Source organism: Dreissena polymorpha, chromosome 2 (genome assembly GCF_020536995.1).
Source record: "Dreissena polymorpha isolate Duluth1 chromosome 2, UMN_Dpol_1.0, whole genome shotgun sequence".
In the NCBI taxonomy this organism is placed as follows: Eukaryota; Metazoa; Mollusca; class Bivalvia; order Myida; family Dreissenidae; genus Dreissena; species Dreissena polymorpha.
The window spans coordinates 94,299,291-94,371,379 of record NC_068356.1 but is presented as its reverse complement, the minus strand read 5'-3'; the positions used below and the strand labels follow the sequence as shown (position 1 = coordinate 94,371,379).

General features: G+C 35.9%; 2 protein-coding genes and 2 long non-coding RNA genes across 4 annotated transcripts in view; 2 read left to right on the top strand and 2 right to left on the bottom strand.

Annotated features, from left to right (window-relative positions):
- Positions 1-1,392, bottom strand: part of LOC127870365 (leucine-rich repeat-containing G-protein coupled receptor 6-like) — a 3,744-nt gene extending 2,352 nt beyond the window's left edge. The window contains exon 1 of the mRNA XM_052412986.1: positions 1,240-1,392. Coding sequence (XP_052268946.1) covers positions 1,240-1,263 — 24 coding nt within the window. The 5' untranslated portion in view covers positions 1,264-1,392. The remainder of the gene's footprint in view (positions 1-1,239) is intronic.
- Positions 1,393-13,591: 12,199 nt separating this feature from the next.
- On the top strand, positions 13,592-49,026 carry LOC127868108 (MOB kinase activator-like 1). The gene is made up of 4 exons (XM_052409712.1): positions 13,592-13,767; positions 31,959-32,125; positions 32,441-32,668; positions 46,530-49,026. The coding sequence occupies exons 1-4, from the start codon at positions 13,754-13,756 to the stop codon at positions 46,769-46,771; spliced, it is 651 nt and encodes a 216-aa protein (XP_052265672.1). The 5' UTR covers positions 13,592-13,753; the 3' UTR covers positions 46,772-49,026.
- Positions 49,027-58,563: 9,537 nt separating this feature from the next.
- Positions 58,564-61,705, top strand: LOC127870364 (uncharacterized). The gene is made up of 2 exons (XR_008044778.1): positions 58,564-58,964; positions 60,674-61,705. It is a non-coding gene; the product is annotated as an uncharacterized LOC127870364 (long non-coding RNA).
- A 3,104-nt stretch (positions 61,706-64,809) lies between these two features.
- On the bottom strand, positions 64,810-71,066 carry LOC127870363 (uncharacterized). Its single transcript, XR_008044777.1, has 3 exons — positions 70,549-71,066; positions 68,049-68,160; positions 64,810-65,078 (listed from the first exon to the last, which is right to left on the bottom strand). It is a non-coding gene; the product is annotated as an uncharacterized LOC127870363 (long non-coding RNA).
- Positions 71,067-72,089: the final 1,023 nt, after the last annotated feature.

Genomic DNA, 72,089 nt, shown 5'->3' with positions numbered 1-72,089 from the left:
GTCACTGTGACCTCTAAAAAAAATTCTAATAAGCTTTCATTAATTCAAAACTGCACCCGCAGCCGAGCGTTGGCGCCCGTTATGCGCTCTTGTAAATAAACGTAGTAAACGTTTTTGATATTTAGGAAGATTAGGATATGCATAAATATAACAGTGTGTGCATTTTGACTTTCTAAGTTCGTTTTAGAATCGATAGGATTGTTTTTTAGGTTTTGAATATAATAGCTGCGAGTGATAATATTTCTTTAATTTTAATTATGTTTTTAGTAAAGCCCGAAGTAAAAGTATTTCTTCTAGAAATATACTCATTGGTCAACCTTATTTAATGGAACAAAACTTGGTTTGTACAGTTACAGACTAACAACGCAAAAATATGTTCCAATCCGGAGAATATCTTGGTAAAATATAGCCTTTCATGCAAATGCATACTTTTTCCTCCATTTAATAATTCAATTTTAACTACTTTATGGCTAAATAACTCACTCTTGCTCTTATGCAATAACTAAGGAAATCGAAATTTCTATGCATTGACTCAAATACAAATCAACCTTCGCCTGTAATAAAATTGAAATTGCATTACCGCGCACATGGCTGAGTGTAATTCATTTATTAATTTCGAGTATATTTATTTATTGAAACAATTATCAACGTCTACCAAACAACATAGTTAAAATCACATTTTTATTTGAATTCATATTTTATAATGTATTTAAAAATTAACGGGTGTTTGAAATGTGTAAATCAATGTACAATTGTAGTAAACTGTATCGCAAACATTCGTTTACACTTGTTCGAGTACGGCGGTTTTATAAATCTCCATATATTATGTTTACTATCATCCACATTTTCAGAAGGAAATGAGGACACAGCCAACAAAATAGACATGATTAGAGCTTTCAATGCAAATACTAATACATTACATATTTTGTGTGCATTCGTTGAAAAGCAATACGTTATTTATTTATATATTTATAAATAATCTATTGGAATAATACAATATAAATATAAATAAAAACATATACTATTAAATAATAAAAATAATTGAGATTTGATTGAAGAAATGCAATATTTGTTTAATGATAATTGTCAATTTATTGACTCTCTTTATTTAAATAAAATATTCGAAAATGTATTTGCTTATATATTCAGAACCTGAATGTGTTCATTCTGAATAAAATCCTAAATAAACAATAATAATCACAAAATAAGTTAAAGAAATAATTACAAACTTTTACTTACAACACGGCATTGGTCTGACATCATGTACGTGTCGTCTAGGATCACAAGATCATGAAACAACTCTCCACGACGTTTTGAGCCTTATTTGTACTAAAATAAGCGTGACTGAGATTCACGATTTGTTCATTACAGCAAGGACATTGCTTGCTGTTGTTTCATTTCAGTCGAGATAAGACCAATCTGATCAGTTTTATGCAGTAATATATTTGGTACAGATTAAGGTCGTTTAAAATTTCTACCGTATACATTCTTTAAACAAAAGAAAAGTGGACTATTAGAATTCAGACCAATGTGAATGTCTGTTAATAACATTTTAGTTAAAGGTCTATAAGAAATTCAATACAATGCGTAAACAAACGATATTTAGAGGGTTTGTTAATACATTGCTTATAATGAGATGTTTATAAAATATTACATACGGTCTTTGGTTTGAGCTATAATAGACAACGTTCATGGAATTGTGTATCTTCATGTGTTAATTATTTTAATCAGAGTGGTTGTTTATTTATAACAAAAAACAGCAGACCAATATAAGTAGGTAATTGCATGTGCATTAACTGAGTTTGCGTAGTATACATTTCATAAATCTATATTTAAGAGAACACGTTGCTCTTTAGTCATTTACAACCGATAGGGCTTACAAACGGCTGTACATGTTCTTATCATTGCATGACCTTATTCCTTAACCTTAATTTAAGACAGTCTGAAATATGGCTGTTCTCATTTATTTTCGCATGTTTGGCCTAGCACTTGAGATCAGGTCGGTCGTCATTTGTGGGGCTAGTGGTCCACTATAACGATCAGGGCACGTCACTTATTCAAAACGATAAGTATATTCAGAGCAGGACTGTAGTATCTGACTACATGTAACACAACATGCTTAACGTTTTAAGACTGTTACTTTAACAACTTAACAAAATCTGTAAATGCTTTGAAATATAAATTCTTCATTATGATTTAACACACGCACATATATAACTGTATAAACACGAGTATACTATGAACATAATCTTACTGTAAGTTACATAAAAACATTCAATATATAAATTATATTACAGCTAAAATAATTATTTCAATTTCAAAACAAAAAAACGTTTGTCATCGTACAGACATCAATTGTAATGTATACGTGCGTAATATGGAATAAAAAAATGTATACTTTTTCAGTTTTTTACAAAGGATATAGCGGTTCCTTAGACGACAATAAACCAAATCTTGCTTTTTAGGATAATGCATGTATTTGTAAGGATTTTACATGAACGTTGAGAGTCACGCCTGGTAAACCAACTTATGAATCCCCAATAAGGATACGCTTAAAATCAAAAGTTGTACTTCCGGGGATACCTAAATTGACAGGAAAATTGCCAAAATGGAGCCTAAGGTGAGTCGTTTTGATTTTTCACATATACAGTATCTTCTACTTGGAGACCTTTTCTTCCAAAAAGCTCAATGCTATTCGACCGCACACATATTATTTATGGAAAATTTGTACTGAATATAGATTATTCGTTTGAATCCGTCCCGAAATCGCTTTTCTAGTGGTGACCTAGAGAGACAATGTGGTTAGCATTTCGAATTTTCATCGAAATTCTTATTCGTATCAGTCGGACATTGTATCCATTTTGTTATATTTTAAACATTTCATATTGCCAGCGACATCAGAATCTTCTCCTTTGTAACAAATCGTTTTTGGAACGGCCACAATGCACCAAAATCTATTAGGGATACATAAGTGGTATTGGGATACATAAGTTGTATTCGTAGTCAACATAGCTCTCGCTCGTGTGAATTACTTCGAGGTTGAGTTATATTGCTGTTCAGAAAGAAATTACGGTTATTAGGTCTACTCGTATATTCTGATACTTTCAGTAATGGTTACACCATCATTATTACTGCTGAAATTATTAGTTGATGGTTTGATAAGTCATTAATTTGGGTATTTGTGTCTGTTGTCCTCTGTCTGAAGAATAAAAAAGCATACCTATCAACCCAACAATTTTCACCAATGTTACCTGAACAGCTTGTTTTCTGTTTAATGTTAAAATATTGCACACTAATATCTAAATGTACTGTAATTTAGTGCCCAACTCAGCCCCACCTATACCGTCGACCACATCACAAACGCCGTGACTAGTCACACTGGTACCTGTAGCAACAATTCCAGAAAATCTTCCAGTGATGACGTACGCAGCATCATCGCAGGCTCTTTCAACTTCCGTACACGTTTTGTCCTCGTCATACACAGAAATAATTTCGACCCAACAACCAACACTTATCCAACAACAACTGTAGAAGCGATATCTACACCAATGCAAAATTTAACTACAATGCAACCTTTTTTCCAGAAACAACGTCAGCAGCATTAATTCTGGATCGTTCAACCTCCGTATATATTGTATCATCGACATCTGCAGAAAATTTAGACCCAACCACTTATGATGTTCCATCACCAACTTCAGTAGAGACATCGATGACAGCAAGTTTCGATCCAACGACCAACGTTTATCCAACAACAACTGCATGTAGAAGCGACATCAATTACACGAATGCAAAGTTTAGCCACTAGTGCAACCTTTTTTCCAGTAACAACGTCAGAAGCATCAACTCAGGATCATTCAACCTCCGTATATATTGAATAAACGACGTCCGCAGAAAGTGTCGACCAAACCACCAATGCTATTCCACCAACAACTTCAGTAGAGACATCAATGACAGCAAGTTTCGACCCAACAACCAACGCTTATCCAACAACAACTGTAGAAGCGACATCAATTACACGAATGCCAAGTTTAGCCACTAGTGCAACCTTTTTTCCAGCAACAACGTCAGTAGCATCAACTCTGGAGCGTTCAACCTCCGTCTATATTGAATCAACGACATCCGTAGAAAATGTCGACCCAACCACCAATGCTTTTCCACCAACAACTTCAGTAACGACATCAATGACAGCAATGCCAAGCCTAACCACACCTAGACATCTTGAAATGCTGTATATCATGCCGTGTATATACTATCCAAACAAAACATTTGTTGGGATGACACAGGAACAGATAATACAGCACCTGATCGCACAAACCAAAATTAACCTCACAGAAACACATGCTGCAAAGAATCGGTTAATAAGCAGGTCTGACACAAGATCGTCGTCTAGGATGATAGGTATCGTTGGAACGATTGTGCTGGTTCTGGTGTTTGGGACGGTGGTTATGTTTGACGCGATAAGCTTGTGGCAGAAATTGTGCTGTATTCGCAAAGTCAGCTGTAGAGTTCCATCTTAACCTTAATTGTACGTTATTTAATTGTCTTTTAGTAGAATATATTGCATTAGTGTTATTTCTTTGCATAACTGACACATACATTTACATTTCTATGTTATAACGTTAACAAATAAGAACAACTCAACACTGCAATAAACAAGTATTGTCATACTTACATTTATATAGAACGATTGACATGCATCTATATTTGTATACATGCCATGGACTTGCACCTATATTTGGTTAAATGGTTTTTTTTAATATTTAAGTTATAATGTTGCAGTGTTTGAGACTACATTGAACTAATTTTTTTAAGCAAATATAACCGTGAATAAGCGGATTCTTTTTACAGAATTCTACTTTTTCTATGTGCGATACAGTCGTGTATTAAAATTATCATGCGTGATAGAATTTAACCCCTTAAAAAATTGAAGGATGTTGTTTGACGTAAGCGGAAAAAAAATTGTTTTCCGCGAATAGACAGTTAGTCTACTTAAGACACGGCCTCCGCTCATATACGTCAGTATTGGTGGAGCCCATACGCTTAATATTGTGTATAGGTAGCCTACTTATATGCGCACGTCGGTTGAAACTTCAGTATGGGACAGAATGGTTAAGTTCGTAGTTATCCCCACGCTTTTTGAAAAGTGTGGGGATATTGTGGTTATCTCCGCCGTCCGTCCGTCTGTCCGTCTGTCTGTCTGTCCGTCCTGGCCACTATCTCCTCCTACACTATAAGCACTAGAACCTTGAAACTTACACACATGGTAGCTATGAGCATATGTGCGACCCTGCACTATTTGGAATTTTGATCTGACCCCTGGGTCAAAAGTGATTGGGGTTTGGGTGGGGCCGGGTCAGAGATTTTCACTTATTTTTATGCCCCCGGTACGGTGCATTGGCCATAACTTTTGCAATATTGATGATAGCAACTTGATATTTGGCATGCATGTGTATCTCATGGAGCTAGACATTTTGAGTGGTTAAAAGTTAAGGTTTAAGGTCATCCTTCAAGGTCAAAGGTCAAAATCACAAATCCGTGGGAAGTAGTAAGCTTTAAAGGGAGGTAAGTAAATAACCTGCCAAATGATATAAAAAATAAATTAATTAAAGTGGCGCATAGAGTACACAGAAGTGGCGCAGAGATGTATTAAATATTCAATTGTTTGTGTTAACTCATCTGTGAAATGATTTAGCTCATCCATCTAATGTGTATACAAGGGATTATAAAAATTGGCGCAAAGGGACACCTGTATATGAGAGAAGAGATAGATTGCAGTCAAGCATAAAAAGCATGAGAAACTCATGGGAGTTGGGTTGGGGCCGGTCAGAAATTTTCACTCATTTTTTTATGTTATGTACTTTAACATTGGTCATAACTTTTGAAATATTGAAGATAGCCACTTGATATTCGGCATGCATGTGTATCTCATGGTGCTGCACATTTTGAGTGGTGAAAGGTCAAGGTCATCCGTCAAGGTCAAGGTGAAAAAAAATCCAAGGGAAGTAAAAAGCTTTAAAGGGAGGTAATTAATGAAGCTGCCAAATGATTTTTTTTAATAAATCAAAGCGGCGCAGTAGGGGGCATTGCGTTTCTGACAAACACATCTCTTGTTTTATGTTATTTTACATTAACTTCTTCATTTCTACACCGATTTATTTTCAATTTGATACTGAACATCTCTTATGACAATACGGTCAATCTCAACTATGCATGACCCCATTACCAACCCTGGGGCGCCCCTGGGTCAAACATGCGGCGTGGGAATACGCGTCGGCCTCTGTCGCGCCATTTCTAGTTGTGTTTAAATTGTGTGCGTTGTAAACTTTACGCACATGCCCCCTTTTCACTTAGCTCGGCTAAAATGTGTTTTAGAAGACATTCCAACCTTTTTATAACGAAAATTAGTAGCGTGGTATGTACAGCTGGACTTAAAAGCTGATCACTATTGCAACACGCACACGTCAAATCGGTTATCTCAAGTGAGCTTAACATGCACGTTTGTGCTTTCACAGTTAATCGATTGACCAGTTGCTGCTAAGAAATTGCGTGTAAAATTGAAGAGGTGCTATCTATAAGTTATGCAATTGCCTTTGGTTAAACGTAATGTTAATGAGCTCGAATATTTAAGCTTGTACACATCGGATCGAAAAGTTTGCGCAATAAATCTTATCGGAGAAAAAACATCTTAACTGAGCTCTTTGTTAAGATCTTAAATCTAGTCCGTGAATATTAATGTATCTTCAGAATAACATAATAGACTTTAGCATTCACCACACTTTTTATACACTCTCCAAGCGGTTTTCACTTTAGGTTTCACTTGACTGGTTTCCAACTCTTAAATGATAAACATTTGGGTTGACACATTTAAACCGATCTTAAGCTTGTTTAAATACAGCTGCAAAGGATGCGTATGAAAATACGTATGCACATATATACTTATCTTCAATGTTGTTAAATTTTAGTCTCTATGTGCTGTAAACAGTGAAGCTCTTTTGTGTTATATGATTGAATCTGTTTAAGGCCTTTCTTGTATTAGTTTGTTGTCCTTTTTGTTTATAGTACTATGCTTAGTTTATTGTTAAATTGTAAAGCGCAAACGTTATATCGATTTCTCATAATCGGGACACTTCTTTCGAAACATCAGATCGTATTAAATTTGCGTTTCCGGACCCCATCTGGGATCAACCGGGGAATACAATCATGTGTACAGGAATCACAAAACACTGTTTAACCAGAAACTAGAAAAGAACGGCCGAGCAGTGCGCCAAGGTGAGCTATATGGCCTAGCATTATGGATTCTTGGTGGTTTTGAATGGAAGTGGCGTCACATCCACGGTCATGAACGAGGTAAAGTGCAACTCTACCAATGTAGATTACGCGGTACGTTGTGTCAAGTGCAAAGGCTTCAATTACGTAAGGGAAAATGAGCACACCTGACATCTCTCTCGCATTCACGCAACACATAACCCTGGCATTTTTTACATCAGCCACACGTAGCTGTATGGATTCGTAACACACGCCCATGATTCAGTTGTGGAAACTGAACATAAAGGCATTGAAGGAATGCTGAAATAATATCAAAGCATGAATATTGGCATTAATAATGGCGCGAATTCAACAATCGATGTCAGCCGTCATGTTGTTTTTCCACTTTTTATCCCCACGCTTTTAAAAGAGTGGGGATATTGTGGTTATTTCCGCCGTCTGCCCGTTCGTCCTGGACACTATCTCCTCCTACACTATTAGCACTAGAACCTTGAAACTTACACACATGGTAGCTATGAGCATATGTGCGACGGTGCACTATTTGAAATTTTGATCTGACCCCTTGGTCAAAAGCTATGGGTAAATAAATGGGTAAAATGGGTAAAAAAACTCATTTTACTAACAACATGCGACACACATGATAATAACTGTTGACACAGGGTCAGATCAAAATTCCAAATAGTGCACCGTCGCGCATATGCTCATAGCTACCATGTGTGTAAGTTGCAAGGTTCTAGTGCTAATAGTTTAGGAGGAGAAAGTGGCCGATGGGGGTTGGGGTGGGGCCCAAAATTTAGTTTTAACATAACTTCTTCATTTATTCACCAATTGACTTCCAATTAATACTGAACATCTCTTGTGACAACACGGTCTATTTCGACCATCCATGTCCACATTACCCATCCCAGGGCCATTGATAAATTTAAAGGCAGCTTCGTTCCCGTCCTCTTTCAAATTTATCGAGAGGACAACGGGTCTTCCCCGTACCCCCAAATTTTGTTCGTACCCAAACTTTTTCGTACCCAATTTTTTTTTCGTACCCATTTTTTTCCTACCCATTTTTGTTCGTACCCAAAAAATGTACCGTATCCCAATTTCCACGTTCCCCTATTTTTTTTTCAAACCCAAAATTGTTCGTACCCATTTATTTTCGTACCCATATTTTTGTTCGTACCCAAATTTTTGTTCGTACCCAAAAAAATTTCGTATCCAATTTTGTTTTCGTACCCAAATTTTTTTTCTTACCCAATTTTTTTTTCCGTATCCAACTTTTTTTCGTATCTATTTTTTTTTTTCGTGTCGGCCTCTGCCGCGCCATTGCAAGTTTGTTTAATCACTACATACATGATTCCACTTCAACAACCAAAAGGTCAAAATCCACGGTTTAATATATTGAACGCGTTTATCAGGCTTATTTTTCATTTATATGTATATATATTAAAACTGTTCAAACAGATAATCATTTCTGAAACCGCAACGCCTACATATTTTGTCTCTGGCATTTCACTTAATATCGATATTCTCTACAACGTGTGTTCAAACCTTTTAACTTGGCAAAAACTGGAATCATACTGAGGATTTCTTATTTCCCTATATTCAAAAAGGTTTCGGACACTTTGCAAAAGTTGGTAAGGAAAGTTCAATAACCCGATATCTCAGATGAGCGACATAGTTACACATTTGGGTATTCATACATAATTATAAGTTGTAAATCATTTTAAATTATTTAATATGACGTTGGGGCCGTCCATGAAGTATGTCACGCTCCAGGTGGGGAGAAGGGTAGGGGGGTAAGAAAGTGTGACAGTTTGTGAGAAGGAGGAGTGGGGGGGCGGGGGTCCGGCCATGTGTGATGCCACACATATATTTAAAAAAAATCTAATGTATTTATTATTTGTTTAGTAGAATTAATAAATAATTTTCAAAAAACAATTGAAACATTTGAATTAGTTTCATGTCAAAATAAGACGAATTGCGTATCTCGTGAATGTGTTGTTCGATTTTTTTAATAGGAACCTTGGCTGGGCCGGCTTATTCAATAGGCACAACCTCCACGCAGATTTTCATTAGTAAATGACGAAATAATTTATAAGTTAGTAAAGGGTTGACATAAAATCTAAATTATAATTTCGTTTTTATTAGAGGCTAACACATGGATAAATATTTATACTGCCCACCGTAACAACCCTACAGTTACAAAAGCCTGAGGCCAAAGGGAAAATTTGATGCCAGTCGTAACTATGGATAAACACTTCAATTCACCGTGGATGGATGATGTCCATAGTGATTTTTTTTAGATTAAACATGTTATTCAATGAAAAACTGTGACAACTGTTGACAATAAACTATTTTAGTATTAAAGTCATTTAAATAATGTGAAAGTTCTTTCAAGTGAAATTTTAATACGGTTTAATCGTGAATTGTGTTTTAGATTAAATTTGATTAGTGACGTTTTTTTATAGGGGGGGGTCCAAGATTGTGTGACAATTTGTGACAAGGGGGAGGGGGGGGGGTAAAAATGGTAAAAAATAATCGTGACATACTTTATGGACGGCCCCTATGTCTCAAGTAAGTACCTTGTAATGATTACCTTTGTATTATTTTATCATCATTGACGTCGCACTGAAGTGCGGCGACTCGTATGTAATACGTTTTTTTCGCTTATGGGAGAAGTTATTTTGCGGATCGATGTATATATTTTTATTGTCAGAATATCTTGCATAGTGGTGATTTTTGTGTACATTAGTGTAAATAAGTACTGCATGTGTGCCTATTACATTAACTACATTTATTGCCAATAACGCAAAGCTAATTTTTTTAATAAATAACTGATCACAGGGACTGGGCAATAATAAAGATCACAGGGACTAGGCAAATACGCGAACCGGTGAAACTTTATGGTTTTGTATAAAAACAAAACATAATCAAAATATATTTATTTTGTGGTTTTTCTAACAATAGCGCAGACTTTTGCTGTTCGAGTTTTGGTTAACGCGTATTTTCTTCAATTTTACAAGACGACAGCGATAATACGGTTTAATGCTTTATTGATAACCGTTACACTACAGTCGCTTATTAATATCTTAGTTAGAAGGTGACTTTTCAAGCGGTTCCGTAGTGTAGTGGTTACACGCTCGCTTCACATGTGAGAGGCCCAAGGTTCGAGCCGCAGTAGAATCAAATTATTTTATTTGTGTTCTATGTTAACTTTTTGTTTTGATGTAGACATTTTAGTTTAAATAAATATGTTGTTTTATTGTTACCATTTTTTGTTTTTATTATGCCCATGAAATATATGTGTTAGATGGTGGGGGTTCGTAAACACATTAAAACTTTAACAGTGTTTTCATATCAATGAGAACTCAACCCCTATCGTAAATGAGCAACGTAAGAATAAGTTCAGAATCATCTCCCCTTGAAGTTGAGAAAAATATGAAATTACGCTTACAAGATTAAGCAGATTTTTTAAAACCTACATAGTTCTGTTCCATTAATGAAAACTGCACACGGATGCCAGTAAAAAAAGGAAAAAAAATGTAAATAAAATGAACTATGAAATATTTGGGGGTAACAACACAAAATCATAGATAATGGTTATTTGGGGGTTAAAACACAACATCATAGATAATGGTTATTTGGTGGTTATAACACAAAATCATAGATAATGGTTATACCAGTATCTTTTTCTATTTTGTTTAAAATAATCGGCCAATATATTAATATTTACAGTAGAAAAAAATCGTTCCATGTAACTTCATTGAGTGCCTTTTACACTGAAATTGCCGACGCCCTTTTGATGCTTTGTATCAATACTTATCTTGTTCCGTGTTTTAATGTTAGAAATTTATTCATCACGTAAATTATCTATGGAATCCATGTTGGGAAACTATGTGACGAAGTTAGCGTTCGATTCTCCGCCATTTTGTATCCATGGCCTTTTTTGGCCGATTTAGGGTCGGTCTGAGGCCGTTTTTTTGGCCAGTGGCCGTTGTATGGCCGCGGCTATTTTTCGGTCAGATTTCGGCCAGTTTTCGGTCAGATTTCGGCCAGTTTTCGGCCACATTTCGGCCACACTTGGAACGTTTTGTTGATGTTCGAGTCATTCTTGTTTTTTCACTGGGTAGTCAGCATTACACTAGCATGCTCCCAGATAATGTAAATTTTTAATCCATTTTCGTAACAAGTTTAAAATAACAAGTTATTAAAACACATTGGGAATACAAATAAATCCATCAGTTAACACTTTTCCCACGGAATCTTTATTATTATCGACTTTGTAACGAATTAAAGTGCTAAATCTCTTAGAATGTTTTAAGACGCACAGTGAATAGTGTGACTGTTTGTGAATATGTTTACGTTATCACTATGACGCATAAGCTAGGGTTGATTTTAACTTCGGAAAATTGAACGCACTTTACTACTTTTAAGCTACTGTTGCTCGTTTAAATGCTAATGCGTTATTTAGCCGCCGTTCGCAGCGACATGACAAAAACCTAGAAGAGTTTGCCCAGGAATTAAAGAGACTTTACGATAGAGCTCACAGTGGACGCGATGGAAGAACGCGAAATGAAGATGTTGTTCGACGGTTTTTGGACGGTCTGTACGACGAGGAGATCCGATTTGAAGTCGAATATAATAATTAAGGAGCCACGTACTATATATGAGGCGGTGTGTTATGCGGTGACACTCATTCAAATCCGAAATACATGTATGCAGAGGTATGCGCGAAAGAGCCGTGGGGTGTGCGGAGAGCCGTCGATGATGATTCAGATGCTGAAGAGGTGGGATATTACCTTAGACGGTGCCCAGATGAAACTCGCCAGAAGCGGAAAGCAAGCTTCATCAGACCGGAAGTAATGAACGTGGACGATGTGGACACCGTGAAGTCCTTGTAAGCTAGAGTGGAGAAGCTAGAGGCGGAAGCAGCTCGACGTCGTTGCTTTAAAGGAAAGAAGGATTTTGAGTGATTCTACTGCCACGAGAAGGGGCACTTTGCTCGTGAATGTCAGAAAAAGCAGGGTTAACCGGAAGTAGATCCGTCGACCAGTAAAGAGTCAAAAGAAGATCATTTAAACGTGAGTGGACCAGCTCTTGCGGAAGTCCCAGTAAAGGAGAGTAGCTAGGCAGGCCAACGAGAAACCAGACAAGACGCCAGAATGGTACCGGGAAGCAAGGGCGCCGAGAAAAGGCTGCGTAGCCTCGGTGACGGTCTGTTTGTGAAGGGATCGGTGAACGAGGTGCCGGTCAATCTTCACAACAGATACGGGGGCATAGAGAACCATCACCCTTACGAAAGTGTACCACAGGATGCCGGATGGTAGTAACTTAGTAAGCCGGTGCTGAGCGGAAGAACAAGCTTGAGGGGGCCAGTGGGGTGCCTATTAAGGAAATAGGCAATGGCCTGTTCGAGCTTAGGCTTGACGAGGTGTTGGTTCAACGCGAGGCGATCATTGCGGAGATTGATGGTTCTTCTCGGTTATGATGTCCTTGCGAAGGGCGTTGTTGGGTTGGCTGATATATTACTAAGCCGAGGGGTAATCCTTTTGGACGGCCACAAGCTACCGTGTATTAGTCAGGCGCAATGTGAGAATCTGAGGAAAGTAACGGTCGCTGATGACACGATGGTTCCGGGGATTTCCGAGGCGGTTGTCGACGTTTTCCTGGAGAGAACAGAGTGGGACGATCATCTCGGTCCCGACTTTATCGTGGAACCAACGGGAGCGTTCCAGCAGCGTTATTCGCTGATTATAGCGGCAGCCATGGTGGCCGATTTATGGCCGCGGCAAGTTTTCGGCCACATTTCGGCCAGTTTTCGGCCACACTTGGAACGTTTTGTTGATTTTCGAGCATTACACCAGCTTGCTCCCAGATAACGTAAATTTTTAATCCATTTTCGTTGCAAGTTAAAAATAACAAGTAATTAAAACACATTGGGAATAAATATCAATCCATTAGTTAACACTTTTTCCACGGAATATTTATTATTATCGACTCCGTAACGAAACTTAGTGCTAAATCTCTTAGAATGTTTAAAGACGCACAGTGAATAGTGTGAATGTTTGTGAATATGTCTACGTCATCACTGTGACGCATAAGCTAGGGTTAATTTTAACTTCGGAGAATTGACTGCATTTTACTACTTAAAGCTACTGTTGCTCGTTTAAATGCTAATGCGTTATTGTGTTTTTTTTTTGGACACATTGTTGCCTAGCTTTATTACGCTACCAATGTTTAGAGCTAGGCCCCAACAATATCATCTGGTGTAGTGTCGATACAACTTGCCCGTATGCGTGGAATAGTCTCCGCAAAATATCGGTGCCTTTGTTGACTTCCGGTTTTTGACAGCAGCCATTTTAATTGTTAAATTGTAAACACAATTATATCAGAATTCATCGACAATTTAAACGTTATGTTCGTACACATCTTTTTGAAAGTTGTTTAAATGGTATATTTATTTCTACAAAGAGTAAAATTAAAGTAGGGAATAATGAGTTTCCTATTGTAAGTAGCCTTTGTTTAGTTTCTTAATTATTCAGCCAAATCACTTCCGCAAAAAATTGTCTTCTATGAGTCACACTGTTGCCATTCTATTGTCTTAAATAAATTAATGTAAGGGTCCCACATCATAATGCTTTAAAAGACAGTTAAGTTGTTCGCTGAGATTTGTTTCGCAGAAAGTGTGAAAGCAAAAAAGGTATTTTGACAGTTCATAACAAAACTGACCTACTTAACTTAAGTCCATGACAAATTGTGTTATTAAAAATAGAAACAGAGAAATGAACGGACAATTGTCATCAGGCAATTATAAATTATACATCCAGGAGTTTCACTGGCCCCCGAAAGGTCTTCGTGACATGAAAACTATCGGACTCTGTTAATCTGACCTTATAATTAACAGTCTTGGAATTAATTTTTTTTAAGGTACTAGCCCGGTTGGGCTACCAGCTTTGAAATTTCACTAGCCCGAATCAATTTTAACAAGCCCGAATTAAAAGTTATAATTCTGTTTCATTTGTAACTATGTTTGTATTGATGAAACATAGAACAATAAAGATTAAACAAATAAACACTTGATTCTGTTTTTATTCACAGTTAATATCTAACAAAAAAATTAACACAAGGTCTCCTGACATCTCCATTCCATCATCGTCATTGTCTGAGTCTCCGACATCCAGGTCCGACATATCATGTATGATCCTTAAGGTGGCCTGAAAAAAACACAATTGTATAACATGATATAAATTTTCCAAACACATATCTGAATAAAGTAAATAAAATGTCAAACTAGCAATAATACCTGTGCATAAGACATAGCACAAGGAGGCAACTTTCCTGCCCAAACTTCTGCGTATATTCTAAATCTAAAACAGTGATTTTTTTGTCCAATTGGGAAGAGTACCCGTACCGGTCCAATTGGGAAAAATTGAGTCGTGAAAACCTGAAAATTTGTTAAAATCAAGTCGTGAAACCCTCAAATTGGGAAATTGGTGTATTTGATTTTATGCTCCCAAATACTTTAAAATTGATTCTAAGTGTTTTCAAGCTGTCAATATTATATTTACCTAGGTTCAAACCATAGAGCTGCACAGGGAAACTAACAAAATGTTGCATTCCCCCCCCCCCCCCCCCCCCCCCCCAATTTTATTTTTTTATACGCCCGTCTATGACGGGACGTATTATGGTATACCCTGCATCCGTCTGTCCGTCCGTCCGTCTGTCCGTCCGTATGTCTGTTAATGTCGTACGCTACGTCAAATATCCTTCGATGGATTTTTTTCAAATTTCAACACAATCTTAATATTGATAAACCCTGATCCCCTTTCGTTTTTGACGGAATTCTGAATTGTCGTTCCAGAGTTATGGGACTTTGTTCGTCAAAATTTTGTTATTTCATTGAATGTCCTACTGTAGCTATATAAAAATGTTAAAGTTGTTATAACTTTGGTATGCTTGGACCTAGAGTCTTGAAACTTGACATGAAGGTTGGCCAGAACTAGTAAGTAACCCCTGGACATTTCAAGGTCATTCATTTGAAGGTCAAGGTCACTGTGACCTTGAATGTAAAAATGTTAAAGTTCTTATTTCATGTTATAACTTTGGTATGCTTGTACCTAGAGTCTTCAAACTTGAAATAAAGATTGGCCAGTACTAGAAGATGACCACTGGTCATTTCAATGTCATTCATTTGAAGGTCAAGGTCACTGTGACCTTAAATGTTAAAATGTTAAAATTGTTATAACTTTGGTATGCTTGGACATAGAGTCTTCAAACTTGACATGAAGGTTTGCAAGCACACTTAGATGACCACTGGTCATTTCAAGGTCATTCATTCTAAGGTCAAGGTCACACAAGGTCACTGTGACCTTAAATGTTAAAATGTTAAAATTGTTATAACTTTGGTATGCTTGGACATAGAGTCTTCAAACTTGACATGAAGGTTTGCAAGCACACTTAGATGACCACTGGTCATTTCAAGGTCATTCATTCTAAGGTCAAGGTCACTGTGACCTTAAATGTTATTGTTGTTCATGTATCCTACCGTAGCTCAAATATCCCCCGATGGATTTTTTATACGCCCGTCTATGACGGGACGTATTATGGTATACCCCGCGTCCGTCTCTCCGTCCGTCCGTCCGTCCGTCCGTCCGTCCGTCTGTTAATGTCGTACGCTACGTCAAATATCCTTTGACAGATTTTCTTCAAATTTTAACACAATCTTAATATTGATAAACCCTGATCCCCTTTCGTTTTTGACGGAATTCTGAATTGTCGTTCCAGAGTTATGGGACTTTGTTCGTCAAAATTTCGTGATTTCATTGAATGTCCTACTGTAGCTCAAATATCCTTCGATGGATTTTTTTCAAATTTCAACACAATCTTAATATTGATAAACCCTGATCCCCTTTCGTTTTTGACGGAATTCTGAATTGTCGTTCCAGAGTTATGGGACTTTGTTCGTCAAAATTTCGTGATTTCCATGCTCATGTACTTATAAAATAAACCATGTATTCAAATACAAATAAACTGAAGTAAAAAAATGATTCAAAGGGTTATTTATTACCTTACTACTTCATTGGCGAACGACGGGCGTATCATGCGCTCATGGCGCAGCTTTTATTTTACCTTAAATTGGGGATTTTTGGCCAGTAAATGGGAAATTTGTAGTTTTTTCGTAATTGGGAAAGTGCCGTTTACCGGTACTTTATAAAAAAGGAAAAAAATCGCTGTAAAACCACATTTGTAGCAGTAGTTCTTTTGCCTAAGCCAAATATGGTTTGTCGCTGATTTAACGATTGTACCAGCATCTAAAATGCAGTATAATACACCTTTGAATTTACTGTCAGGATTTGTTTCTTGACAGATAAACTTTATCTGTAAAAACTATACTTGTAAGTTAGTGCATGATATTTAATTGCATATTTTATTACATTATGTATGAAATGCACATACCAGCAAGTCGGCAATGCAGGCGCATAATCAAATTTCTCAATACTTGGAGCAGGGTTCGCCAAAACCGTCGGTCCGCCGGTCCTGACCGGCAAATTTTTCTCAGGACCGACAAGTGATTTAAGATAATCGGTCCGACTGACCGACACAATCGGATGAAAAATGGCTTCAAAAAGATCACTCAAATTGTATAATGTGCTATTGGATTAATAGAAGGTAAATGCTTTTTGTTCAACTTCTGTCAAAATCCTTTTTTTCTTACCTTCATTTGATGTTTTAAGTTGGATTAGAATTAACTATCACATCCGAGTTCAAAATCAATGGTCTTTGTTAAAAAAAGCAACCGAGTGCGTCCGCCATTTTGTTTGTTCCATTTCAAAAACATTGAAGCACGAGGTAATACTGTTGAAGTACACTGGATACCAGGCCATAAAAATATTCAAGGCAATGAATTAGCAGATCAACAAGCTAAACTAGCAGCAACAGAAATTATGACTTCAAAAACAGACAATCAGTGTTATGAAAAGAAAGATGCAAAAGAAGTAATAAATTTAATGAAAATAAAATCAATACAAAAATGGGAAGTTCAATATCTGAATTCAGAAAAAACAACAAAAATCCAAGAGTGCATCCCAAAGCCGGGTTCCAGAGCTTGCGTTGGAGAAAAAAATAGAAAAATATTCAATGTAGTGAACCAATTACTAAGTGGACATACTCGCTTAAAGGCTCACTGGTCCAAGATTACAAACAGCGAAGATGTGGAGTGTGAAGCATGTAGAACACCAGAAACTATAAAACACTTCATATTTGACTGTTCAAAATACTCACAAGAAAGATCAAGTCTTCAATACAGAACTGAAGAAATATTACATAGAAATAATATATCATGTTCTGATATTACACTGGCAACCTTAGTTGGAGAGATACCGGACATTACTTTACATGCAAAAGAAGAACTGTTCAATTCATTTGGCAAATTCATCATGGAAACAAACAGACTTGAGATGTAAATGACATAAAATGTAAAAAAGTATCAAGTGAAAATGCAACAAGAGAAATTTTTGTACATAGATGAAAACGACTTCAACAGTCGTCAAAGCACAACGAGACCATAGGCGACAACGACGCCATAATTAGATTCAACAACAACAACAACAACATTTCTCCACAACAAAAACCGCATGAAAACTTGTTTCAACAGGCATTTGTGAGCATTTCTGTTAAATAGTTTCCTTATTATATTGTTCTGGGAAGGATATATTTTAATTTACATACTAACAGTTTCTGAAATCAAAATTAGATTTTTCACCCGATGTACTATATTTCGGATATTTTAAAATTCGGACATATAGATAATTATGTGTTGATTTGTAGTTGATAGTTTGTAGCAATATGTTTTGTGTTATTTCAGACAACAAGAATGAATTGTGGTAATTATCATGGGCCTTTCTATCAAGAAATAAGGTGTGAAATACATTCATTTAATTGAACCTGGAAATCAACCACCTCAGCTAAGAGAAAATATTTTAACAATAGGTGTTGTTTTAGACCTTGAAATCATCCAAAGTAGTGTGAATGGGTGTGTGCATTTAAGTCAAACTTGATTGGATGTCACCCTAACTTTTCAAGAACACGGATTTGTAGAGCTGTGGAGGCTAAAAAACAGTTTGACAAAAAGAAGACTAAAAAGTATGCCTTTGGATTATAACTATATGTGGTTTATTATCAATATAATAATTGTTTAATTATATCGACATTGGACATGTTTTTATTGTATTTTAATGTGATCAAAACCAATAAACGTCTAAAAGGTACTTCTTTTGTTGTGATTTGCTGTTATAGTTTAGTCGGACAGTGGGACTGACAGAAACTGTTTCGGACTGACAAAAATTTCAAGACTGTCAGTCCGAATGACTGACAGATTTTTCAAGTTTTGGCGAACCCTGACTTGGAGACATCAAAACGAAGCCAAGACTGATTATTTTTCCATGACATTTGGAATTTTCGAATTTTCGTTTTGTTCAGGGTTTTTTTTTACTAAGAAAGTGATGCCGATATTCGGCGTCTTCCCCTACCAGAATTTTTCCCCTCAAAATACAATTTCCCCACCAAAAATATCATTTTTCACCAAAATATAATATTTTCTCTCAAAGAAATGTTTATTTTTCCTTTGGGCATTCGACAATTATCCAATTTACACCATGTACAACGATCTTTCTCTCTCTCCAGACGAACACAAAAAATCTGGGAATCCCAGTTATTCTAAATATAGCTCTTAAATTACGTCATGTAAACTGGGCAACTAATAATCATGTGACTATTTTACTGGATACCGGTCTTGCGCAAGAAGGGTGTCTCGTCAATAAATTACTGGAAACCAGTCGAATTTTCATCCGGGCTATGTGCAAGCCAAGATATAAACGTGAAAACAGAAAAAAATGTCTCACAATTGGCGTTCTTACACAAACAAAATAAAACATTCGGACTCGGAAGGTACTGAACGCATCGAGGCATTTTTTAAGAAAGAATCATCGAAAACCGTTATAACCCAGCAGGATTCTGAGGTAATCAACATCGAACATTGTGAAAGTGAAAGTAGACAATTGGCAGCTGCTGCTCCTTTCCCTTCCAATACGGTAGCAGATCAAGATCGTCAACCCATTCATCATGAAATTGAAATCACAAAATTGACATCGTCCCCCGGCCCCAGTACAGAAATGTAGTTGAAAACATTTCCCATAATTAGATCTACACCTGCAACTTAATTAAGGACTTTGACTTTAATACGTGTTAAATGTGTTTAAGAACAAAAAGGACGGAGACAAGCCTCTTTTGATGAGTTATAGACATTGAAATGAACAGTTTTTATTTTTTCCCCTAATATGTCTCTTTCGCACTCTTTTTTCCACTTTCACCCAGCGTCCAGCGTCTTCCCCTTTCTCTAAAAAAAAACCCCTGTTGTTGTTCATATTTTGTGTTACTACCTTCATTCTCATTTTGCTGTTGATGCACAGGGCTAGCGCTGGCCCAAAATATCTTTGAGCCACCCAGATCTAGGGGGGTCCGGAGGCATGCCCCCTCCCCCCCCCCCCCCCCCCCCCCGGAATTTTTTTTGATCCTAGATTATCTGTGGTGCGTTTTGGGCCTATTGCCAACCAGTTTTTGTTTGTTTAAAATAACAATATATACAAGCACATGTCACATCTCATTATATGCATCACATCACAATTTTCATAGTTATAGACATATTTTCATACAGCACATTTTTTTACAACATGATGAATGGCATGTAAATTACAAGCATACATTTCATTCACAAAAGACATTGCAAACAAATCCTGCTTTACACAGAGAACAAAGTCATGACATGTATCATTATTATATCATTATTATTCTGCGCTGTTTTTTACAAGGCTACAGTTTGTAGATCACTTTAAAGTCAACATCTTTGCAGTCTTTTCCTTCAATTGAGATTTTCATGAGATGTTCCAAATTTTGTAGACGATATGAATTACTGTTCCTATGTGTTACAAATTCGTAACTTTAATTAAACTTTAATTGCAAATACATGTAAACAGCGCGTGTTGTTCACGTTTTCCTTTGATTAAAATATGCCGCTGTTAGTTAGCATAGTGTGTGAGTAAAACGATCAAATTAATTAATAATCACCTTTTCATCGGCAGAAAGTTGTAACATCAACGACATAGAACTAATTATTTAATTATCACTCTTTAATTTAGATCGATAGTCAGCTTGGAAATAATTAATTTATGGTCACGCTTATTTTCATTTTTAATCTTATTATACGACATTTGCGACCGGCCGCTATTTTGTTTGCAGATGACAATATTAACTGTGTATTCAAAGTTCCACCCATTTTTACGTTTCATTCAACAACGTCATTTCATGTGTAAGCGAACTCAGTTTTGATTGGCCAGCTACCATGTCAGGGTTCGCACAGGGCTTGAAAAGTGCTTGAAAATGAGTCCTAGGCTTGAAAAGCCCTTGAACAAAGGTTGGCCTTGAAAAAGTGCTTGTTTCATGTAAAAAAGCCTTGAAAATGTTTATTTCTGCTCAAAAATTACTTTTATCATCGCTTTAATTATTAACTTAAATCGTTCTTAAGGGAAATATTATGAAAATTATCATAAATTCCTTCGCGCAAAAAGTTGAGTACGAAATATAAGCTTCGTACACAGGGTCTTCCCCAGGCCATTTAAGCGCCCCTTTGGGGCGCTTGAATTTCGAAATAAGAGTCCCCGGGGCGCTTGAAATTTTCCGATCAGTATATTCTTCAGTAAAAGAAAGTGGAGATTGTCCAAAAAAATCAAGGTTTCCCTATCAGTGTATCAATATTCCCTGTTTTAAAAGAGCACTCGGTACATACTTTCACAAGTAATCGCCATAAACACCACATGGGGTAATGGATAATCCACTGATAAGAGAATAGCATGACGCGCGTATCGATTATTCTAGCCACATTACACGGTCATTTAAATGCTGACAAGGATGTATCTGGTAACTTTCCAGTTGTCAAACTTTGAAGTTCATCGTCCAATCGGTTACGCGAATGCTTATGAGGGCGGGGTTAACTATCGAGACCATTATTTTTGATTGACGTCGGGCATGAAGTAAGAGTTTATCGCAGCTTGATTAGCAAGTAGCTGTACCATTTGAGTAATATAAAACCGGTAATTAGTACAGTACAAAACATTTAAGACGGTTTCGGGCATCATCATCACACCTTTTTATTGTAAACAAGTGTTACCTATGACTCATAATTAATACGAGAAATTAATTGCAAGTGGTAAACAATTAATTATTATAGCGGTTACAATTATGTGATAACAATTTATTTAATTCCAGTACATGTATATTTCAACATGTCCATTTATAGAACTGATTCACCTCGTTTTTCTGACATTTATTCGACACGTAATGCGCTTTAACAAATTTTCGTTGAATTAATTACGCACACTTTTAAATGTTTCGTCCGATAATCGATAGTTAGAAGACTGATGATGGCAACCGGCCGTGATCCTCGTGGACAAAGTGAATTTCATGCATAATTCCGTCAAAACATTTATTCGACTCGTAAAGTGTGTAAACAAATTATCGTTGAATTTATAACGCAACGGTTAATATTTGTTGGAATCTCAAATGGGAATAATTAAATGTGTAATCCGAAACCCATTACCGTAAGTAGATGTTAACCCGTTTTTAATCCGAAACACACTTCCGAATGTAAATGTTACCGCAACGTTAAATATTTTTGCTTCAAATTAGCAGTGCAAATTTATTTTGTGTCGAATATTTTTCTCAATTGAAAAGAGCGCGAAAATTATGCAGCATGTACAACGTCGCGTCTATTGCATACAAATGGCGTGTATTGAGCGTTTTAACAAGCACACAACTGGTCAGGGGATAGACGCATATTCAGAGGCAATATTTCATCGAATCTATAGTCACTTAAAAATGGCAAGGTTTGTGTTAAAGAAATAACTGAAAGCTTTTATCGTAAATATTTACCAGAAAGAGATTGATAAAAACGGAATAAACGGGATTATCGGGTAATAAATAGAAACTTGAAAAATAGTAAGTATACAGTAATAGAGTCGGGTTGAAACGGATGTATTGGTGAATCGTTCGAGTCGGGATTTTACTATCTGTGCGGAAAAGTTTTAAAACAATTAAACAATATAAAAAGTATATTTTTAAGTGACTGGGGGATTTTTTTGAAGAGTCATAGCGCACCAAATGACGTCTTTTGACGCTGTTTTTCTTTGAGTTATAACGCACCACAGAACGTGAATTGACACGTTAAATTAAAAATAAAAATCAACGTCGGGAGGGGACACCTCTCCCGAACCCACCCCCGGGGCGCCTGAACAAATTCCTGGGGAAGGCACTGGTACACTATTGAGTACGAAATGTTATGTGTACACGTCACAGATTATGTGTACTACGTCAGAGGTACTTCGTTGTGATCAATTTTCGCGAGTGAAAACGCAGCGATGGGGAAGTGTCGTTTCAAACCAGGGTGGTTAACTGAATATTCCTGGGTACAGAAAACAAATGACATTCGAAAAGCACATTGTCAAGTCTGTATGAAGACCATTAGACCATTGATGTCGGGGGTTGGGGGAAAGCGCTTTGAAAAGCCACAAGAAAGGGGAAACAGACACAGAAAACATGATATTGAGAATCAATGTGTTTGTTTGTAATAACTTTAAAAAGTAAATAGATATGTGAGACTCATTGAGTTAAGGATGGTTAACATGTATTTGTATGTAATTAAATAACATGTATGAGTTAATATTGAATAAGTTTAATGTGTTTGAGCAAATAAATGACATTTACTGTGTTAATCTGGCTTGAAAATGCATTTTTTAAAGGAAACTAGCGTACTGTTCTTGGCCTTGAAAATGAAAATTTGGCCTTTAAAAGTCCTTGAAAAGTGCTTGAATTTAGGTTTGCTATTTCTGTTTGAACCATGCATGTGCACTTCAATAACAATAAGGGCAAGCGATGTCTCGATACAGGTGCAGACCGGTTTTCGTTCACTGTTCAAATTGCGAATACTTTCATCGAAACAAAGAGAAAAATATAGAAAACCAGTTTCGGGTTAAATGGCGGCCGTTTTCAAAGAAATTTTACGAGATTTTAGCATTTTCGCAAATCGGATTTTTCTTGAGCCAAATTCTCAATATTTTCGCAAATGGCTCAAGTGGCGAACGACAGCGCGAGCCCTGTTGATGTTTGTGCGATGCGCCCTCAAAATAACACAGAAAATACATTAAAATAAATGTATCGCCGCAAGTTCTCCAGCAAGTAATAATAATTGTTATAGCGTCTCGTGAGATCGACTTACAACACTGTTCAATAAGCGTCTAATCAATAATTGCTCAAGGGAAATAACCAATGCAGTCATGAATAAGCGTCTATATGAAGCTATTTCAGACTCGTTACTAAGTTCGGACATGAAAAAACACTCGACCCATCGGGCTACTGGCTAGAATTTCGACGCAAAAATAACTCAACCCGGTCGACGGTCGAGCGGGTTACGGCCAAGCTGGAGTAATGACAGTCATTTAACTTAAGAAACCTTACAACTAAATTAATGTCATTGACTAAATAATTATATTCTTTTCAGTGCTCACGCTGCTGCCAGACATTATCGCCAATGGCAATTATTTTATCCAACTGGCTATTATTTCTTAAAATTGTCTAGAAAAAATGGCGATTATTTTATCCGCCTACATAAAAAAACAAATTGCCTCTAAATGTTGTCCAGCGAATGCGAAACGCCTGCAAATCGGGCCATCAAGCAGGAAAAATCGATAACGAGATTACCTGTGTACACACTCGACCCTGTGTATTGTCATACACGCGTCAATAACTTCTGCGACATTGTGGCCTAGAGCATTTTTCTCAATCAGTGTCCGACAGCAGTGATATATTTCGGAAAAAACGTCTTTAATCTCCCTGTGCTTTACCAATTATCGGTAACTGTTAGATCTTTGTTAATTTTTCGCCAATTATTATTTAATCGTCATTATTGAAAATCGCCGCTAATATTGTTGGCTGGTTTTGTTTTGCACGCCGTTTTTTCTGCAATTAGATTAAATTGAACATTGCTTGATGAAATAATTATTTAATCGCCATCAACTAATTATCCCCGTAATTACCGCTGTTTGTCGTCTGCTTTAAAGGGATCTTTTCACTCTTTGGTAAATTGACAAAATTGAAAAAAGTTGTTTCAGATTCGTAAGTTTTCGTTTTAGTTATGATATTTGTAAGGAAACAGTAATACTGAACATTAACCATGCTCTAATATAGCCATTATATGCATCTTTTTGACGATTTTAAAACCTAAAAATTATAAAGCGTTGCAACGCGAAACGATTGAATAATTTGGAGAGTTCTGTTTTTGTCGTTAAATTTTGTGAAACTACGAAGATTGCTTATATAAGGTATAAAATACGGCAAGAATGTGTACTCGGCGGAATCGCTCAGTAGGCTAAAGCGTTTTTACTTCAGGACTCTGGCAGGACTCCAGGGGTCACTGGTTCGAAACCTGCTCCGGGCAATGTTCTTTTCCTTTTTTAAATTTTTTTCTTGATTTTTTACTGGAGCTTTTATGATCCAATGTTTACATTTATCAATATAAAGCATTTAATGAATAAGTTAAAAAAATGCCAAAATCTGTGAAAAGGCCCCTTTAACATATGATTCCAATTTTTTACCAGGTAACCTGGTTTTCCCAATTCAAAGGGACCCGGCATATGTCATGGTCAGCTAATTTTAACGAAACACCTGTTTGGAATTACACTAAGGTGGTGTATTTTAACTCATGCGCTGTGACGTTAATTGATGTAAACATGATCGGCATTGCGAAAGTGTTATTTTTGGAATAAATCATTTACAATTGATATTGGCCTCTGCCTACAATATTGCGGCCGATGGCAAACGCCGTATTAAGAGATAAAGTAGTCGAACGATATGCACATTTTAGATTATGCATATTAATATTTTATATTATGCATATTTCATGTGCAAAACGCGTACGATTTTTCGGATTACCATTTTCGGATACTGTATTTTGTTCGTCCATTATGATTTATTTTCGAAGTTCATAACAGCAAAAATAGAATGACGAATACACATGCGGTGATACGGAAGGTGTGGTTTATAATATTTCGAGTGTTCACCAAAAATTGCAATTGGAAAAACTATAAAAAAAAATAGTATAATTAGTGCTCTGGGTGGGTTGGGGCCTCTGCCCTTAATTCTTATGTGTATGTAACTGTAGCTGAGATCTGGTTTGTTAAGTCACACCCACAACATTGATTGTATTCTTTATTGTAAAGCCATGATAATATTTTATAAGAAAATGACACACTGATATTATGCTTGTTTTTAAGTATATATATATATTATAACTTGAATCCAATAGATATACATTTAATAAAACATAGATAAAATGAGATTCATGGTTTTTTCTTTCTTTTTGCCTTCAGTACCATTTTGCGGAAAAGTCCGCATATGTTTTGGCTATTATTTTTTTAAGGAAAAAAAATATGGCTATTATTTTCTGAAGGCCAGAGTGAGCCCTGCTTTTAATATGATTATAGTTGCTACCTATTTTACGGGCAAAAGTCTTTTTGATAACCATTTATTTGTAATAAATATATGGACATTATTGTGTTCAAAATATTATAATTGTTTCAATGTAATGCATCTAAAAAATTCAATCTTTAAACGAGTAACATGTTCCTAGCTTTAAGATCTAGCATCTTATAATTGTGTGTGTTTTCTAGCCTCAGGAATTTAAAGCTGGTTCGGTGGCTGCGGCATAGTGGATATGATGTCTGCTTTGTCAATGGGAGATCTCTGTATTGATCCCTTAAGTGCGAGCATTCTTTAGATCACCCTAAAGACAATAAGTACTGGTCCTACCCAGGAAACAGTTTGTTTCAATAAATGTCTAAATTCAACATAAGCTTGCTTAAGCAGTTGATTTTAGCATACGTTGATTTAACATAATCAAAATAATGTGATGTGTCAAATCAATTTTGATTGACAGGATTTTTTTTATTGTCAATGTATAATTATGTGGAACCGAATGGCAGCATACTTAATTGTTTTGCAATTAAAATATTTCATTAATACAGGTATCTTGCAGGGTTCAACTTTTAATTTTCTTTCGCACTATTGTGGAATAATTTTTTTTAATTTTGTCACCACTAAAAAACTACCAATTTTGTAGCAATTCGGAAATCCAGTCTAAACTGTATACACTCAGTTTTTAGCTGTATAGTTACAATTTGAATGCAAATAAATATAATGTTATATCATCCATATTTTTTTTTTTAAACATTCAAATAACACAATAAAACATAGATTATCAGTAATCATATGAGCTTATTTATATGTCAGTCATTGTCTTTCTTGGCTAAGCTGCTAGGCGCTAGCAGAAGCATGTAAATGAATTGATGTTAGTATATATATATATATTCAGTATATCAGGGCTTGCACTAGGGGGCGACGTGAGCGAAAAAATCGCTCTCTTCCGCCAAACCTCGCCTAAAATTTAAGAAATTGTAGATAAAAAGCGACTTCCAGTCTCCCTCTTATCAGAATTTGTTTACGTCCGGTTTTCTCGATGTCAAGGTCTGACTCAATTTTTCAATACACACTGTCGCAGCCCGCAGCGTGTCGCAATTGAGCGACAGGTAATTTGAGGTAAAACTAGCCCCCGATTCTCCCAACCTCAGAACTCATCAAGTCAGCTTTCAAGTCACATGGTAGCTGGCCAATCAACATTGAGTTCGCTCACACATCATATTGGGTCATTCATGCGCAGACACTGTATACTTGGAAGAACACAGTTGAGATTGCCGTCTGCCAACACTATACTAGCGGCAGATGGCAAACGTCATATTTAAAGATAAACAAATAAAAAGGAGCGTAACAATAAATAAATTATTTCTAAGCTGATCACTTTACATCTCTCTACCGACTATCGATCTGATGACAGCTCTTGTTTAGCTCACCTGATTGCTCAGGTGAGCTTTTGGGATCGGTCTTTGTCTGTCGTACGCCCATCCGTCATCCGTCCGTCCACATTTGGTTGTAAACACTCAAGATGCCACATTTCTTGTGCAATCTTCATGAAACTTGGTCAGAAGATTTGTCCCAATGATATCTCGATCAAGTTCGAAACTGGGTCATGGCTCGGTCAAAAACTAGGTCACTATGTCAAAAAAAAGAAAAACCTTGTAAACACTGTAGAAGTCAAATTTCATGCCCAATCTAATTCTTCATGTAACTTTGTCGAAATGTTTGTTTTAATGATATGTTGGTTGAGTTAAAAAGTGGTTTCGGTCCGTTGAAAAACATGGCCGCCAGTGGGCGAGGCAGTTTTCCTTATTTGGCTATAGAGAAACCTTGTAAACACTCTAGATGTCACAATTTTTGCCCAATTATCTTAAAACTTGGTAAAAAGATTGGTTTTATTGATATCTCGGACGAGTTCGAAAATGGTCCAAATTGGTTAAAAAACATGCCCACCAAGGGGCAGGGCAGTTTTGGCTATACATAATATACAATGTATGTACATGTATATAGTGAAAACATGTCAACACTCTAGAAGTCACATTTTGGTCCAATCTTCATAAAATTTGGTCAGAACATTTGTTTCCTAGATTCGTGAGTAAAGTTCGAAAATGGTTCTGGTCCGTTGAAAAACCTGGCTGCCAGGGTGACAAGGCAGTTTTCCTTATATTTATTAAGTAAAAGAGGCTTGTGAACAGTCAAGAAGTCACATTTTTTGCCCAATCGTCATGAAACTTGGTCAAAACATTGGTTTTATTGATATCTCGGACAAGTTTGAAAATGGTCCAGATCGATGAAAAAACATGGCCACCAGTGGGTGGGGCAGTTTTCTCAATATGTATATAGTGAAAACATGTGAACGCCCTAGAAGTCACATTTTTGGCCCAATTTTCATGAAATTTGGTCAGAAAATTTGTTTCCTAGATTGTTTCCTCGAAACCAGAGTTCAGTTTGAAAATGGTTCCGGTCCGTTGAAAAACATGGCTGCCAGGGTGGGGGGCGCATAATTTTCTTATATTTGTATAGTAAAAAAGCTTGTGAACGATCTAATAGTCACATTATTTGCCCAATCATCATGAAACTTGGTGAAGAGATTGGTTTTATTTACCTGTTATATCTCAGATGAGTTTGAAAATGGTCCCGATCGTTAAAAAAAACATGGCCGCCAAGGGTGGGGGGCAGTTTTCCTTATATGACTAAAGAGAAACCTTGTGAACACTCTAGAAGTCATATTTTTTGCTAAATCATCGTGAAACTTAGTCAATACATTGGTTTTATTGATATCACGGATAAGTTGGAAAATGGCTCAGATTTGTAAAAATATACTTTTTAGCTCAACTGATTGCTCAGGTAAGGTTTTAGGGTTGGTCTTTGTCCGCTGTCCGTCCACATTTGGTGTGTAAACACTCTAGCATTCACATTTCTCAAGCATTCTTTATCAAAGTTGCTGAGAAGCTATATGGCCACAAGATTTCAGTCAAGTTTGATAATGAGCAAAATCGCATAATAAATGACAAAATGATTGCCCTTAGATTGTCAAAATTTTCATTATATTATACAGAATCCCTGAAAATATAGAGGTCACAACTTTTGAGTTTGCAAAGTTTGATTAATGTTTTTCCTAGGCCATTTTAGCGTGGCGAAAAGCCACGCCGCCCTACTGGATCGCCACGCTGCCCTTTTCAAAGGCAAATTTCGCCACGCGCCCTTTTTTTCAAAAGCAAATTTTGCCACGCGCCCTTATCGATAACATCTTTATTGCCTTACGATCTAAAGGTCCGCAAAATCAGCTTCCTTGATTGTCTGTGACGCTCCGACTGTGCTTGATTTACTCGAGAGACGTCACGTCTAATCGACTTTATTAATTAGGCAGATTTAATCTATAACAGTGCTCGATTTATAGGTAGGTCTTACTGACTGCTCCAAAGCTGTGAATTAGTCATGCGTGAATAACCCCGTGTCAGTATCAATCGATAATGCCGGAGGCTTTGTTATACCAAGCGCACTTTTCGCTCAGCAATATGCACTCATCCACGATAAAATCATAACATTGGAGACTTTTGATGAAAAACTCGATGTTATTCTCGTGGCAATTGTGCATTGCATGCAGTATTCAGTTATATCAAACATATATTTTTACGCATTATTACATTTAAAATCACAAACAAATTTATTCTTTATCGTTTTCGTCTTTAAGATAATTAGATCTAATTATTGAAATAATTACTATGACGTATACTAATTTAAAAAAATGCGAATCGCGTATACGATTTAACGTTGCTATGCGCACCTGTCGCTTACATCATTTGACATTTTATCAACATGGCGGACTATACAGAATGTGACGCGGCAAAAATGGCAAATAACGTCGAAAACGATCAAATTAACGATGGAGATTATACATTAAGAAGGAATTAATAAAATGTCTGTGATAATCAACGATGCATAAAAATGTTTTAGATAGCAACAACATTATTTATTTATTTGTAATCTACTCGGTGGATGTATGTCACAGAAACGAGTGTTTGCATATTGTTAGCGATCAATTTACTCGCAATGTTATTTTAAACATCTGTCGAGATTATTGTTAGAAAATAGGATAAGACAAACATGGTTTCATTTATATGTTAGTGGATCTGTGTATAATCTGATATACATGTATATGCATATATTGCTTTATTATGTTTGTCGTGCTGTACAGTTTATTGAAACAGCATGGAACTTAAATGTACATTGCAAGGTAAATATATTAATATATATCGTAGTAAGTTAAATACATCTATTACTATTAAATGTGCTTGTTTATATGGTATTTTTCCACAACTGCTTCTGATGCGATTACATGTTTCCCCGTAATTCAGGTATTCAGGGAACGTTTTTGCCCTTTTTTGCCTAAACTGCGCGCTAAAATGCCCTTTTTGAAAGTAATGCGCCATGCCCCTTTGCCCTCCTGGAAAAAACACTAGTTTGATGTTTGGTCATGAGGGGTCAAAATATAGGTCACCAGGTCAAATCTTACAAAAACCTCGTAAACACTCCATACGCCAGAGTTTTGGCTCAATGATGAAACTTGACCAGGATGTTTGTCATGACAAGATCTAGGTTAAGTTTGACGATTGGTCAAGATTGAATGAACCGACTCCTCTCAGCTGAGCGAACTAGGGCCATCTTGGTGGCCATGTTGGCCCTCTTGTCAATGATTAATATGTCATATAAATATAAAATTCTACGATTTGTAAAAAAATAAATCCTTCAGTGTAAACCATAATTTGTCTAAATCCTAAACCACAAATTATCAGTTACAAATACTTTGTACATAAAAAAACACTGTAGTCAGTACTGATTCTGAATGTATTAAAACGTTGTGCGTAAAATTTGTTTATATAATGCATTCCACAAAATATTTTTTACTTGCAAAATTATATGTCGTACTACTTCAATTGCTTCTAAGAACAAGCATCGAAAAAAATCCCAAAATGTGTGTTACAGGTCACAATTTTTTTATTTTTTGTGTTAAAAATGTACACATAAATATTATGTAAGTTTCATTTTACTGTTTAAACTCGTTTTAAAATATGGTTAAAATTCGTGTTTGCTATGTAAAATTCAAAAGTCTTACCTTCTCTCACTAATCCGTTATTAGCAACATAATTAACTTATTCAACAGTGGAATTGGAAATTTGTGTTATGATGTCAGTGAACATGTATGTTGATTGCAAATGGCGGCAGGCATGTTTTGGGAATTTTCATTCAATGTGTACTTGTCAAATTATAACTGGCTACTCAATCTTTTATGGAGAACACTGGCAGGTGCACATGGCATGTCTTGTCAACTAGTCTGTTTAAAGCGGGTATATACGATTTTTATATGTGCTGAATTGTAAAATATTGATACAAATATGTTATAATAACACACACTATGCAAGAAAAATGATACATTTAAGACGAATTTCATAAAATACAGCAAATACAAATTAGCGCCCCGAGCCGATTGTGACGAAGATAATTCGTAATTATTTTCCTACAATAACCGACGCATTCGTCTTTTTTGTAAGTGTTCATGTGTCGTATGAATCGATATCGCTGCAGAAATTTCAAATGAACCGTTAAACTAAATTTAGATTCACATCGTACATGCATGATATATATGCTGGCGAATTCGGCTGTACAGCCTTTTTCGATTTCAGAATTAAATATCTGGCTTATTTAGCATTTTTCGACACATGTTCTTCTTAACTTTTATTTTAGTTTATATTGAAATATATGTATAATAAGTTTTTTACACATTTTATATTTATTACTAAATATTTGACAAGATCGTATATACCCGCTTTAAGGACTCGACCAATGAAAATTTTATCCCATATTGCAGCCATTCAAAATATACATATGAAGCAGTGAGTTTCAATGGCATTTGAATGCGGTAGTTATAGTGTCACAACTGTAAAGAAAACTCCTTGATTTCTGTATACCATGTGTTTGTAGGTATTTTTCAAGCCAGCATACATGTATGGTCATGGTGAAATATACCTTTGTGAGTGAAACTTTCATATATTCATTATCCAATTCTTGAACTTACAATGAATGTTCCATATAAAGTTATATTGCCTTTGTCTTCTTCATCATAGTGGGAAAAATGCATCAAAAACATTTAAACCCAAGAAGAACATCCCGGAGGGTTCCCATGGTTACGAGTTGATGCAGCATGCGGCGGTTACGCTTGGTAGCGGAAACTTGAGGCTCGCAGTTGCACTGCCTGAGGGAGAAGACCTCAATGAATGGGTCGCTGTCAACAGTAAGTGGAGGGTGGATTTTCATGATTTAAATGTTATTCCTTTCCCATCTAGGAAGCAAATCTTAAATGGCTTTTTGCACTATTAAACATAAAGCCCATGAGTAACTTGCAGTCTGTTCAGGTTTTATGCTGTTTGCTGCCCATCAGAATCTTAGGAAATTAATCCTTTACAAATTGAATCATTAATTGAAGGTCATTTATTGAACTTCATTTTAAAAAACAGTTGTACTAATTTTTTCATGATTTTGAAAATTGTGTAACTCTTTATTAGGCAATTTCAATTACTCATACTTAACCTACAAGAATGTTTTCCAGCTGTGGACTTCTTCAACCAGATCAACATGCTGTACGGTACGATCACAGAGTTCTGCACGGAGGACACGTGCGCCGTGATGTCAGCGGGCCCCAAGTATGAGTACCACTGGGCGGATGGGCAGACTGTGAAGAAGCCAATCAAGTGCAGCGCGCCCAAGTACATCGACTATCTCATGTCTTGGGTCCAGGATCAGCTGGATGATGAGAATCTGTTTCCATCCAAGATAGGTGGGTGCTTGGCTTTTTGGATTTAACCCTTTACCACTCAGACGCAAAGTGAAAATGGCTATGTGCAAACAGCATAAAACCAGAATAGCATGCTGTTTGCTGCTCGTCAGTATATATGGGTTGAAAATGTAACCTTTAAAATTTGAATCTAGTAAGAATAGTATTTCATTAAATATTATTATCTGAGGGACTACAAATGCGTAAATACGTATCTATGTGGGAAAGGGTTAAAATAGTAGGACTGGGTTTTCCTGGTTGCTTTAGGGAATAGAATCTCATTGAATTCAGGGACTACCCTAGGCCTTAAAAATAGGGAGAAGTGACTTCTCCTTTTTTCTGAAACAGGGAGAAGTTTGGAAAATCATTGAGACGTTTGTGCGAACAATATCAAAAACAAAACATGTTCATTTCACAACTTTTATTATTTCTATCATTATACTATGTTGATTTGTAAAAAAAACACAATAAATTATCATTGAAATCTACTTTATCATGACACATTTAAGTCATTTAACACATTTAAGATATGTACCGGTAGCATCTTTTCATCACATTTATCGTCATTATATTACCATCATCCCTATGACTGCTTTTGTAACAAAACACAATTGTAATGCATAGAACATCTAGTATATCTATTACTGTTTATCCGAATACTATACATGTCCGAAATATGTACACCAGGGATTTCAATAGATTTTAAAAACCAGGAGTCAATGACCCCTGGACTGAAATTTTGAGGAGTCAAATTGAAAAATGCCGGGGTCAATTTTGAAGCGCGTTAATTGTGTTTTTGTCTGTATTATTCATTTTTTTAGATAAAAATATGCTCTAAGAGTAACATAATATCTTAAAAAGTTATATTGCTTTATTAAATAACAATACCATGATAAAAACACAACATATTTAAATGAATTGGTACATTAAAATCTACTTCCTTTTAAAACATTTAAGTCTTTTAACACATTTAAGTAATTTAAGATACATTGTATGTACCGGTAGCACCTTTTCATCACATATTTATCGTCATTATATTATCATCATCCCTATGATAGCTTTTCTAACAAAACACAATCAAAATGCATGGAACATAGTATATCTATTACTGTTTATCCGAATACTACACATGTCCGAAATATGTTAGTATAAAAAATGAACTGTGATTCCAGTTTATATAAGATGGGTGTTACTCGTTATTATCGGTGGATTAACAAGCTGACAAAACTCGCTGGACTTACAAGTGCATCTACGTAATTAATAGACCTTTGATCAATTTTGTTTTTTCTTTAATTACTTTTGCGGACTTACTAACCGTGCCGTCTGCAAGTTTGCAAAAAACCCTGCAATTATAGGATGGTCAATCAATTATCACGTAATCGCTGCTGCTAATTACCCAGTTAGTGCGCACGCACTATTTAGAAGGTGACATATGTATTGGAGGAGATGAGATAAGATAAACAACGCCCGGGGTATTCCCTAGATTATAGACCGAGTTTCAAATACTGAAACATTAATTTCAATTAGGAGCACAGTGGGATTTATTACCATGGAACTCGAGATGTTAACTGACTGACGCACAGGTCAAATTTTCGATTTGCGTCAAAAACGAGTCATTTTAAATTTGCTAGCGTCAAAACGCAGGATTCTGCGTCTATTGAAATCCCTGTGTACACTTAAGAATGCCTTGCCTGATTAACTTTAATAATCCAAATTGTACTTGTTGTTATCTGGTTTAACAAACCTTATCAAATGTTCGTTAAATCCAGTTAATGCTTTCTCCATTATTTAATCACCATTACTTGAAATTTGAATCGCCAGCTTTGAATTGAACGCGGGTTGAATTTTACAATACGTCCGCCATTTGCAATGTTGATGGTCATGACATAGCAATTTAATTCTACTTTGATAATTTATATCTAATCGAGGAACTGTGTTTTCTCAATGTTTATGTGTAGTATTATGACTTGTAACATGTAGTATAAAAAATGAACTGTGATTCCAGTTTATATAAGAAGGGTGTTTAATACTCATAATTATCGGTGGATTAACAAACTGACAAAACTCGCTGGACATAATAGTGGATCTACGTAATTAATAGACCTTTGATCATTTTTTTTTTTTTTTTTTTTTATTATTTTTTCCGACTTTCTTTAACTGTGCTGTCTGCGAAAAAAACTGCAATTATCGGATGGTCAATCAATTTTCACGTTATCATTAGACAACTTACGACACGAGCGAAGAGGCACGAGTGTGTTGTTATAGCAACCATTATTAAGAGACTGCTTTGTCACGGTCAATTAACGATCCGTGTGGGGGGGTAAATTGTGTAACCGTTAGATAAACAACAAACAATAAACTTGCAAATCGCCTGCACGCATTGGCAATAATAATCGGGCGGCTTGATTTTCGCTTTTTTGGTCTTGTTTACTAAAAAAATCGGGCGACTTGATCTTCGCTTTTCTGGGCTCGTAGGGCGATATCACAGACGTAAGAGCGAAATTATCACTCTAGTCGCCCGTAGGGTAGTCCCTGGAATTTAGAAAAAAATAATTGGTAAAATGGTCAAAATGGTGATTTTTTTACCAACAGTTATTGGCAAATTAATGTTTTTATTTGCAGTTATAAAACATTGGTTGTAAAATTCATGGCTCATATAACACCTAGTTATTAATTAGTCTATATTTTCTCTATGCCTCTTTTATGTACATGTATAAATAACGAATATCAAATTGATCAGTTCATAATTTGCAAGCTCATTTTACAAATACCGTTTTAATATGGGACAGTGTTTCCATCATACCTACAGTATGTAGTATATTCTGGTCTGTGTATCTCTGCTATTCCGAGTTCATTAATAATCAAATTTGGTTTCGATTCCGATTGGGAAAAAAAAAAGTTAAATTTGAGGACCATTCGATTTGTTTTGTTGTTTTGATCTCGTATCCAATACCAATTGTAAATATCCAAGGGACAAAATGCTGGGCAAGTCCCATAGCAAACGATATTTGTATTTTTAGCTCGACTATTATATATGAAATATATATAGTGGAGCTATCCTACTCACCCCGGCGTCGGCGTTTTTCGTAAGCGTTAGTGTGCAAATGTTAAAGTTTTCGTACTACCCCAATTATTTCCATTGTCCCTTGACATATTGCTTTCATATTTTGCATACTTGTTTACCAACATGACCCCAACCTATAAACAAGAGCAGACAACTCTATCAAGCATTTTGTCATAATTAATGCCCCTTTTCCACTTAGAATATGCAGCAAATTTTAAGTTTTCGTACTTCCCCATTTATTTTCATTGTCCCTTTACATATTGCTTTCATATTTTGCATACATGTACTTGTTTACCAACATGACCCCAACCTATAAACAAGAGCAGACAAATTGCCCCTTTTATACTTAGAATATGCATATTATTGATAAATCTATGTTAAAGTTTGCGTACTACCCCAAATATTTCCTATATCCTTTGACATATTGCTTTTATATGTTGCATACTTGTTAACCAACATGACCCCAACCTATAAACAAGAGCATACCACTGTATCAAGCATTTTGACATAATTATGGCCCCTTGTACACTTACATAATTGAACATTTTGCTTAAATTGCCATAACTTCTTTATTTATGATCACATTTTATTATTACTTTGACAAAACAACACTTACCTTAATACCACAATGGATTCCACCCAAACAATACCCCACGCCCCTTACCATAATCTGCCCCCCCCAACCTCCCCCCCCCCCCCCATTTATTTTTATGTCCCCCACTATAGTAGTGGGGGACATATTGTTTTTGCCCTATCTGTTGGTCTGTTGGTTGGTTGGTCTGTTGGTTGGTTGGTTGGTTTGCGCCAACTTTAACATTTGCAATAACTTTTGCAATATTGAAGATAGGAACTTGATATTTGGCATGCATATGTATCTCATGGAGCTGCACATTTTGAGTGGTGAAAGGTCAAGGTCATCCTTCAAGGTCAAAGGTCAAATATATGGGTCAAAATCGCTCATTTAATGTACACTTGCAGTATTTCAATATTCAAGATAGCAACTTGATATTTGGCATGCATGTGTATCTCATGGAGCTGCACAATTTGAGTGGTGAAAGGTCAAGGTCATCCTTCAAGGTCAGATGTCAAATATATGTGGCCAAAATCGCTCATTTTATGATTACTTTTGCAATATTGAAGATAGCAACTTGATATTTGGCATGCATGTGTATCTCATGGAGCTGCACAATTTGAGTGGTGAAAGGTCAAGGTCAAGGTCATCCTTCAAGGTCAGAGGTCAAATGTATGTGGCTCAAATCGCTAATTTTATGAATACTTTTGCAATATTGAAGATAGCAACTTGATATTTGGCATGCATGTGTATCTTATGGAGCTGCACATTTTGAGTTGTGAAAGGTCAAGGTCAAGGTCATCCTTCAAGGTCAAATATTTGGGTCAAAATTGCTCATGTAATGTCACTTCTGCAATATTGAAGCTAGCAATTTTATATTTGAAATGCATGTGTATCTCATGGAGCTGCACATTTTGAGTGGTGAAGGGTCAAGGTCAAGGTCATCCTACAAGGTCAAACGTCATATAGGGGGACATTGTGTTTCACAAACACATCTTGTTTATTTTTATACATCATCTAATAAATTACCACACCTCACATTATATCCCCCTCTCACCCCCCCCCTACACCCCCCCAATTTTTTTTTAAACATCTAATAAATTACCCCACCCCACAATATACCCCCCCCCCCCTACCCCCCCCCCCCAATAAAAACAACTTTTTTTCCCCTTATTTTTAACGTGCTCATGGTGAGCTTTTGTGATCACCTTTTGTCCATCGTGAGTGCGCCGTTCGTCATCAACATTTTGCCTTGTGAACACTCTAGAGGCCACATTTATTGTCCGATCTTCATGAAACTTGGTCAGAAAACTTGTCCCAATGATACCTTGACCGAGTTCGAAACTGGGTCATGCTGGGTCACTCGGTCAAAAAAAAGAAAAACCTTGTGAACACTGTAGAAGTCACATTTGATGCACAATCTTCATGTAACTTTGTCAAAATGTTTGTCTTAATAATATGTTGGTTGAGTTCAAAAATGGTTCCGGTCCGTTGAAAAACATGGCCCCCAGGGGGCAGGGAAGTATTCCTTATATGGCTATAGAGAAACCTTGTGAACACTCTAGAAGTCACAATTTTTGCTCAATCATCATGATACTTGGTCAAAACATTGGTTTCATTAGTATCTGGAAAGAGTTCGAAAATGGTCCAGATCGGTGAACACTCTGGAAGTCACATTTTTGGTCCAATCTTCATGAAATTTGGTCAGAATATTTGTTTTCTGGATACGACGGTTGAGTGTGAAAATGGTTCGGATCGGTAAAATAACATGGCAGCCAGGGGGGGGGGGGGTAATTTTCCTTATATTTATATAGTAAAAAAAGCTTGTGAACACTCTAGAAGTCACATTTTTTGCCTAATCATCATGAAATTTGGTCAAAACATTGGTTTTGTGGATATCTCGGGACGAGTTTGAAAATAGTCGTGATCATTTGAAGAACTTGGCCGCCAGGGGGTGGGGCAGTTTTCTCTATATGCATATAATGAAAACATGTGAACAGTCAAGAAGACACATTTTTTGCCCAATCTTCATGAAATTTGGTCAGAACATTTGTTTCCTGGATACGACGGTTGAGTTCGAAAATGGTTCGGATCATTAAAAAAACATGGCCGCCAGGGGGGTCTTTTTCCTGATATTTATATATTAAAAAAGCTTGTGAACACTCTTGAAGTCACATTTTTTGCCTAATCATCATGAAATAAGGAACATTTGAAAAACATGGCCGCCAGGGGTTGGGGCAGTTTTCTCTATATGTATATTGTGAAAACATGTGAACAGTTTATTAGACACATTTTTTGCCCGATCTATATGAAATTTGGTCAGAACATTTGTTTCCTTAATACGAGGATTAAGTTAAAAAATGGCCCGGATCAGTAAAAAAACATGGCCGCCTGGGGAGGGGGGGTCTTTTTCCTTATATTTGTATAGTAAAAAAAGCTTGTGAACACTCTAGAAGTCACATTTTTTGTCCAATCATCATGAAACTTGGTCAAAACATTGGTTTTATGGATATCTTGTTATGATATCTAGGCCGAGTCCTTTATGGTTGCGGTCTGTAGAAAAACATGGCTTTAAATGGCTTTATAGTGTAACCTTGTTTACACTCTACTATGAAATAACCAATGTACACGTTGAATGAAATTCATGCATATTATGATATTCATGATCTCTATGCAGTCATCTGAATATTAATTCTGCCGATAAGATATACAGTTAAATTGCAAAAATTTTTTATTTATTTTTGTTCCTTTCTGAAGAGGATTATTATGTTTATGATTGGTTGGGGATGAAGTGCCACAAACATTTTTGCCATCTGGAAACCCTTTATTAAATATTCTCAAAATTTCAAGTAGTAATATTGATTTCACAGAAAATTACTTAGGTGAGAAACAACTGTATATAACTTGAATTCTGTTTTTTGACCTCCAATCATGAATGCATGGCTTGTCAGGAATGCACTCTTACTTCTCCATTGAGGTCACAATATACTAAAAGATTTCCTACACAAATTCAATGTGAAAGCAATAACTTTAACAAAAAAAAAAATCAAACTTTTGCGCATAGACATCCCCATAACCATACCTTTTCTTAAAGAGCATTCCAAGCCGCAATGATTTAAACAATAAAAAAGGGGGGTCATACGTTATGCAAGAAAGAACTCGACGCGAATCAGCGGTCAGGGCTCGAAATTAACCTTTTTTTTCTGCTTGCAAAACATTGCGAGCGGCTTTAATACCAACTCGCAAAATTAAAAACAGTCTCGCAAATTTTGCAGGAAACATAAAAAAGTTTGGACATTAATTTAGTACTATTAAAACAAAATTAAAAGTACTAAACATACGCATTTTATTTCTGCAATCATACAAAGATATCAGTTCCTTGGACCATAAGGGTATTGTTTTCAAATATAAGTGTGTCGTGTTCACTCAGAAAACAAAGTTTAAGTGTCAGTTTGGGTTATTTTTAATGGGTTTTCAAATATTGAAAAAAATCAGCTATGATATTGTGTGTTGAGTGTGATGTCACCAAAATACAAATCAACGGTTAACTTTGCTTAATCTTTTGTATTTTTATTTCCGTCTGTAGGCTAAAAGAAACTAATTATGTTTGGCTTTGACGCCATGTCTTTTCAAGTTCAATGAACAAATGTGAATAGTCGACTGTTTCATGTTCTTTGAACCAATACTATCCGCATATCTGTACTATAAGTATACCAATCTACATACAAGGTGCGCGCTTCCGCATACAGGTATTCAGACGTTCTATAAATTGACCTACGGTTTAGCGTTCATGACGTCCAGTGCATTTATATTACTTGTTTTTTTTCCACAATTTCTTTACTCGCAAAAATATACTAGTGGCTTAAAACTTAACTCGCAATCAGTATTTTTCACTCGCATTTTGCGAGTGTGCGAGTGTTAATTTCGAGCCCTGGCGGTCACTGTTTTATGGCCATCTATTTGCCGGCTTCGTACCAGTTGAGAAGGGTTTCCCGCCATCTGTCTAAAGTCTCATGTAGTCTCCAACCTTCAAGCAAAAGAGTGCATTTCTGTTAAACATCAATGTTTTCCCTACCACATGCACAAAGAAACATTCTAAAATAAAGCCATGGCAAGTGCCCCTACAGAGAATTGTGTCTTCTTATAAATGATGTTCATGTTTTTAGAGAGTATAGCATTGCACTCCAAAATATTTTAGTATATTGTAACCTAAAGGAGAAATTTATTCTGATTAAAATGTGTATTTCTTGCATATTATTATCTTCCTATGCATATTGCAGCAAAATATTAGGTTTGGCTGGATTATCTGTCCATTTGGCCATTTTATATCATATTTTCACACGCGGGTGTTTTCAGTCCGAAGAAGGCAATTTTAGGCCTGTTAAAGCTTAAATGTCTCTTTAAGATTTAAAGTTCTTATGTTCAATATATGCAACAAAATACCAAAACAAACCAAATGGACATGCACGTGGGGCTTATGCGGGGTGGGGAAAGAATGAATTTGTTAGATATTTTCACTCAAAGCAATTTTGATAATGCCTTTTTTGTTCTTTTTTTTTTAAATCACCCCAAAAATGTCAATTTCAAAGCAAAAAAAATCCAATTTCATCACAGACAATAAGCAAATTGGTGAAAATGAAAGATCAAAGATACTTTGAAGTGTAGAAATCCATAAGCTTCCAATAACTTGTTGTTTCGCACCAATAAAAGTGTAAAATCTTGAAAGCGCCTTGTTGGACGGAGCCGATTTGTTTACCAGCTGCCAATTATATATTCTAGCATATAATGTCATGGGTGCCTTTAAACTGAAGAAGATGGTCAATATTCACTGCCAGCTCTCATTAAGAGGTTGAAGAGAATACAAAATTTCATATTTTGGGCACAAAATAAGTACTTTTGACTATTTTGATGGTGGCAATCTGGTCAAAATGGCGCTTCATAACCGAGCCAAAGACAAAAATGCTCATTTTTGGGGTTTAGAATGGAAGGAAAGGTTAAAATGAACAAGACACACACATGTAGGAAAGCATTATAAGCTTAGAAATGAGGTTTCATGTTGTAACAGGGGCAGAAAGGCAGTTCAGATCAATGCAAGCTTCCTGGAAGGGGTTTCTGGTACTTCTTTTGGGGACACAGCTTCCCGCAGAATTCTCAACACAACAAATATCATTGATCCATGTCACCTTTGTATGCAAAGACAAGCGAATAAGGTCAATACTTCCCTTAAATCACTGAATGAGAGAAGCATGTACCAAATAAAAAACAAAACTGGTTGCTGAAATGCCAAATTTTGGCAAAAAGATCCCTCTAAAGTAAATGATGAAGGGGACACTTGCTACAACAATCCTATGTTTAAGTCGGACGCCACATCCTTTCAAGCCGGGACCATGACTGTAAGCATATTGTGAGGAAACAATACCAAACACAAGCTAATTGTAGGGTTACAAGTAGCATATCAACTCAGATGTACTGCATACATGCTTAGGAGCAAGGATAAACCTGTTAAGTGCCAACTTCTGCTGCCAACAAAGCACGAGCTTTACGTGTCAGGACGCGGAGCTATCAATACAAACTGCACGGGGAATTGCACGACGGCAAGGATTTGAGTGACCACAAACCATATTATGACAGTATTTCACACCTTAAACATCATAACTATGCTTATTTGCTTGTGTACATGATAATAATTTAGTATTATTGCCTGTTTTGCCATCAAAAACCCTTCTCCAGTTGCCCTCGGCTAAGTCCCAGACATTTCTCTACCTGAAAAGGTCAAAATACCCCCAAAAAATAGGTATAAAATGAAAAAAGAAAATGCATTTATGTATTTTATGTGTATTTCTATGAATCATAGCAAGTGATAAAGCTTGTTATGTTCATGATTGAACTAAATATGAAAGCTGGCTCAGTTAAGCGTATGCTGCACTGTCCAAACTGTAAAAATGTCCGCCATTTCATGTCGGTGAAATGGGGCTCTGTTTGAATGTTCATGCTTTACGCACAAGCTATTGTTGCGTTACTGGATCACGGAGTCCCTGGCGTTGAATTCTGACTTCATGTTGCACATTAACGCTACACGGTCAACCAAAATGCCTTTAAATTTAAGTCGGAAAGCAATTTAGCCCTTATTCAGCTATATAAGGGTGGGGGTCAACTTGAAAAACAACTATTCCAGGTCAAATAATCTGAATTCATGCATTTAATGCACTTATATTCTTCTCTTTTGCTAAGAAATGACCAAAAATCAGCTTTCACAGTCATATTTTGCACTTGCAGATGATATTTCATTTTTACCTAAAGTTAGTTTAGGTCACAATATACTAAAAGATTTCCTACACAAATTCAATGTGAAAGCAATAACTTTAACAAAAAATTGCAAATTTTTTTTATTTATTTTTGTTCCTTTCTGAAGAGGATTATTATGTTTATGATTGGTTGGGGATGAAGTGCCACAAACATTTTTGCCATCTGGAAACCCTTTATTAAATATTCTCAAAATTTCAAGTAGTAATATTGATTTCACAGAAAATTACTTAGGTGAGAAACAACTGTATATAACTTGAATTCTGTTTTTAACCAGGTTTTCCGAAGGAAAAAACTGGTTATTAGATTGGCGAATGCGGGCGGGCTGGCTGGCTGGCGGGCTGGCTGGCTGGCGGGCTGGCGGGCTGGCGGAATAAGCTTGTCCGGGCCATAACTATGTCGTTCATTGTCAGATTTTAAAATCATTTGGCACATTTGTTCACCATCATTGGACGGTGTGTCGCGCGAAATAATTACGTCGATATCTCCAAGGTCAAGGTCACACTTTGAGTTCAAAGGTCAAAAATGGCCATAAATGAGCTTGTCCGAGCCACAACTATGTCGTTCATCGTCAGATTTTAAAATCATTTGGCACATTTGTTCACCATCATTGGACGGTGTGTCGAGCGAAATAATTACGTCGATATCTCCAAGGTCAAGGTCACACTTTGAGTTCAAAGGTCAAAAATGGCCATAAATGAGCTTGTCCTGGCCATAACTATGTCATTCATTGTGAGATTTTAAAATCATTTGGCACATTTGTTCACCATCATGGGACGGTGTGTCCCACGAAAGAATCACGTCAATATCTCCAATGTCAAGGTCGCCACGACTAAAAATAGATTTAAAAAAAAAAAAAAAACTTACAAAGGGGGTTAATTTTTTTTGGTCATTTCAAAAGTTCAGTTTGAGTTTTCTCCCTTTATCAGATTTTTTTTTCACAATGAAAACCTGGTTTTGTGACAATTTTGTCCCTTGTTTGACCTCCAATCATGAATGCATGGCTTGTCAGGAATGCACTCTTACTTCTCCATTGAGGTCACAATATACTAAAAGATTTCCTACACAAATTCAATGTGAAAGCAATAACTTTAACAAAAAATAAAGTCAAACTTTTGCGCATAGACATCCCCATAACCATACCTTTTCTTAAAGAGCATTCCAAGCCGCAATGATTTAAACAATAAAAAAGGGGGGTCATACGTTATGCAAGAAAGAACTCGACGCGAATCAGCGGTCACTGTTTTATGGCCATCTATTTGCCGGCTTCGTACCAGTTGAGAAGGGTTTCCCGCCATCTGTCAAAGTCTCATGTAGTCTCCAACCTTCAAGCAAAAGAGTGCATTTCTGTTAAACATCAATGTTTTCCCTACCACATGCACAAAGAAACATTCTAAAATAAAGCCATGGCAAGTGCCCCTACAGAGAATTGTGTCTTCTTATAAATGATGTTCATGTTTTTAGAGAGTATAGCATTGCACTCCAAAATATTTTAGTATATTGTAACCTTGATCCCATTCATCCACCTGCTTATCAGCAACTAATTAATTCCCTATTGACTGTGTGTGAATTGTTAATTTGATGTAACAGGCTTGCAGCTTAAAAGCCCCTAGTCCCTAGAAATAGGCCCTTGCTGGGAACTCACATCAAAGACCTTCTAACTAATGAGAATGGAACACAAATTGTTATGGCACACAGTTTATGGATGTCAGGTCCGTAGTTTTGGTGTGATTAGCAAAGATTTGTGTTTTAAATAGGGTTGATTGTTGTTTTAAATGGATATATCATTGCAAGGTGAGTCTGAAAATAGTTCCAGTTTGTTTAAAAGCAAGGCCCTGAGGTGGTTTGCAGATTTCTTTTTATTGCTATAGTGAAACATTGTGAACTCTCTATTTTAGTCACATGTTAGTTCCTATAATATCTTGATTTACTTTGAAAATGGCTCCAGTGCTCTGAAGAGCATGGTTTCCAGGGGCTAGTGAATTTCTTCTTGTGAACCTTATGATGATATTTATGTTTCATGAAGTACATGTACTTTTATTATTTTGAACTCCACCTTCCCAGAATAGTTTAGTTCCTTTGGGTTTCAGGTGAGCGCCTTGGGGCCCATGGCCCTCTTGTTTAGTTCATGGCAAATGTCATAAGATCATAAACATATGGGCGGCGCTCTGTGAAATGGGGGTTTAATGCATGTGCGTAAGGTTTCTTCCCAGATAAGCCTGTGCAGTCCACACAGGCTAATCAGGGACAACACTTTTCCACTTTTATGTTATTTTTCGTTTACAGAATGACTTTTTAGCAAAAACCTAGTTTAGGCGAAAAGTGTCGTCCCTTATTAGCCTGTGCGGACTGCACAGGCTAATCTGGGACAACACTTAATGCACATGCACAAAGCTGCTTTTCATAGAGCACAGCTCATATCTTTATGTTCAAGCCAGCAAGGGCACTAGGGTAGTGTACAAAATATAGTAAAGTGCAGAATCCTGCTTCTCTGTTCAATATATCTTTTCTTTATACATGATACAGCTTAAATGAATTTATTTTTGTTCACATGAATTTTGTGTATTCATAAAATCAGGAATTTTTGTTTGATCATTTTTTTTTTTTTTTATGTGCCTCAGTCTATACTAGGGGACATATTGTTTTTGCCCTGTCTGTTGGGTTGTTATCCCCACGCTTTTTGAAAAGCATGGGGATATTGTGGTTATCTCCGCCGTTTGTCTGTCCGTCCATCCTGGCCACTATCTCCTCCTACACTATAAGCACTAGAACCTTGAAACTTACACACATGGTAGCTTTGAGCATATGCACCAACCTGCACTATTTGGAATTTGGATCTGACCCCTGGGTCAAAGTTATGGGGGTTGGGGTCGGGCCAGGTCAGAGATTTTCACTCATTTGTTTATGTTATTTTACATTAACTTCTTCATTTTTACACCGATTTACTTCAAATTGATACTGAACATCTCTTATGACAATACGGTCAATCTCAACTATGCATGGCCCAGTTACCAACCCTGGGGCTCCCCGCCCACATAGACCACGCCCACCCAAAATTGCCTTTAACTATAACTTCTTCATTTCTACACCGATTTACTTCAAATTGATACTGAACATCTCTTATGACAATACGGTCAATCTCAACTATGTATGGCCCCATTACCAACCCTGGGGCGCCCCCGCCCACATTGACCACGTCCACCCAAAATTGCCTTTTACTATAACTTCTTCATTTCTACACCGATTTACTTCAAATTGATACTGAACATCTCTTATGACTTTCAAACATAGGGCGCCCTCGCCCACATAGGGCGCCCTCGCCCACCGATTGTCTTCAAATTGATACTGAACATATCTTATGACAATACAGTCAATCTCAACTATGCATGGCCCCATTATCAACCCTGGGGAGCCCCCTGGGTCAAACATGCAGCGTGGGGATACGTGTCGGCCTCTGCAGCGCCATTTCTAGGTCGTTGGTTGGTTTGTGTAGAACTTTAACATTGGCCATAACTTTTGCAATATTGAAGATAGCAACTTGATATTTGGAATGCATGTGTATCTCATGGAGATGCACCTTTTGAGTGGTGAAAAGTCAAGGTCATGGTCAATGGTCAAATTTTGCAATATTGAAGATAGCATCTTGATATATTGCATGCATGTGTATCTCATGGAGCTGCACATTTTGAGTGGTGAAAGGTCAAGGTCAAGACCATCCTTCAAGGTAAAAAAGGTCAAGGTCAAATATATGGGGAGGACATAAGGTCACAAACACATCTTGTTTTATAATATCAAAAATAAGACAGTGGACTTAAACAATCTTAAGGTATTGATTTCTTGGTTGAGATGACCCACACAAATCCACATAAATAAGTATCCAACGATTATAATTGATTTCAGAGTAGTAATCATTTCTTCCATTGCAGGTGTGCCATTTCCGAGGAATTTTCTCAGCAGTGCTAAAACAATACTAAAGCGTCTGTTCCGCGTATATGCTCACATCTACCACCAGCACTTCAAGGAGGTCATGCAGCTGAGTGAGGAAGCTCACCTGAACACCTCCTTCAAACACTTCATCTACTTCGTACAGGAGTTTAATCTTATCGAGCGACGCGAGCTCGCTCCATTGCAGGAGCTCATTGACAAGCTCACAAGCAAAGAACGCTAGGAAAAGAGAGTCTAGTATATCCTCGTTTAATTTATAGTTTCTTTGCGCCACGCATACCCGTGTTTTCAAAATGTTCTGAGAATTTAATGGGTATGGAAAGCTTCACCAACTTACCAACTTAAATGTTACCTGGTGTAGCCTTTTGGTGACACCTTCATGTTCAAATGATACTTTGAAAAAGTTTATAAATGTTTTCATAATGTTCTTTTACATTTGGTGGCGTGGAAGATTTTCATAGTGTTAAAAAGCTAGCTGGTTCTAAGCTAGTGAGCTAAGAGCCTCAGATAAAGCTTGGCCTATCTCTCCACATCACTAGCCATGATTTCTTTGCTAAAGAACACAGAACATTTTAGTATTCTCAGTCCACTTGTCCATGTCTATTGCTTTTATTTTACTTTGTAAAGCCCATACCAACATGTTCATATCATGATTAAAATCGTTTTGTCAGATTTCTTAAATCAGGGCCTTTTTTCCTTCTTTAGCAGGGGCCTTTTTTCATGTTGACCTCTTCCCCTAAGAGAATTTCTTTAAAATGATTTTTTACCCAAAAATGTGTAAACTGACTTTGGTAAATTCCTTCCCCTTTTTCATTTTTGTTGATATAATTGTTACCCAAAAATCGAAGGCCAAGCCCTTTGCCCAAATCAAGAAAAGAAGCCCTGGTTATATGGTACAGTGTAGTTCATGTCCAAATCATACTGCTGTCGTGGCCTTACCAAGTGGACACAAAATTTAGAGTGTTTTTCGTAAAACTGATGTAGCTGCTTCACATTCTGAACTATCAGATACTTTAGTTTCACACTCAGCAGAGTCCTTGGTAGTGTTGTGTTAGTCCTTAAAAAACGACATTCTAGCATCACTGGTATTTCTGCTAGTGATGATTTATATTTTAATCCTTTGCATGCTGGGAAATTTGTCGTCTGCTAAAATGTCGTCTGCTGAATTTCTAAAATTAGCATTTTCTTTGATTTTTTTTCAAAGAATACTATCAGAATAGCAAACAGTTTGGATCCTGATGAGACCCCACGTTCTGTGGCGTCTCATCTGGATCCAAACTGTTTGCAAAGGCCTTCAAAATTCGGTTCCCGCACTGAAAGGGTTAAAGGAGGTATGTTTGTGATTGGCCTAAGCTTAGAGGGTTCAAATGAGTGAAATACATGCATACTGATTGATGATGTATTTTGTGTGTCATTGGGATCATTTGGACTTGATATGGTGCTTTTATTGGGCAACCGAAAAGTGATATTTGAGAAGCGACACAAAGGCACCTGACCAAAATGTTGTATATAATAAATTATATTCATTGAAAGAGAATGGAGTGATAAATTGTTATACATGTATGTGCTGAACACTATTGTTTTTGCTGTTGCAGTAACACATTTAGGCCTTAATATGTTGCACTGATGTATTTTCCCTATGGATGCCTGTAGTTGAGCCTATTCTCTTTGTTTTTCCCTCATCACAGACATTCCGCTTTTACATGCCAAACCTTACATATTTCTGATTTTATGCATGTTGCTACTTTTCGCAATAGTCAAGAAAAGCAACAGTAACCAACATTATTGCTTATGTGCTGCATTTAAGGCCTTTAAATCAAAATATCTGTATATATATAATATTATATTGATATCCGTTTCACATTAATAGTTTGTGGAATGTTGTAAACAATTTACAAATGCATTGAGTTTAAATGAATCATATAAATGTTATTTATTGCATAAACTTGAAATTGAATGCATGTTTGCTGCTGAAAAGATTACCCATGTATATTTTAAACAACATGTGACTGGATTAACTTCCTGAACATGCTATTGATAGTAGTGTTTTCATGAGGAAATATATATTTTCCTTGTTAGTGTACAAGAATAAGATATTTGATTTGTCTACTGAAACAAATATGCTTGTGAATATGTCATAAACGTTATCCAAACTTCTTTTGTATGATAAGTTACTTTTTGTGTTTGAAAGATATGGTTTAAATTTAAGCAAATCGTCTTTGTATGTTTCCTTGTGCTGATACATGTAACTAAATTTGTTAGTTTGTTATTGTCAATTTTGTTTGTATTTGTGATAAAACGTTCATATAAGTTGATTATTACCAGATACAGCTTATGTTGCCTTATATGAATAAAGGTTGTCAATTTTCATTTTAGGAATTTATACGGAAGATCAAATTGAATTGTTATCAAAGCAATAGTATTACTTTGGCATCTGTTGGCACCAAGTCCATACCAGACTATAGACTATTAACTCCATTTTTATACGCCCGTCTATGACGGGACGTATTATGGTATACCCCGCGTCCGTCTGTCCGTCCGTCCGTCTGTCCGTCCGTATGTCTGTTAATGTCGTACGCTACGTCAAATATCCTTTGACAGATTTTCTTCAAATTTTAACACAATCTTAATATTGATAAACCCTGATCCCCTTTCGTTTTTGACGGAATTCTGAATTGTCGTTCCAGAGTTATGGGACTTTGTTCGTCAAAATTTCGTGATTTCATTGAATGTCCTACTGTAGCTATATAAAAATGTTAAAGTTGTTATAACTTTGGTATGCTTGGACCTAGAGTCTTGAAACTTGACATGAAGGTTGGCCAGAACTAGTAAGTAACCACTGGACATTTCAAGGTCATTCATTTGAAGGTCAAGGTCACTGTGACCTTGAATGTAAAAATGTTAAAGTTGTTATAACTTTGGTATGCTTGGACCTAGAGTCTTGAAACTTGACATGAAAGTTGGCCAGAACTAGTAAGTAACCACTGGACATTTCAAGGTCATTCATTTGAAGGTCAAGGTCACTGTGACCTTGAATGTAAAAATGTTAAAGTTGTTATAACTTTGGTATGCTTGGACCTAGAGTCTTGAAACTTGACATGAAGGTTGGCCAGAACTAGTAAGTAAAAGTTGTTATAACTTTGGTATGCTTGGACCTAGAGTCTTGAAACTTGACATGAAAGTTGGCCAGAACTAGTAAGTAACCACTGGACATTTCAAGGTCATTCATTTGAAGGTCAAGGTCACTGTGACCTTGAATGTAAAAATGTTAAAGTTGTTATAACTTTGGTATGCTTGGACCTAGAGTCTTGAAACTTGACATGAAGGTTGGCCAGAACTAGTAAGTAACCACTGGACATTTCAAGGTCATTCATTTGAAGGTCAAGGTCACTGTGACCTTGAATGTAAAAATGTTAAAGTTCTTATTTCATGTTATAACTTTGGTATGCTTGTACCTAGAGTCTTCAAACTTGAAATAAAGATTGGCCAGTACTAGAAGATGACCACTGGTCATTTCAATGTCATTCATTTGAAGGTCAAGGTCACTGTGACCTTATATGTTAAAATGTTAAAATTGTTATAACTTTGGTATGCTTGGACATAGAGTCTTCAAACTTGACATGAAGGTTTGCAAGCACACTTAGATGACCACTGGTCATTTCAAGGTCATTCATTCTAAGGTCAAGGTCACACAAGGTCACTGTGACCTTAAATGTTAAAATGTTAAAATTGTTATAACTTTGGTATGCTTGGACATAGAGTCTTCAAACTTGACATGAAGGTTTGCAAGCACACTTAGATGACCACTGGTCATTTCAAGGTCATTCATTCTAAGGTCAAGGTCACTGTGACCTTAAATGTTATTGTTGTTCATGTATCCTACCGTAGCTCAAATATCCCCCGATGGATTTTTTATACGCCCGTCTATGACGGGACGTATTATGGTATACCCCGCGTCCGTCTGTCCGTCCGTCCGTCCGTCCGTCCGTCCGTCTGTTAATGTCGTACGCTACGTCAAATATCCTTTGACAGATTTTCTTCAAATTTTAACACAATCTTAATATTGATAAACCCTGATCCCCTTTCGTTTTTGACGGAATTCTGAATTGTCGTTCCAGAGTTATGGGACTTTGTTCGTCAAAATTTCGTGATTTCATTGAATGTCCTACTGTAGCTCAAATATCCTTCGATGGATTTTTTTCAAATTTCAACACAATCTTAATATTGATAAACCCTGATCCCCTTTCGTTTTTGACGGAATTCTGAATTGTCGTTCCAGAGTTATGGGACTTTGTTCGTCAAAATTTCGTGATTTCCATGCTCATGTACTTATAAAATAAACCATGTATTCAAATACAAATAAACTGAAGTAAAAAAATGATTCAAAGGGTTATTTATTACCTTACTACTTCATTGGCGAACGACGGGCGTATCATGCGCTCATGGCGCAGCTTTTATTGACATATTCCATGAGCACTCATAAAATGAATGATTGCTTTCGAAAATGTTGTGAATGAAAACTTTGCTCTAATGTTTCATCTGTAATTGTAGTTGCAATTAAAAGTGAATCAGTTTGGAAAGAATGTTTGCAAGATGCCAAATCAACCTTATGTATTTCACAAATCAGAATATTTATCTTGCTATTGCTGATTATCTCTTCATGGAATACAGTTTTCCTTCTGGATACAAGATTTTGAAGGAGGCAAATTTTAATCATAAGAGTAAATCAATTAATTTTATTCTCTACACAAAATTCAAATAGAAGTACTAGTAGGAAATTTACTCCAATCCTTACCAGTAATACAAACAAAAAAATTATTTGTGTTCCTTTACATATTTTGAGAGAACCCTTTGTATTGTCTGATCTTAAATTAAGTATTTCCTTTTTCCTGCATTTTTGCGGTCATGTTTTACGATATGAATAACTAGTCATTTTATATTCTGTAACCCTATACTGTCTAGACAGCTACCATTTTAACGTACTAATCCGCCCCCCACACATACACACAGATGAGATTTACATACATGTAGTTATTATAGTTATTTTTTCTAGGAGTGAATTAGCAAAGGTGTATTGTGATTTACAGCAGTTAAGACATATCTCCAGGAAGAAATTATGCTTGTTGAAACAACTGCCTCCTATATGCCTTAATTTTGTATTTGTCTTTAGGTTTAGGATAATATACTTTCCGCTTTTTGGAATTTTTTGTTGGTAAAAGAAAGTCTCCTTATCCTGTTTAGAAGGAAAGTCTTGTCCCTGATTAGCCTATGCTTTTTTTATTCTTCTGGTCGTTTAACGCTCCAGGGATTCATAATTTAGTAACTGAATCTAATGTGTTCTTTGACGAAAATCACATTTCATTAACTAAAGAAATACAATAGTAAGATAATAATTAATTATATAATACAGCCTTTGTAGCCATTTAATCTTACATATTTTTTATAGAAGTGTTCTTAATGTATTAATAATTTAATTCCATTTGTAAGATGTTTATTTTTCCATGGCAACAACTTTTGATGAAAATGGTTTTACACCATACTGTACATGACCTTCTATTTTCGTTTTCTGCATTAGAAGGTTATGGTACAACTTGGAGTTCATGTTTTCCTGATTTATTGCAGAAAAATAAGTCAGCTGATTTCAGAATATGTAAAGACCATCTTGTCAATCGATTTCTCAGATTTTATTTTTGCTTTCTGTGAATGTTTAGAACATCATTTTTACACTGCACTGCTTTATGTTTTTGTCTTGCAATTTCAAGTTGAAAACAGTGGACGCTTAATGTAAAACACATTTTCTCTGTCAATTACTTTAACAACGGGAAATTTGGATATATTAAGAATTCTCTTATTTTATTGATTGGCTTTTGTGCTTGAGAAAAAGAAAACAAATGTCCTATACTTTTGTTCTAAATTGCAATTAAGGTTTGCTATTCCTTATTGTTCTTTGTATTTTAGGTTAAACAAATTATCATTAATTTGTGACACAAAGCCATTACCGAGAAACTATGGCCTGAATACTGCTTTATGTTTTAATGATATTATATGATCAGGAACGCTTGATTGTGTAAATGGATTGAGAGCTTGATTGAAGATTCATTAGTGCAGATACATTGTATTTGCATGTTCTATAGTTTGAAAAACATGTATTAATCTGCACGTAACTTGTATAAATTTCATGATAGTATTGGTTAAATGATTTGTCTTTGCGAGGAGCCATAGTTCTTTGGTCCAAATTGCAATATAGAAAGGACTATCTCGTAACGCCTTAATATTGTCGTCTGATAACCCAATTCCATTTCCCTGTCACTAATAATCTTTTGATAACATTATGTATGATTAACGACTGTGCCGAAGATGTGATGTACATGTTCATATTGGTTTATTTGTGCTTCATATTGTAATTACTTCCTGTGAATGCTTGTTTTGTTTGCATAGTGTGATTTCTGTAATGCACTATTTGGCAATAAATTATTTTACTTTTTGGGTTCGTTATGTGTTAATGGTGACAATTCGTTAACTTTTTTTATGCCCCAGGATCGATAGATCGGGGGTATATTCTTTTTGTCCTGTCTGTCTGTCTGTCTGTCTGTCTGTCTGTCTGTCTGTCTGTCTGTCTCCCGGGGGGTAACTTCCTATATACGGGTATATAGGGGTGTGTCGATTTTATGGGGTGTGTTTTTCGACTAAAATTATAGATATGGGTATGGTTTTGAGCATCTAAGTATGGATATGGGTATTGAAATCAAAAATTTGCTTGTATGTAAATGCATATAGATTTGAAAGTATCAGTATCAAAATGGGTATGATAAGTGTCATTCTTGTTTATAAATGGGTATCAAAAAGTAAATTTCAGTAGCGGGAAAGATATAATAGCAAATTCAATAAGTATACTGTATTGATATGAAAGAGATTAAAATTCTAGTATGAAATGTGTCCACTTTATCAAATTCTAGTATTTAAATGGGTCCAGTTTATCAAACTTCTTGTATTGAAATGGGTCCACTTTTTCAATGGTATCGTATACAAATGGGGTATGCTTTTTCAAAAATCTTGTATCAAAATGGGTCTACTTTATCAGAGTTCCGGTATAAAACTGGGCCACATTTCGGAAGTCTCAGTGGGACAACCCTACCCTAAAATTTGGGAAGTTACCCCCCCCCCCTGGTCTGTCTGTCTGTCCCAAAACTTTAACCTTGGTTAAAATTTTGATAACTTTTGCAATATTGAACATACCAACTTGATATTTACCATGCATTTCACCGTGGTGCATCTCATGTATCTGCTCATTTTGAGTGGTGAAAAGGCAAGGTCAAGGTCATCCTTCAAGGTCAAAGGTCAAATATCATTGTATTTTTCTTTCCTTAAACTTTAACCTTTGTTTAAGTTTTTATCATAACTTTTTTAATATTGAACACAGCAACTTCATATTTGGCATGCATGTGTATCTCGTGGAGCTGCACATTTTGAGTGGTGAAAGGTCAAGGTCATCCTTCAAGGTCAAAGGTCACAAAAAATAATTATTTCTCCATTCAATCTTGTACTTCTCGTGCAGCTGCACATTTTTAGTGGTGAAAGGTCAAGGTCAACCTTCAAGGTAAAAGGTCAAATATCATTGTATATTTTTCCCCAATAACTTTAACCTTCGTTAAAGTTTTATCATAACTTCTTATGCCCCCGGATCGAAAGATCGGGTTTTTTTTGGCCTGTCTGTCATTCATTCATTCATATATTCATTGTGTGTCTCAAAACTTTAACCTTGGTTAAAGTTTGATAACTTTTGCAGTATTGAAGATAGCAACTTCATATTTGGCATTCATGTGTATCTCACGGAGCTGCACATTTTGAGTGGTGAAAAGTCGAGGTCAAGGTCATCCTTCAAGGTCAAAGGTCAAATATCATTGTATTTTTATTTCCTAAAACTTTAACCTTCATTAAAGTTTGATCATAACTTTTTGAATATTGAAGATAGCAATTTGATATTTGGCATGCATGTGCATCTCATGGAGCTGCACATTTTGAGTGGTGAAAGGTCAAGGTCATCCTTCAAGGTAAAAGGTCAAATTAATGGCTTCAAAGCGGCGCAATAGGGGGCATTGTGTTTCTGACAAACACATCTCTTGTTTACCTTTCCCACTGTATACATGATATGTAAGGAGCTTTAATTCATTCTATTTGACATAATAATTTTAAGGCGACCTAATGAAATTTGCCTGTCGTCTAAGCGGCTTATTTCTAAGGGAGGTAACTTAATAGCCAACCAATTGGTTGTTCCACTAGAGTTGTCCTCCATTAATAAAAAAAATATAATAATATTGGAACACAAACATGATTATGTGTTCAAAAGATTCTCATGAAATATTTAAATGAAGATTTTTTTCATCAGTATGTACCTTAAATGCATATTCGAATAATGGTTCTTTAAGTTATATCCCCTTAACCGTTTTCACAGATTAAACAATACAAAAATAGGTCTGTATTTTGCTTTCAACATAGTAACGTATATCAATATCTGCCTTTAGGTATATTTCTCATCTACACGAATACTGAATCTGGTTTTGAACCAGCTCAAGAAGAATATGGGGTTTGTGTTGTCCGTCTTTCTGGCATTATGAAGTATATTAAACAAATCATTGGAACAATTCGAGAATGATTTGTAATAAGTGTGTGTATGGGGTCTGCTCTGCTTTGTGTAAATTACCTCGTATTATATCGCCCCATTGTTGCAAAAAGGTACTTTCAATTTCAATGTCACTTTGTACATTTTTGCACCAAAGGGGGCGATATGTGCACACAATGAAAGACCTAGTGTGAGGGGTTCCACTTGAGTTGGTTCATTATTTATGGGGTTTTGTAATGCAGATTTTGTCAGAACATGTGAAACAATCGACATTCATGTTGAATTTCACTATTATACTTACTATGTTTTACCCGTTTACAGCGTTGCATGTTTTAAAACGACCACTGAAAGCCATGATGTCACGCGTTTCCTTAATGGACAATACGTTTCGGTATTAGCAAAAAAGGCCACCAAAGTATGGGCTAATTTCTTATAAATACAGCGGCGCTAAAGTAATTAGATGTAAGAACATATGAGAAAGCACTAAAAACTTGTATGCTTTCTCGAGTTATATTTAAAAAATTTCTTTGAATAAATAATTCGGAAGAAAATAAATTAATGAGGGGTAATCATGTGATAGTCAAGATGGCGACGTCCGTGGCAAAACAGTTATTTTCGCCGTTTTATACCGTTTATTACTTTTGTTTAACTTTAAAATGACGATCACTTTCCAGCCACATTAGTTAAAAGATGATGAGCGTTTATTACGTATAAAAAGTCGCTTTATATCTCAGCTTTACTCCCCGCAAATTTTTTTAGTGAAGCTGTAATTAGGTCATCCCGCTAAAAAAATTCGCAGCGAGTAAAGTCTAGATATAGAGCAAATATAAATACGAAATAAACGCTAGTAACTTTCTTGCTGAAATGGCTGGAAAGTGAGCGGCATATACAAAATAAATACAACTAATAAAGGTTCACGCTGGTAATGCGGATACTTCGATAACAGATGGCACTTCGATAACAGAGAACAACAAAAGCCACGCGCAGAGTTAAGTTCCTCAGGTTTTTTTTATGTTTTGTCCTAAAGATTCATTTTTGAGAAAAGGCACATGGTCGAGTTGATAAATGGTGTATCCCTTTCTATTATGAAGAAAACAATCACGGTAAAATGGTAGATTTGTGCCAATGTGCCCCAAAAATAGAAAGTTCGGTCGGAAAACAGCATAAACTGGGTGAACAGTAAACATTTTCAAGAAAATAAAACTACTTAGAAATAATGCAAGATATTGTTTCTATTCTAGCATGTAGAGTAATCACTGGGCTTCAAATACTGAAATTTTGATAATATTCAATGAAATATAATCGAAGATAGAGCATTTTTCAATAAGTGGTATTCATGCAGTTGCGGATACTTTGATTCCCGATGTAGTACACTTCGGATAACAGAGACTTTCAGCCAATTGACATGACGCCTTATCAGTGATCGCTCCGCCCACTTAATCACGTGGCTCAGCGGGAAGAAAACCTAGACAAGCTAAGACCAAAATGGCTTCTTTGCCTATAGACTGCATATAGATTTACGCGATATTCCGGATGATTTTATGGACTTGTTTAACACCATATTACACTTGTAAAGGGGTTGATGCCATTTAGTTATTCTGCAAATGCAAAAAATATACGATTAAAGAGAACATCAGCTATTTATAACGGGTAAATCGGTACATTAAACACGCTCTCAAACGCTTGAGCGCTTACAGAAATCGAACCCGTTATTACGTGTAATGGTGGTATTTGCAATAAATTAACACTTCACCGGTATTTACCCGTGTTAATAACAAAATTATTACCGAAACATTCCACCCTACCCGTGTATCTGACACGAAAAAACGCTTTGTAACTGGGAATTCGGTGAAGTTTTACGTGCTTTCTGACGCCGGGTGGGTACCTCAATCCCACATGTTATTGCGTATAAAAGTGATATTAATCATATTAAACATTGCTTATGGGACATTTATCAATCACTATAATTTAAAGCGCAAAAACAACACAGTAAGTTTGGACATTGTCTGATATAAATTAGCGTTGTACGAAATGGAATACGGTCAGGCTATTATAAATTAATAAAGCTACCAATATCAGACGCTCGCGCAGGTACCGACTTCCTCGAAGTTACCGCATTTATTGGTTAACTAATATCAGTAATAATAACTCTTTTACAATAGCATTTATCGATACGTCTTTATTAAAATAATAACAAAATGGTTTTCACTTGTTTCTGACACACACAGAAACGCGATTTTTAACGGGGATTTCGTCAAGTTACACGAATTGGGTACCAAAATTCTCAATTATTTTACATGCACACGTGACATAATACATACTTAATAATGCTTAGTTATTGCTTATATGACATTTCAAGTTTGTGAAATAAATTAATGTTCTATAAAGGGGATCTCGGTAATTCTTGAAGCTTTCACTCGCTCTTCTCAAGATCTTTTTTCGGCTTTGGAAACGAAATAAATTCAATCTCACCAACTAATCTGTCAGGATATCGATTGTCCGAGTTACGTAATCCCCATTGACACCGTTTAACCATTTTAAATCGTTTTTTTTAAAGAGGAAAACAAAAGAAACTCGTTGGAATAAAAGTGAACCTAAACATGTAGCTTGTCTAGAAAATGGCGGACTGGTCGTTGCTAACGAGTGCGCCCGATTAATCGATCGCTGATTGGTGGATCAATTCTAGTGGGCGGAGCGATCATAGATAAGGCGTCATGTCAATTGGGCACTCTGATAACCAAGTTTTATCTTCTACCTGAAATGCATTTATGTATATTATGGCTAACTTACCAAACATTTTGAAGTACGAATCACTTTGCATAGTAAAGCGCGACACATTGGGAATCTATGCATAACGAAATAACATACACATGTGGAATATAACCAATGGCGTTGTTTGTTTTCAAAAATCTCATTACTATTGCAATTAATATTATAAGTGCAATTGTTATATAAGATTCAAATACTTATTTCTGAAGCAATAATATTTTGCCGGAAATATTTGTCTACATAATGAGCTTGTTTTTTGTGGAAACTTGAGATTCAGAGAGATGAAAATACAACGGATCATGTGGATCAACATGATTGTGTTTAATTTTGCTTATAGCAGGTCTCTAGAAAACAAGTATGGTGTGCGTGTTCAGGTGGTCTTGAAATTTAGAATTACATGTCTGTCTTATGGAAAGCCAAAGGGGACCCCCGCTAAAATACATATACTTATATAGTAAATATCGGGATTTTCATTTTTCGCGGAACTTTCACTTTCCGCGAAAAACCAAGGCCAACATAGCCATAAAATACTACATACAAATCGAAATCTAAAAAGCGCGGAACTTTAATATATTTTCCATCGGAACAATTATCTTTCAACCCCCTAGAGAAAGCGGGCTCAAATAATCGCGCGGAACCTTAATATTATCTACTCTGTACAAATAGTAGTGTATAAAATCGCGCGGACCTAATCCACAAAGCGCGGAACACAAATATCTTCCGCGAAAATTAAGCATTGAATTACTGTACAAATCTCGGGTTGCTATGTAAATTGCGGGTTGCTAATGAAAAATCGCGCGGAAGATTCATTACTCCGCGCGATTTTCAATAGCATTGAATTACTGCACGAAATTCGGGTTGCTATGTGGTTACGCGATAAAATTTGATTGGTTCCGACACCTAGAAAGAACCAATCAAAACTCGCGTCTTATCCAGCATTCATGCAGTCATCATGATGACGGTTGTTTATAACACAAAACCTGTTAAGGGCGAAAGAGTGATCAATTTTGATGACATTAGCAATGAGGTTAGTATTTAACATACATGAATTTTAATGCAATTAAAACAGCTCAAGAGTATCGAGTGTTGTTTTCACGGTTTGTCTATATGCAAACGTCTCTGATAAAACAAACACCCGCATAAACACGTCATAATCATATGTCGTCAAATAATGAAATATAGTGTTTGTGTGTAAGAAACATCTTCCCTTAAGTTCAGTTAGTAGAGAGCCAAGTTATTGTTATGACAGTCGTATGCTCTAGTCCAGCACCGTATACATCTTCAATTAAAAAGAAAAAGAACAAGGCTTTACAGGCAATTCATCCCAAAGGCAACTCGTACCTTGGTCAACTCGTACCCATTTTTAGCTCGGCGTTTTCGGAGAAAACCCGAGGTATTGTCATGGCCAGCTCGTCGTCCGCCGTAGGCGTCGTGCTAAAACCTTAGCATTGGCTCTAAAATCAAAGTGCTCCACCTACAACTTTGTAATTTCATATGTAGATGCACCTTGATGAGTTCTACACGCCACACCCATTTTTGGGTCACTAGGTCAAAGTCACTGTGACCTCTAATATAAAACTTTAACATAGGCTCTAAAATCAAAGTGCTTCCACCTACAACTTTGAAACATCATATGTAGATGCACCTTGATGAGTTCTACACCCCACACCCATTTTTGGGTCACTAGGTCAAAGGTCAAGGTCACTGTGACCTCTACTATATAACTTTAACATTGGTTCTAAAATCAAAGTGCTTCCACCTACAACTTTGAAACTTCATATGTAGATGCATGTTGATTTGTTCTACACTCCACACCCATTTTGGGGTCACTAGGTCAAGGTCATTGTGACCTCTAAAAAAAAAATCTGACAAGCACCTGTAGCCGAGCGTGGCACCCGTTATGCGGTGCTCTTGTTGTCAACTCAAACCTCATTCAAACTATTCAACTTGTTTCATTTGTCTTATTTTGTCACAATTGTCAAATTCTTAAAAGACATCAACCACAAGTGTCAATTTTCATCAACACTTTCGCTGCTTATACATATCTGCAGCAGACAACTTGCGTGAGCAATGCTTAGATAATTTTAGTGGAAACATCAAGAGGAAAATAAAAATTGTCTCTATGAGTTTGACTTATAAGCTAACCATCCTACACCTATTTCTGTATATCGGGTACGGGTTTAGTTCGGGTAGGTTCAAGTTGACTAAAAAACAGGTACGAGTTGACCACAATGGGTAGGTGTTTACCATGGAACAATTTGACCGGCATGCAGAACAAGATTATTGATTATTATATTTAACTGTCACACAAATCTGAAAGATAACACAATGTATTACAAACACAATGACTGTCAAGACATTCTAAACTCTTACAGTTAACATATAACAGGTGTACACATCTGATATACTGACCAAATTAAATAACTCAAGATTCACACCAGATACGACACAGTTTCAAAACTCAACATTTTGTCTGCATGGCATGCCAATTTAGTCCAAAAAATTTGATTTAACTAGTGAATTCTGAGCTATATTTCTTAAAGCAGAATGCACATTATGTCTAAAAAGTGTTTTTCGGCTAATTTCTGTTATGAACTATCTTCACACAAAGCATCTGGTAAACCTTAAGATATCAATAGCAGAATGCAAATAATGAGTATAATGTTCTGTATTGTAGAAGAAATACATGTAGTAAAATAATATGATAGTATGAAACATGGTGTTTGTATTTTATAGCTGTAGCACTGTTCCCAACTTGAACATCATCTTCTGTGTACATACCTGAGGCAGAGCCAGCTTGCCCATCTGACATCTGCTGTGGACAACCGAGTCAGAGCCAGCTTGCACGTCATCTGTTGTGGACATCGGTGTTAGAGCCAGCTTGCGCGTCCTCTATTGTGGACATCGGTGTTAGTGCTAGCTTGCACGTCATCTGTTGTGAACATCCGTGTAAGAGCCAGCTTGCACGTCATCTCTTTTGGACATCAGTATTAGAGCCAGCTTGCACATCCTCTGTTGTGGACATCCGTGTAAGTGCTAGCTTGCACGTCATCTGTTGTGGACATCTGTGTTAGAGCCAGCTTGCACGTCATATGTTTAGGACATCAGTCAGAGATAGCTTGCATGTTATTTACTTGTGGACATTAGTCAGAGCCAGCAAGGACAATCTCTGTTGTGGATATCTGTCTTAGAGCTTGCACGTCATCGGTTGTTCACATCCTTGTAATAACCAGCTTGCCCATCAACTGATGTGGAAATCTGAGTCAGAGCCAGCTTGCACATCATCCGTTGTGGACATCTCTTAATGATTCTACTCTTTGCTTAGATTGACACTGTGACTTTAGTGTAATACGTTACAACCTTAAGCTATTCCTATTGTTGAATAAAAATATTGTGTCATTAAAATATATTTTGTTGGATAATTTGTATGTTGAGTTGTATTGTTTGGTCATTGCAAAGTATCAAGTTATTTTAAGACAAGAAAAAGCTCATCTTTCATCATGTATTTATATTAAAATTCTTGAATGTTAGTGAAGGTACAGTTCATATAATTAAAAGCAATTGTAATATGATTGCTTGTGTTTTATTGCACAGTGAATACCATCTTGTCTTTATGCTGACATATAGAACGGAGAAATAGTAAACTGTCGTTTTTATATGCAATGGGATTGTATATCAAGACTTGTGTGTTCAGATGAAAAAATTGCCATAATTTTTCTCTTTATATTTTATTCCTGCTAAATGGTTGATGCAATAAAGTTAAGTCTTAAATGACTTGTGTTTCTTGTAATATTATTTGTAAGCAAATTTGGCTGTAGTATTAGATGCATGCTGTACAAGATACTGTAGATCAACATTATATTGTTTGAGTATGAATAGATAATTCAAGGTGCACAGCCATTAATTTTGCCCTCCACCATCTCCGATTTTGGTTAGACAGTTGCAAGTTACTTGCATTAGTATGAATTCTTAAAAATTAGTATAATTGCTGTTGTGTTATTATTAACCTTTTCCTGCTCTGAGGAAATTTTAAAATTTCTACATGCAAACATCATAAAACCAGAACAGTCTGCAAGTAACTCACAATCTGTTCAGGCTGTTTGCTGCTCATCAGTATCCATGGGTTGGAAACAAAGCCTTTAAAACTTTAATATAGTAAGAAAGGTGTTAAATTAAATTTATTCTCGAATGTGTCTTAGTGCGTTTTTGAGTGGTACAGGGTTAAATGTCTCATTTTGTTTTTGATTATCTTTGGTTTATTGAATATATATGAGCCTTGCTCTGTGAAAAAGGGGTTTAATGCATGTGCGTTAAGTATCGTCCCCGATTAGCCTGTGCGGTCTGCCCAGGCTAATCTGGAGTGCTCATGCATTAAACCACTTTTTCACAGAGCGAGGCTCATATGTATTAGACAGCGCATTCAAATAATACAATTTAAATCTGAATCTTTTATTTAGTTGCAATACCTTAAAGCTTACTATGTTTGCAGTTTTAGTGAAAACACAAACTTTTAATCAAAGAAGCATATAATGTGTATTATTCATTAAATCAACTTCCATTTTATTCCATACACGTGTTCGACTCTGTGACATTATGTTCTGTCAAAGCTTTTTATTGCAAATTCATTAAACATAAATTGGTAACCTTGGGTATCCAAAAGGAATCCAAATTTTACTAGCCATAGACTTTCCAAAATGCAATTGTTTCTGATAAGTATTTTTCTCTAGAAGGTGGCAAAACTCCTAAGCAATTCCTGTTTGGGCTAATGGTAGGGCTAACGCGTGTAACACCCATTGACAAATTATTAAATATACATTGAAAGGTCATTGTTCACAAAACGGATCATGATATAACATGATGCAGCATTTTGTACTATATCAAATTAAATGTTGCTGAAAACAGTAGAATATTCAAATTATGGACATTTTATTCTGTTAATAATGCTATCTTTCTAACATTACAAATCAATAAAGCATGCTAAACAATAGCAGAACTCTTTTGACTATTAATTATCTTTTCCATTCTTTAAATCTTTACAAAATTCATTGTCCCACTAACACCATCCTATAAAACAGGTTATGGCTTCCAATTGTTAATCAACTATAAAGCATGAACAAAGGCACAAATATCGCAGTATCTTTTGCAAATGATACAAATGTTCATGGCCTCGATACGGAACAAAAAGCAAGATTTCTTGTCAGGCGGTAAGCTGAATCCACGAGAACATTCGAAAAATTGTCCATTTAATGCGCCACCGGGCCGTTCCTATTTAAATGGGCATCATGCACATAACTTGGCCATCCAGGGCATATGTCCAAACATTTCAAGTTACTGTCACAGACTGCTTGAAGAACTAAACTGCTGATAAACAAGGACCTATGCTCAGATGTTGAAGCAGGACATGCACTGTGGGTTCCATCAACAGTCCAATCATTCTGGAAATCTGATGTACTGCTCCATCATTGCTGACAAGACTCTACATGTTGAAATGACTGTGTAATGTTGAGTAATGTTGAGTCCCTGAAATACAAAAGTAAAATTCATGCTAGAGTTTAGCCATATTAATTATGCTTGATTGCATTGAAAGCTTTAGGCTTATTAAGACATTCTAAAGTCCGTTTTCTGGGAATAATCAGTACTTTGTATATATGAAGATAAAGAGACCGCTAATAAACAGGGTTGAACCCAAAATGTTCCCATCACTAGGTGAACACCATATCCACTACGCCAGCCTGACAAAGTAAATGAAGTGAAGCTTCTAAGTTACGTCTCATTTGATTGTTAACAAGAGCAACGCCCTGCGGGTTCAGACCTCTCATCTATTTTTTTTTAAGTTGAAGGGACCTATCTCAATACTTCAATCACAAAGGAGGGAGAGGTGGGGTGGAGAAGGGTGTATAGTGTGGTGGTGTGGTCATTTATTACACTATCTTCAAAAATGAAAAAATGATAAAAATAAATATTTTTGTTTTTTAGCCATGTTTAAAAAAAATGGGCGGGGGTATAGTGTGAGGGTGTGGTCATTTATTAGATGATCTTTCAAAATGAAAAAAAAGTACTTTTTTCTTTTGGGGGGGCGTGGGGGATGGTTTGGGTAGAGTCTATTGTGGTATGTCAGGTAAGAGTTGCTTTGTAAGGCTTGTAAAGAAGTTATGGAAATTTTAGCAAAATTTAATAATTTCACCTTGAGAGTCATGGTCATTCAAAGGTCAAGGTAAAATTCAACTTGCCAGGTACAGTAACTTATGATAGCATGACAGTATTTGAAGTTTGAAAGCAATAGCCTTGATACTTGAGAAGTAAAGTAGATCAAAACACAAAATTTAACCATATATTCAAAGTTACTAAGTAAGAAAAGGACCATAATTCCGTCAAAATGACAACCAGAGTTATTCAACTTGTCCTGTACTGTCCTCTTATGATAATTTGCGAGTGTTCCAAGTATGAAAGCAATATCTATGATACCTTAGGAGTAAAGTGGACCAAAACACAAAACATAACCAAATTTTCAATTTTCTAAGAATAAAAAGGGCACATAATACTTTCAAAATGCCAGTCAGAGTTACATAACTTTTTCTGCACAGTCCCTTTATGATAGTAAGTGTTGCAAGTATGAAAGCAATAGCTTTGATACTTAAGGATTAAAACGGATCTAAACACAAAACTTAACCAAATTTTTAATTTTCTAAGTATAAAAAGGGCACATAATTCTGTCAAAATGCACGCCAGAATTATCTAACTTTGCCTGCCCAGTCCCCTCATGGTATTAAGTAAATGTTCTAAGTTTTATACTTGATACTTTATGAGAAAAGTGGACCTTAACACAAAACTTAACCGGACGCCGACGCCTAGGTGATGACAATAGCTCATAATTTTTTTTCAAAAAAAATAGATGAGCTAATAAATAAAATGTAACAGATTGCACACTTGATTACACGATTTTTCATAAATACTCCTTCAGCTTTTTGTTTACATATGAAGGCTAGGGCCACTTTCTGCGAGCCTTACAAAAAAACTAACCATATTTGCAATTGTCAAGCCTCCTTCACATAAAATTTACCTTTGCTTATTCCAATATCCTTTTCCCAACAGACATTGTGCGCTCACGTACCATACATGGTGCCACAGTTTCACAGAATTCCTACAAAACAAGGGCTGTTTGTAAAACATGCATGCCCCCCATATGGGCTCTCCGTTGTAGTGACAGCCATTGTGTGAATATGTTTTTTGTCACTGTGACCTTGACCTTTGACCTAGTGACCTGAAAATCAATAGGGGTCATCTGCCAGTCATGATCAATGTACCTATGAAGTTTCATGATCCTAGCCATAAGCGTTCTTGAGTTATCATCTGGAAACCATTTTCCTATTTTGGGTCACCGTGACCTTGACCTTTGACCTAGTGACCTGAAAATCGATAGGGGTCATCTGCGAGTCATGATCAATCTACATATCAAGTTTCATGATCATAGGAATAAGCGTTCTTGAGTTATCATCCGGAAACCATTTTACTATTTCAGGTCACTGTGACCTTGACCTTTGACCTAGTGACCTGAAAATTGATAGGGGTCATCTGCGAGTAATTATCAATGTACATATGAAGTTTCATGATCCTAGGCATAAGCATTCTTGAGTTATCATCCGGAAACCATTTAACTATTTCGGGTCACCATGACCTTGACCTTTGACCTAGTGACCTGAAAATCAATAGGGGTCATCTGCCAGCCCTTATCAATCTACCTACAAAGTTTCATGATCCTAGGCCAAAGCATTCTTGAGTTATCATCCGGAAACCATTTTACTATTTCGGGTCACCGTGACCTTGACCTTTGACCTAGTGACCTCAAAATCAATAGGGGTCATCTGCGAGTCATGATCAATGTACCTATGAAGTTTCATGATCCCAGCCCCAAGCGTTCTTGAGTTATCATCCGGAAACCACCTGGTGGACGGACCGACCGACAGACAGACAGACCGACATGTGCAAAGCAATATACCCCCTCTTCTTCGAAGGGGGGCATAATAAATGAAGTATACATTTACAATTCAAATTTCTTTTAAAAGAATGTGTAGGTAACTCAATTCCCTATATATTACTTTATTGTTATAAAATAAATTTCTTAATATTTTAACAGACATTTAAAAAAAAATAACTTGATTCATCAAATTAATCATAATCGAATAATAGACCAGTTTCACAATATGAACACCGATTATATAGGCGATACTATTTTAAGATATCAATCATATCACCTGACGTGTCGAATTGCAGAACGAGGCTGAACGTGTAACTGCATTTTCTTTTGCTATGCGAATTGCGTTGAATATCAAGATTTTAATGCGAACTGACACTGGTTGCAATTAAGTCAAACATATGCATACAGACAACCATCACATGTCATGCTGTGTTAAGTCAATAAATTAATAAGTAATTCTTATATAAAAATTATAATACCTAGATAATAATTCAAGGACATAATATTTAATACTATTAGTGTATATTAATAAATTATATTTAGTCTTTATAAATAACAAGAGATGTGTTCGTCAGAAACACAAAGCCCCCTACTGCGCCGCTTAAAAAAAAATTATTATTATTTTTGACCTTTGACCTTGAAGGATGACCTTGACCTTGAACTTCCACCACTCAAAATGTGCAGCTTCATGAGATACACATGCATGCCAAATATCAAGTTGCTATCTTCAATATTGCAAAAGTAATGGTCAACGTTAAAGTTTTTTTTCGGTCGGACGGACAGACTGACATACTGACTGACTGACAGTTCAACCGCTATATGCCACCCTACCGGGGGCATAAAAATACGAGTTACCCATAAGCATCAGAGTAAATGTGGTCTGAAGACTAAACATCGATTATTGCACAAATCGAAGTCATAAATTAGCAGTATACAATACAAAGTATTATAAGACTACAATTCTCAAAGGTATGGATGTATTAGTGTGTGAACTATTTCATTAATCATAGAACATGTAAGAAATGAATCAAGCATAAGACAAAGTCCTATAAAATAGAAGAAAATGACACTTATGTTTAGCATTAAATTTTGAAATATTTAAAATATATAGGTATAAAGCACTTTATAATTATGATAAAACTGGCTAATATCTATACAGTATTTAGTTTCTGACAATCTGTTTGGACAGATGACTTTCAATGTTGACAATATCTTTTATGTTCAATAAAAGCAACAATTGAGAGTTTGGCGTTAAATTATTCCAAGAAACAGCTACGCAATGCTACAACCACGAGAAGGCATGGTCACATGGAGGTGTCATTAATTGTGTCAAATGACAAGATATCTGCAACCTGTGGTTTATGACATCACGTTGTTATTTAGTAATTGTCTGCACAGTATCTGATCATAACGAGATTATGGGTTTGTGCTGAATACAGGGGCATTTAAACGCAAGATCTATCAATAAACAAAATAATTGATCGATCGCCCAAATAATGCGCAAACAAAGAGTGTCAGATAATCCAATAAGTTTTAGACTGTCAATTTACACACACTAAGAATTGAAAGCCATACTTGGGAGTGTCAGAATTTGTGCAAAAAAAATGAATACAAACAAGTACTTTAATCAAGAAAATGTATTTCATATATTGGCACTTAAAATGGAAAGTATATATTAAGTAATTAACGGCTGATTCTGACAAAGTCAACTTGTGTTGGCAATATCATTAAATCGCTAAATGATCAAAAGCAGGGCAATATTGCGACGCACTATTAGAAATCTCTACACATTAAGCCTCATTCTCGAACTCTGCAAATCATTTGACTACACGCTATTGGCTTATTGTGAAAAGGGTCTATTCACTTATAAATATTTTAAAGAAAGTAGATTTTCCATCACTACAGCGGCTGCACTTTCTTAAAGGAAGTTTGGGAGTAAAATAGATCTACTCCAAGTTTTTGTCACAAAAAAATTCAAACATACAACACTTTCAAGTGGAGAATTAGCCGCATTTAGTGGATGATTTAGAAACATGATTAATTTAAATTACATGTAATAGCTATTGAAAAGTTAAGTTATCCAGTTATTCTTGCTGCAATGTGGATAAGAATAATACAAACCAATAGCTGACAAACCTGATATCAGTGATATGTTGACCTTTGAAGTTGAAATTGAGACCTGAAATCTGTCTGTATAGAGAGGCACAATTTGTTTGGCATATCTTCAACCATTACTGGCAACACACACCTACAAAATTTACATATAAATTATATAAAAACATAAATTTATTAATAATTTTATTCATTAATTTATGACGAAATGTTTTTATTAGGTCAGCTATAACGAAACTAAAAACGGATTAAAAACAATACCTTATTTTAATTAATAGGTTGAAAACAAAAATAAATTTATAGACGAGTTAATTGTTATTGTTTACATTCGGGATTTTCCGCGCATGCGCACTAACTGGTTGGCAAAAACACTGGTTACAGTCACATAAAACATGTATAAAGGACTTTTGTTTAGTCAATTAAACGATAAAATACGAAATAAACATTACAACTCTTAAACAATAGTGCAAATATATCATATTTAGTACCAATAAATGTATATTCATATATATAATTTCCTCTTTATAAAAATACAAATTAGTTATTAGCATCAGAGTAAACGTGGTCGTAAGACTAAATACTGACAATACCACACAACAAAACAATAAATTAGCTGTATAATTTTTTATAGTAAGACTTAAAAAAATGATATTTCAAAACTTATAAAAGATATATTAATTTGATTATAACTATAAACGGTGTGGATATTGTTATTGCTAATCAGCGATCGAAAGTATATTATAAGAGGCGCATTTAATCAATTATAAAACAAAGCCATAAAAAACGGAATACATTACAATCGTTAAATGTTGTGGTAATTTTCTTTTTCGTAGAAGGAATTTTCGTTTCGTTTCCCTTGAATTACAATATTAATAAATTTTAATATACAAATGGAAATAAAATCTGCATCTTGTGCAAATTGAACTGTCTTTGCATGTATATTGAAATCCATTAACAAGTAATAAGGAGTGATACATGACACAATCTAGCATTTTATGATAAATATATATATTTATTTAATTTATTTTACGCAAATATTGTTTATCCATTGTGATTGCTTGGTTTCATGATGGTTTTACGTGCACTGCAAGAACGTACAATCCTTACATTAAATTGCCGAAGTTACATTTGCCGGTACCCGCGTTAAATACATCAATTGTGTAGCGGTAATATTGAACAATATTTTAAAGTTATAAAGCACTGTATTATTATGATTAAACTGGCTAACATATAAATACACATATTCCTGTTAATTCGTTTCGGACAAATATCTTCTTTTTTTAATATGTTAAATTATTTATTAAAGCAAATGTTACGTATTTTGGCTTTAATATTTGGCTTGCTCAATATGACTGCTCAATATGCCAAGAGATGACATGGAGGTATCATAAAGTCTGCCATATGTGGTCTATGCAGGGACCCAATTAAAGTATAGGACCCTATGTTTATGACACCGGCATGTTTTCTGTGTAATTGTCTGGGCAGTCTCCGATCATAACGAGATTATATGCTTGTGACGAACAACGTTGCAATTAAACACCAGGTTAAAAATGCTGAAACAAAAGTGTCAAAATTGGTGTGCACAATTAAATAAAACAATTAGATTTATGAATTTATTTGTTGTGTAACAAGGTAAGTTTGTACAGATATATTAAGGTCAAAATCAGTTACTATATGTTGCGAACAAAAAGAGATCTATTTGTTGTTTGTTTTCATCGTTATTTGTGTTCTTTCATTAAATTTAATTTATTCTAAAAGAATTTCCATTTCTGAAATTTTGTATCTAAAATGGACGTGAAGATGCGTTTAGTAGAGATTTTTGTGGTAACCACATACCGAGCTCGTAGATAGTGTACGTTCCACTCCAGAGCTCGTTTTTAGTAAAAACAAATAATAACAACAATATAATCGTTCCAAAAATGAACTTCCACGCATGCTTATGTTTTATTCAGACATAAATAGTAAAATTATATTTGATACAGTTCATGATTATCAATAAAAACGATGATTATGTCAACCTTCTCTATATGCGCTTATATGAATTCCACATCTTTTTGCCAACCAGTGGGCGGAGTCTAAACTTTGCAGGTGCGTGTGACGTCACGCGTTAACTGGTCTATTAATATATTGACGTTCAACTGAACGAATACAAGACACAAGTACATTACATTACAATAAGTTATTATTTCAGTCGTGTTCTGAGAAAACTGGGCTTAGTGCATGTGCGTAAAGTGTCATCCCAGATTAGCCTGTGCAGTCCGCACAGGCTAATCAGGGACGACACTTTCCGCATAAACTTTTTTTTCGGTAAGGAGGGACTTTCTTGAAATTAAAAATACCATAAAAGCGGAAAGTGTAATCCCTGATAAGCATGTGCGGACTGCACAGGCTAATCTGGGATGACACTTTACGCACATGCATTTAGCCCAGTTTTCTCAGAACGCGGCTCATTTAATTAACGATTGTCAATATTATGCAAATTATCCGATAGTTTTACACAATATTAAAAAGTACAAATACAAACCAGGTAATTCATGTAAATGATCGTATGCAATAAAGTTATTGATCCCAATCTGATCTATTTACGAATTATCGAGTAGAAACAATAACCATGCAATTCGCTCCGCCATCTTGAAACGTTATACTTATTGAACGCACTGATTGTGTTGCATTTGTTACAAAGTATCTGATTGGTTATTTCTAAGTATCGGATCCAATCAAATTTTTCGGGTAACTAGGGATTCTAACACCTAACAACCCGAGATTTGTACAGTAATTCAATGCTTAATTTTCGCGGACGATATTTGTGTTCCGCGCTTTTTGGATCTGGTATTTACTGGATTTCTCTCTTTAATAGACTTCTTAAAATAGCATTCTACAATCTCCGCGCGATTTTAAACACTACTATTTGTACAGAGTAGATAAATAAGGTTCCGCGCGATTAATTGAGCCCGCTTTTTCTACAGGGTTGAAAAATAATTGCTCCGACGGAAAATATATGAAAGTTCCGCGCTTTTTAGATTTCGATTTGTATGCATTGTTTTATGGCCATGCTGGCATTGGTTTTTCGCGGAAAGTGAAAGTTCCGCGAAAAATGACAATCCCGATATTTACTATATAAGTATATGTATTTTAGCGGGGGTCCCCTTTGGCTTTCCATACTGTCTGAATATTTTCCCGCAATTTGCGAATGTGCATTGCCTGTCATAGTTGATAAGGCCTGCTATTTTCGGCATAGCTGTATTAAGCCAGCTTTTCACCTTACCTGACCTTTGTAAGTGTCCAATAAAATTCAAATAAAATTTCTTGCGGCTAGGTACGAATGAATACACTTCATTTATTCCATTGGCTGATTTGAGTATACCACCAGAACATTGGAAACATATCCGCGTCTTTGTAACACTGTTTTACTGCATGAAACAATTTTATCTCTAATGAAAAGGCTTAATAGATAGAACAGTTTTACACTCAATTCTCGACATCAATACAGTTTGTGCGTGCACCTTTTATTTTCAGAGAATTACCAGCGCAAAAGCGTTTATACTTAAAGGCTATGTTCTCATATTTAGTACTTACTTCCATATTCCTGTCAACTACTTCCATATTCCTGTCAACATGTTAACATGTAAAAGTATAAAGAGCAGTGGAAGCGAGGCCTCACTTTAATGGATTGCATTTCAACCCGCGAGTTATCGGGTCAATTCGCGGTTAGTGTGTGAATATCAGAGTTTATATACAGGCGCGGCCAGTAAAATAATCGTTATATATTAAAGACGCTATCCGTGAACTAGGTGACCTGGAATTTTCTTTAGACCGGAAATATGTTAAATGAAGATATTCAGCAATATAATTATGGTATGTCAATAATAGATTCTTAATGTGTTTTCAACAATACAATGATAAATATTATTTTTGATTAATTTAACAATAATTATTCCACCATATTGACTAATGTATTAAGCATGAGCGCGATGATTCTCGATACTGTTAATAGTCGAATCAAATAGCAATGCCCGACAAACCACTAAAACAGGTTTGTTCGAAGAACGCGCCTATAAATTCGGA

Bases quoted from the DNA above. Each gene is read 5' to 3' on its own strand.
- LOC127868108 (XM_052409712.1), top strand. The intron at 32,126-32,440 runs GTAAGTGGAGGG...AATGTTTTCCAG, and splicing joins TGAATGGGTCGCTGTCAACA to CTGTGGACTTCTTCAACCAG. The intron at 32,669-46,529 runs GTGGGTGCTTGG...CTTCCATTGCAG, and splicing joins TCTGTTTCCATCCAAGATAG to GTGTGCCATTTCCGAGGAAT.